General features: G+C 42.6%; 1 protein-coding gene across 5 annotated transcripts; it reads right to left on the bottom strand.

The window, feature by feature from the left end:
* Positions 1-14,294: 14,294 nt before the first annotated feature.
* Positions 14,295-51,295, bottom strand: PDGFRA (platelet derived growth factor receptor alpha). 5 transcript variants are annotated; one of them, XM_018069219.2, is made up of 24 exons: positions 50,919-51,295; positions 49,231-49,468; positions 41,473-41,533; positions 39,756-40,070; positions 36,784-37,047; positions 35,924-36,054; positions 34,748-34,919; positions 34,456-34,645; positions 33,848-33,963; positions 33,244-33,370; positions 32,044-32,237; positions 31,490-31,584; positions 31,247-31,379; positions 27,090-27,194; positions 26,301-26,411; positions 25,802-25,955; positions 24,521-24,687; positions 23,280-23,395; positions 22,585-22,707; positions 21,863-21,974; positions 19,870-19,969; positions 19,647-19,752; positions 18,701-18,936; positions 14,295-17,677 (listed from the first exon to the last, which is right to left on the bottom strand). In XM_018069219.2, the coding sequence occupies exons 3-24, from the start codon at positions 41,519-41,521 to the stop codon at positions 17,530-17,532; spliced, it is 3,264 nt and encodes a 1,087-aa protein (XP_017924708.2). In that variant the 5' UTR covers positions 41,522-41,533; positions 49,231-49,468; positions 50,919-51,295; the 3' UTR covers positions 14,295-17,529. The 5 variants fall into 5 exon arrangements, with proteins under 5 accessions (XP_017924708.2, XP_017924723.2, XP_017924700.2 ...); XM_018069234.2 differs by lacking the exon at positions 50,919-51,295 and adding an exon at positions 50,618-50,910; XM_018069211.2 differs by lacking the exon at positions 50,919-51,295 and having other exon boundaries at positions 49,231-49,719.
* Between the last annotated feature and the right edge of the window lie 16,750 nt (positions 51,296-68,045).

Below are 68,045 nucleotides of genomic sequence, written 5' to 3'. Positions count from 1 at the left end.
ATGTGAGTGACCTTGGAGAAATTTTGAATTCTTTCTAAGGCTTTGAAGGGTGGTTTCCTAGGAAATTTATAGCAGTAGTAGCAAAAGCAGCAAAAGCAATTCAGATAAGCAAATAAGTAGATCCAGACCTGCCTTTTTCAGTGGAAGTAAATTGTAGAGCCAGAGAAAGAGCAGAAAAATTCTGTTTTACCTATAGTACTTATTGATAGGTAACATATCATTAACACATTTTTAATTCCTGAGGGACAATAGATAGTTCATAACTATAGTGTATAACAACCATAGCCACTTTTACTAATGAGCTTCCACTTGCCAGGAGGACAGACTAGATTAACGGCTGCTGTGTATTCTCTCCCTCTTGCCAGCACATTCTTGTAGGCTTTTTCCATTTCCTACAGCGATACAGGCTGCTGCCCTCCCTCCTGACCTCTGCAGCCACCCACTCTCCCCCCACTCCACCACTCCTGCCACTGCAGGGTTCGGGCTTTTCTGGTTCTGCTGCTCATCCCTTACCTCACTATTCTGTTAATCAAGTCCCTGACATATCTTTCAAAATTATGAGTTAAACATACCTTTGTACAAAGAAGAGCAAAGAAATATTCAGGACTTGTTCCACCTCCAAAGCAATTTCAGAAAAAGCATCTGCAAACACTGGCAATGTCCCCCTCATGGGTTTCTTTATGGGCTCATTGCCACCAATGTATTTATTCCAGTTACTCCTGCACGAGGGTGTCAAACTTTGGTAATGCCTTGGAAACCACAGGAAGATTTCTGAAGGTTTGCTTTGCCCCTGTCTCCCTCCTCTTCCTCCCGTGGCCATCCCTGGTGCCCTGTGAACCCTGTCACCTGTGGCCCCAGCACCAGCGCTGCCTGATGGACTGATAGGCAGTACAGGAAGCCCAGAGGGAGGCTGAGTTCATACTGATTCTGGGGCTTCTGGGTGCTTCAGATAACCTCACCACAAGTTCAAACTGATTTTTGCTGTGGTGGTGGCAATGCTCTGTGGTCCCCATCGCCCAGCTGTTTTCAGCACCGTTACTTGATCTGCAGGGTGATTTATGATCTGTGCTGTATTCAGCGCGAGCAGCATGACTGATAAAAGGTCAGTGTCAAGGGTCTTTTAAAGAGACAGATTATCATAGCCCTGTGACAAAAGTCTGAAGACTTTGAAGACTCTGAGGTATCAGATATCCTAGGAACACACTGACCTAGTCATTTCAAGATACGCTGCCAAAGAAAATTAAATACCTAGTGCTTTTCCTTGTACAGTTCTGTAAATATTTCATATTTATGTTTCCATAGTTTCATATTTTCCTGTGACCACATACAGTTATACCTCCTCAGCAGTATTAAACACATCACTTGTTGCAGCTACAGGGCCTCAGAGCATTATCCAAGACTGACATTTTGTTGATCTTCAAAATCCTCTAAGTTTTGGATATAGGACCTGTATGTAGCATCCTTCAGTTTAATATGTCAAATGTGAGGTAGAAGGTAGAAACACTCACTGGAAACTGGAAACACAAATAACTGGGTGCCCCATTTCCCTTTTTAAGGAGGTTTAAAGACCTAATGGTTTCTGAAGAAATTTAGGCACCACAACCTGTCTTTGCAAAACCTGAATGTGTCGGCATGCTTGCAAATGAGATAGTGTGCAGACCTCAGAGAGGGCCATTTTCTAGGGAGGCTCAGTTCATGCCCTACAACAGGGGAGCAAAGGGGCTCCTCTTCAGTATCCTTAATATTTTAGTGCTAGCTTTTGCATGCATTGTTCCCCATGGGTGCCATGGCCTCTCCTCTCACTGTAGCAGAGCCTGAGGGCCAGCACATCCCTGACACCATGCTCAGGGATGTGACCAAAGCCAGCCTGGATATCTTTGAGGGCAGGTATGCCCAAGGCATGGGATGGAGAAAGCCAGGAGAAATGCCCGAGACACAGGCAGATTGAAATTCAGATACAGAGGCGGGTTAGATGAGGTTGAAAGCAAGACAGATGAATCATTAAATGAATAGCAGCACAGTGTCTCTCTTTTCATACCCTATTTACAAAACAATGTGATTTTCTAATGAGAAATCATGGGACAGACCAGAGTTGAGCCAACAAGTGACTTACATAATAAGCTCACATTAAAGGATGTGATGCCAAAACACCTTGTAGCAGGGATACTAAAGACAGTTTTAATAACATGTTCCAAACTTCCTGAGGTTGTTTATACCTTACTTCAGATTGATGAAATGCTTTTTCTTACATGTGGACTGGTGTGAATACCTTTCAGCTAGTGCTAGAGGATCTGGGGATAGAACACAACACAGCACATACTTTCTCAGCTAAGGACAGAAGAGTTGCTTATGTACCTCAAGAAAAAAAAACCCAGTCACTTAATTAGAAGATTTAGAGTTTATTCCAAAACCTTTCCTTCTATAAATTAGCATCTCAACCAGGAGATTAACTGTTATTTTTAGAGTAATTTTACGGTGTATTTGTTATTCTGCAGCTTTTTCTTTCTCAGACATTAGAAGGGTTCTGGGGATCGATGAAGAGCTGTTAAATGCCACATGAAAATAATTAGCCTGACCAGAAAGAGGACCAGATTCAGTTCTGCACCCAGATGCATGCTCGTGAAAACTGCATTGACAGTGGCACTAAGTTCAAGAGTTATAACCATGAATCAGACTCAAAGTCATTACAGATTGAAACTAGTTACTAATGAATGACTTATTTGGTGAGCCATATGAAAAAAGATGGTGTTTTCAGTACAGATCCTTGAAGACAGATGTCCACATTTCAGAAATTACTTCCAAACTGGCACTACTTGGCACTCTCAGAAGAGAGAAAAAAAAAATTAAAAGAACACGCTTCATCTAAAAGTGTATTTATGTCTGAACTATATTTACCCACTATGGCCTGTGAAATTTTGAAGGAAAGTCTCAGTTCTGCAGTTTTGTGTTGATTGGGCCAATCTTTAGACCTCAGAAATACTTGAATGAATCTCACCTGAAATGATAAATGCCAAAAAAGCATACAGTTATTCCTAGTCCTTCTTCTTCTACAGGGTGTTGCAGCCCTTTACTCAAGGATCTCTCCACTTGTTTCCAGCTCTTCTGATTTACTGAATTTCCCTGAAATTGCCAGGTGAGAATCCTAGTATAAAGTATTTAAAATGTCCCCTGCAGGCTCAGGCTTCTTGAGCAATTTTCATGGTCCTTTGCACAGCTCAGAAACAAAGTTTCCACACTCAGAGGGGAACTCCACAGAGTCTCAGGCTTGGCACGTTTACAGAGTGAGGGAAAACCCAATTCTACTCTGCTTTCCTCTGTACAGGGAGATTCGTAACTGCATCCTTTCCCCAGGAGGCTGTCTTATCCTTGCAAACTGTCATGCAGACCGAAAGGCTTCATCAGTCTCTCCCCTTGTTGTGGTCTTACTTTGCACATTATATTGAGCATGAATTGCTCCAGAGGGTACATTACAGGGCAGTGATTAGGGCACCCAGGTGGCAGCTGGGACACACAGGACCATCATCACTAATAAATATTTAATCTTTGTATGCAAAGTGTAACAGCTTCAGCGAGAGAGACTCTACATCTGCCAGCTCTGCTCAACCCAGAGCCTGCTCTACCAAGGCTGCAGGAAGACGAGGCTTCAAGCAGATGGCAGAGTTGAACTTGGATCACCCAAACCATAAGCATGTGCTTTAGTCAATCTGCACATTCAGCCCAATTAGTAAATAGTGCCAGATCCACAAAAGCCACATTTTTCTCACGCTAAACGATTGATCAAAACAAAAGAAAACATCTCACCCAGGCTCACCAGTCAGTCTTGCTGCTGATCACGGCCCCACAGGCAGTGCCAGCGTTTCACAACAGTCGCTTTCTTCAGCTGTCAGCCTGCATCCTTTAGACACCAGCAGGAAATAAAGCACGAAACCGGAGACAGGAAATTGTTTAATGACAGAAGTTGGCAAAGACAGGTGTAATCCTCAAGGCTCATTTTAGGAAATATGCAGGTATCATTTTGACAGCATGCCTTTAACAAAAAAAAAAGGTAGATATTCCCATGGTAAGATGCGGTCTTCTTAGAGGACCCAGTCCTCATTCCATTGGTAAATTGAGTGACAGCTTTATCACAGCTGGGATGGGAGTTTTTGTGAAATCAGTCTAGAAAAGGACATTTTAAATTCAACTTTCAGTGCCATTTAATGCTGTTGTTGAATGACAGCTATGATGTGATACAGACTGAAGGAAGTCTATTAGTATCTGCCCTTGATTTCACAGCCTCTCTATAAATACCAGTTTTGCCTCTGATATTGCTGTTTCCTCAGCTACAAACTGCTGCAAACTTTGAGCCAGGTTTAACTTTGGTTCATTTAATCTCTAGCACCTTCCCTGCCTGTGGACTTGTCTCTGCTCTTTTCCTACCTCTTCATATTAGCCTAAGACAACATTTTTTCTTCTCAGTTCCCCATTCCTCATTATTGTGCTTTCCAAGAAGCAAAAAGTGAAAATAATTATACATCTAAAACCGCAGGAAGTACCAAATTTAAACCAGGGAGCTGATTTATGTCCTGAGAAGACTTCAAGGTCACGCTCCTGTACTGCTCCCCCATTGCAACCAAGAGACCTGCAGCGTCCTTGACATCTTACACACACACACAGAGAGCAGCTGTAGGGAAAAAAAGGACAAACACCACCCCTCTCCAGCTGTGCCTTCACATACACAGACAAATCCTGCTAGGAAATGACAAGGAGCAGCTAAAGGAAATGGACTTCAGAGTTATGAAACGCTCATCACTGCTTCCCTCAGAATGGATGAGATGAAAGAGGAAGCATTAAATCCAAACCAGACCCTGCACTTACACCTGTGACTGTGTACACACAGCCATCTGAACCTGCAAAGATGAAAAACAGATGAACAACTCAACTTGATAAGAGAATATAGGTATTTATGTTATTACATGCTAATGACTGCACATGAGCCTCTGCCTCTGTGGAAATGGGGGAGGTAAATAGAGGTTATTAATGGCTTTCTTACAGTTCTGCTTTATGGATGTGAATACTTGAGATTGAAGGCAGGACCTGGATCTCCTATTCAGTATAGCTCTTGAACTTTCAGCTCTATTCAGATTACTGCTAATTATTAAAGCTCAACAGGCAAACTCGAGAAATATTTAGCAACAGATTCTGGGATTCTCATTTTTAAAAAGTTATTAGCAAAATGAAAAAGACAAGATGATGGATTTTTTTTCCTGCATAAACATGTAACTGATCCCAAAATACTACCTCATCAGCTGACTGCTAGTGGCTTTCCCAGAGAGTGAATTTCTGAAGGAACCCTATAATCTGTGAACTCCTGTGGTCTTCTGTGCTGGCAGAAAGGAGAGTTGGACTGGTGATGTGCTGTATCAGATTGCTTTTCCATGTGTTTGTGATGGATGGTGAAATCTCATCTGCTGGAATCACAGCTTCTTCACTTTTATTTGTACACAGTGCATTGCTAGCTCTCATCGTTATAGATAAACAGCGTCATGCAAAGCAAGCGCAACTTGAAAGTCTACGAATTGGAGCTGAAAGAACTCAGTGTCTTTTGTCTTGGTTTTAAATCTTGCCTTTGAGGATCGGATTATGAATCTGTTATTTGGTACAGCAATGCTTCAGGTTTTTTTCTTGAGCACCATCATCATTTTGCCTCCTAGACATCTATGGTCTTAAGCTCTGCCAGTGGAGCTTTAGGTTGGATATTAGAAAGAAATTTTTTACAGAATAATCAGACATTGGAATGGGCTGCCCAGGGAGGTGGTGGATTCACCGTCCCTGGAGGTTTTTAAGATGAGACTGGATGTAGCACTTAGTGCCATGGTGTTGGGTCAACGTTTGGACTTGATGATCTCAGAGATCTTTTCCAACCCAATTGATTCTATGATTCTATGACTCTGTGATTCTATTAGGGTTAATAAGGTCAGCCACTGAGGAGCAGATTGCCCACTATGTGATCAAGACAGACTTTGAGTCAAAATCCTTCTACGTCAGTAGTGATATTTCCAGACTTGTACAAGAAGATGAATAGGGATGAAACAGCACAGGAGGACATTTTTAATAACCCTTCGATAATATTTTGGAAGCAGAGATGGAAATGGACCTTCATTTACAAAGGATTGAAGAGTCATGAATTGAGGATCTGGAGATCATATTAGGACACTGGTGCATATTGTCCATTTATTGTTTTGATAATACTGTTTCTCTGCTTTTCTGTCTCTTCTCCAACTGGCAAATCTTGCATCAAAGTGCATATTTTTTAAAGAGACAGTCTCACTGAGATCCTGCACAGTTACTTACAGGTATGGTCCTTCGAAATCTGTAGGTTTTAAAGCAAAGACCAATCTGTGATTTGAAGTATTGCAGTCAGCATGGAGCAAAGTACCACAGCGACCACTGAGCAAAGCATTCATGTCCTCTAGAACAAGGTTCAGGCAAATGAGTCACAGCACCTGCAGGGAGGGAAGAAGGAGTCAAACTGATTTTCCAAGGTACTGACCACTGACATATCATGGGGGGATGGGGCCTAAAGGGAGAGAAAGGACAAGAAAGGACAATAGTGTTGCTAGTTTGTGACTTCCATAATTATACGTTTGCAGACCTAAGAGGGAGGGAGGCAGGAAAGGCAAGGATTTATCAGTTACCACTTTCTGGTTGTTGCATGCTAAGGAACCTTTCTGCCAATTTCGTTGCAAAAAGAGCTGAGCTTGCTAAAACCTAACCTGGGGGAGTTATACTGGGACAGAACACATTGGCGACAGGGCACAGGCAAGCACAGCCATTTCACAGGTAGTTCCTGCTCCTCCTGCTCCCCTAGGACCCTCTCATTACCTAGCATCCTTTGTTTTCATTACTCCATGCAAAACAATAATTTCATTGTCATGCAAAGTGTTCTCTGCTTAGAAACCATGGCCTCTTTGAGTAGATGTATTTAACAGAATTTATTATACAAAATTACTGACAACTAAGATCACCTCCAAAGGCTGATAAGCTAAAACTGCATATCTAGATTTGAGACAAAACTCAGCAAACCATTTTGATGTAGTCATGATAATATAATGAAAAGGTTGAAAGATGTATAACTTCTACAACAAATATTCACTTTTGCTTTGAATTATTAGTACTTATGTGTAGACTTTGAGCACTTCCAATCACAGAGCTCCTAAAACCAGAAGAATTAAGATCATTAGCAAGAATGTTATGTCTTCAAGATGTGCCTGCTCTACTAAAAAGATTTGATCTCAGCCTAGGCTGTGGGTCACATAAGGTAGATAATCATTGATTTTCCATTGTTATTTTTAAAACTCATTATATAATTTTTAATTTTTATTTTTTGCTAATTTAAATTGCTTTTTATCTTGTTTTTTCCATTCATAAAAAAAATGGAAAACTTGCAAAGATTCCCAAAACTTTCTTGTAGGTATTTTATGAAATTTAAAAAAAAAACAAAATGTGTATTTCTATTTCATGAAAAATACAAAGGATATATTTCAATGCACCAGGTGACTGACATTTGGAGTGTTTGACCATTCAAATAGAGAAGAAGGTGCAGTTATGTATATATATAAATATAGACAATTCAATCTCATGACATCAGATCAGGTTGAACAATATAATAATATAATAATAATAATTTGACAGTATTTTAGATACTGCATGGTCACTTGATGTAAAACTCTAGGTATAAAGAAGAATGGGTGGTTTGGGGAGTTGACAGAAGGACCAGTTGTCAGGTGTGTAGATCTAGCCCAGGTTGCCAACAGCAATAGTGATAGTAATGGAACCACCTCTGCTATTACCTTCCAGCAGCTGTTTGCCTGAAGTAAAATAAAACAGTGGACTACTACCACCTTTTTAGGTTACCCATCTCTCTGGTTTCTAAATAGGCCAAAAAAGCTCTCAGACCACTCCCTAGAAGAGAGGTGCCAATGCACAAAACTCAGTGAGGGTATCTTCAGTAATAGTAAGAACATCTAGAAGTAAGAAGCTTTACGCAGAATCACAACATCCTCTGAGCCTTAAAAGAGCCTCCTTCAATGCAGGGACTGCTTTTATGGTTTTGTGATGGTGTCCTGGTGATTTTCTCAAGGCTAAGACCTTAATTGTCTCTCCTGGTGATCCCAGAATGTCACACTTTTGGACTTACTGGTCTTGACCAGATTCTTTCTCGATATTCTTCTGTGAATGAGAACAGAGGTATTTTGTCCTGGGCATGGTGACAGGGTTTGATCCCTGCTAGGACTGTAAAGTGTGTTATATGAGGACATTTACCCTGTTCTAGTGCTTATATGGTCCTGTTCCCTCTCCCACAACATACAATCAAACAGAGATCCTTCTACTTCCCCCCCCAGTAGCAGATCCAGTGCCACCTCCTGTTATTGGAGAGGTCTCCTGGGACACAGCTACTGTTCCCCCCACGGCACAAGTCAGACAGGTCTCAGCAGAAGGGCCAGCAGTACGTGTGTGACTGAGGGATCTCAGCAGGAGCCTGGGGACAGCATGATGGACAAGCTGTTGGGGCCAGATATATGGTGCTGAAGGGAGGAGAAGACAGGAAGGGAGATTTGCCATGAGCTACATCACCACTGCTTAGTAGCCACATAAGAAAATTCCTCTTTTCTGATGACTTAGTATTCTCACAAGCCTCCTGCTCACTTGTTGTTGCAGAAGATGACCTGAGCAGTGTTGTGACAAAATTCAGCACTGCCACAGCAGAGCTCCCCTGGCTGAGATAGTCTCAGGATTAGTGTGGGTCACATTGGTGGTGTCTTTTATGAGCCCTGTCCATGTGGTTGGCAAAACCCAGGCCGCACTGGCAGCATCTCTGATCAGCGTGAAGTTGCAAAGCCATGGTGGGACTCAGACTCCTCCTTAATGTTGCTCCTGGGACACAAAGGTGAAGTCCCATGGGCAGGCAGTAGGCCAGCAGGTGGGCAGACCTGTGCCCTCACAGAACCATCGCTGTGTTCTCACTCCCACATGTGAGCCCTTGCCTCAGGAACACTCTCAGGAGAGAGGGCCCTCACGGGGTCCCAGAGCCAACTGCCACAGGGCAGAGCAAGGGAACAAAATGCATCTTTCTTGCTTGGGCATCCCTTACCCCACAGCCTGAGCAACATCTGGCAAGGGCAGCTCTCATGCCCTACCCTCTCCCAGCATCCATTTGGAACCTGCCAGGATAAGGAATCCCGATAAATACTATGTTCGAGTTGCAAGGGAACTTCTAACAGATCTTCCTATGAAAGGTCCCTGTATCATCTCAATCTCAGCCTCAGCACATGGGATGGAAAGGGTGAGTCCTTTTCAGCAAGGAGGTAAAAGCAGATTTCAACAGGATCAAAAAAACCTAAGAGCTTGCTTTTTACTCCATAGCAAAAATTGCATTTTCAGGAGAAAATTTGAATACCAAAATATTTGAGCCAAAAAAAATTTTTAATTTTTGGCAGCTCAGGACAGGTTTGGGCTGCTCAGTTTTTGACAGTAAAGTAACATATATTCTCACCATTTTTTTCCATCTTCTTTTACATTATGCTGACATTTTCAAATGCATTTTCTCTCAAAATACAGTTTCTCTTCAACATTTTCAACAACGCTTTTTCACGGTATTTAGTTCTCAGGGTTTCTCACTGCCAGGGGAGCAGCCGAGGATCCAGAGAGGAGCTGTGGAAATGCATTAGCTATGCAGGCTCTCAAGAGCAGCTAGGAGCAGCACTGGATCCCTTTGACCCTGGCCTTTGGCAGTGGCTGGTGGTGTCCTATTCTGACGCGGGTCAGAGATGCAGCAGAGCTCTCAGCCCACTTCTGCAGGGGGGAAGATGAAAAGTGTGGGTGTGAGGAAAAAGGGCCAAGTCAAATGCAAGTCTTAGCAAGACAGCAGAAAAAGCAGAATGTCTCATGTCCCAACAGTGTCTCACTACTTGTGCCAAGCCTTACAGTCAGAGATAGCATCTCCTGCCCAGCCCACAGCTGTAACAGAGCATGGAGAGTCCCCTCTGCTTGCAGCCAAAAGCAGTGTCTCAAATCTCCATGTTGCTACAGTAGTTGGAAATGGAATGAATGGTCCTCTATACTTTCCTGATTTTTCATACATAAAAGCCAAGTGCAAGTAGCCCTGACTGAAGCCCTGGAGGGGTTGGCAGTGGCAAACCTCCTGCTCTGCTCAGAGCAATCTCCCTGGGTCATCCAGTGGGGAGACACAGATCAGAGAAGCACAGGAAATCTTGGGACAGATTGGGAAAACACATTTAACTAAATTCACCTATATTTTCTTACTGGATGGAAAAGTTATAACATTTCTTTTTGCCTACAGGCATCTTTCCTTCTTCAGGCCAGTCCACCTCCACCAACTTCCAGCCAGAGGAATTCCCATTTCATATGCAGAGCACCAGAGTATTGCATGCACATAACCAGAACTGCCACAGGCAGACACCAGGAACTACACTGAAAGTGTTTAAAACATGCTGATGTAATCTCACTCTCCTGCTCATCCAGCCCATTAGACTAGAAATGATATCTAACTGGGTTTCTGAGCTGCTCTGAGCAAACAATGTGAAGATATAAGTCTTGGTTTGGTGCATGCCCAGAGTGTTGAACTAATAACACTTGCCTCATATGTGAGCAGCTGCAAAACCTGATATTTACACAAGGATTCACAAAGATGAGAAAAGACTGCTTTTTTTTTTTAGATGACAGGTTCTGATTCAAATAGGAATTGATTTGGGAAAACCCTCTGTTTATGTCATACAGCATGCCAGGTTAAATGACAACAGTAGATTATCTTTTTTTTTATAATTGAAGATTAGCTTCAGAGCGTTGACATCTTTCCCACATCAATATAGGAGCATTTTTACCTACCAAAGCACCCATCATTTTGCATGTCAAATAGGTCATGAGCAAAGCAAAACTCTACCTTTAAAAGCACTCAATCAACAAGATCACAAATGCACTTGGTTTAAACACTATTACACCCAAATACACTTGCTGGTGGGACCCACTTTTTTACAGCGTTGTCTCTGGGAACACACTCGTGCTTGCCTTACCTCTGATAAGGTGGCTCCAATTTCAAAGCTTAGAACTGCCTCTAATAGGCTTTTTCAAGACTCAGATATCAGCCGGCGCGTGGTTCTGCTGGCAACACAAGGGCTGTTGTCTCAGCCACACAGAAATAATATGCAGAGATGGATTTTATGAGGCTAATTAGTAGAGCTGGAAAACACAACCCAGTTTTTAGTTACGAAGCCCTACCTCAACACCTGACCTGAGTTGCTTTTTGGTTTTTTTTCAAATTTATCAGGTGGTCTAATTATATCCCCTTTCTTACAAATCTTGCATCACTTCTATGGAGAAATGATGAAGCAGGCGATGCTCCTGCTGGCAGAGCACAGCAGAACTCATGGCAACGTGCATACAGCAATGTATGATCTATCAGATTGCTACAGGACTTGAAATAGCTTAAAAACTCAAGCTAACCCTCAAACCCACATGCCTCCTTGTAGTTAGAGTTTGGGGGCCTTGGTACCTATGTTAGAATGGTTCCAACTATTTTTTTTTAATGTCATGAAGGTACATGAATCCAGCCCTCAGCTCAGGACTGCTTCTGGCTTCTCATCTAACACCAGCACAACACTAAAGCAACAAAAGAATAAATGCAGAGAGACAGACAGTCTCAGCTGAGTTTGGGATATCTAAGGTCTCACTCTTCACCATATTTAAAGTCGTGTTTTATCCTAAATCCCTCCCTCTCTCTCTCTACAAGAATTAAGTTTTTTGAGGCAAAATGCAGAATGTCCTTCAGTGTCATCAGGGATAGCAAGGCAGTTGCCAGTCATCCTATGGAAAACTATGGTTATCACAATAGGTTCTTCCAAATAAAACAGTTGGAGCTTATGGACACCGTATGTACTTCCTATTGCTTTAAGAGCTCCAGTTGCTCTGCCTCCACAGTGGCAGTACACATGTGCTGCTGTGGAACCAAAACCAGAAAAAGGATGAGGAAAAGAATGATTTCACATATTTTTGTCTGATGCTTCCATCTTGTGGCCAACTCAGAAAAGAAAAATTTGGCTTTTTATTTCAGTAAACGTATTATTAACAAATGAAAGGAAACTTTGGAACTTTAAAAGTGTCCTTAATTCTTACCTCCAGTTGTTTGGATGGGAATGAATTGGGGTTGGAAATTAGATGAGTTTTCCTTTTGAAAAGCATTGAACATCAATGCTAGCAGGGGAAGGGGATGGTGCCTCCTCTACCACCCACTATGTTTTAGTCTCACACAAGCTGGCTGTGCCGAGGGGTGCAGGACAGAGACAGGGTCAGATGGACAAGCCCTAACCCTAACCCAACCCTTTATCTTGCTGTAGGCATCAGTGATGTGACTCCTATGGAGTATGGACTCTGCTTGATGAGGTAGCCCAGGTCCATAGGATGACTTTCTTCTTTGTTTTTGAGCCCACGAAGGCTTTCCTTTGTTTCCCTCTCATCTTTCCTGGGGATTATGCCAGAAAATAGTTCTCATACCACAAAACCTCTAACAATGGGGATAAGTTGATGGATTACAACCATTCTGCTGAGACAGTTGCAAAGGCACTGTGCCTCAGGTTTCCAGAGCTACTGGGAGCATCTCAAGGTGGCTGGATGACTTGTCTCTGGCTGGTCAACCTGCTGCTTCCCTTTTGCACCATTCATAGCAATCCAGAAGCTTAGCCAAAGGTCTTTTTACCTGCATAAACTAAGGTCTCCTGCACAGGGCCCATGTGGAAAGCCATTCCTTACTTTTCCCTTCACATTCTAGCCAGAAGCCCACCCTTCTCTGCTACTCCAGACACAGTGCTGCTGTTACCCAGCTCCACTCTCCCATGCAGACTGCCTCTGCCATGTGCCAGTGCACTCCCTTGACACATTTCCAGCCAAATACCTGCAGAGGCATTGAGACAGGGGTCAAAATGATGAGTGGGACTCCTGTCAGCCAGCCAGTCTGGGATTATCAGTGGAGCAAGGGCTAAGCTTTTGTCCAAAACTAATCTACTTCAATAAGAGAGCGAGAAACTCACTATCCATGCTCCCCAGCATGGACAGACATGCTCACAGTCACATACGCAACCATATCCTACACATGGGAGAATGCACCCAACTCCATAAAGGGGAAGAAGGGGATGGAGAACTGAATCTAAGGTTTGTACCCAGAGAGTACCTCTATACTCTCTTGCACAGGGAGAGATTTCAGTACCCCCACCCTTTACCCCACATAGCAGGAAAAATGAATACATCAGTCCTCATGTTTCACACAGCGGCTGAACTTCAGGAAGAGCAGGTGCACAGCTGAGCAGGATGTAAGGTCACAAGCACTGCCATGACTCTTTCCCGACTCCCCAGGGTGGCAGGAAGTGTTGTGTTACCATGCAGTGTTACAAGATAAAGGCTCCTCTTCAGCAAGACACAAAGGAGAGACAACCTACTCTAACCCTTACCTAAGGCAAGGGCCAAGGATGCTGCACCCCATTTGAATGAGGAGGGGTTTTCCTTTGTGAGGAAGTGGTGAAGGAGGGGAAGAGGTAAGATGGAGCGTTCACTTCCCAGCATGTTCTAAGAACAGTGACCACCCGATGAACAGAAAGTTCACAGGGCTTTCCCACAGTCAGCCTTGCCTGGCTCCCACTGGCAAACCATACAGGAAGTGTAGCCAGTGCAGGAAGTGCAGCTGTCAAGTTTAACTCTGATTTCAGGTTGAAATCTTACAAATCTTCTCAAATTTACATTCAGTTACATCCACTGTGTAAAATTTATTACTGTGGGAGCACAGAACCATAGGACAAATCTTGTTTGATTCATAAAGGAAGTGAGTTCAGCATAGGTTTAAAAAACCCTGCAGCCAGAGGCCTTTCCTGAGTGTGCGCAGACCAGTAGGCATCAAACCCTTCAGCACACCTGGTGCCGAGGCCAAAAAGGATTTCATCTTGTGTGGGGAACCCAGTGCCCATCTCAGGGCACATATTCTGCTCTAGGCAGCAGTCACTGGAGCATCACACCTGCTGTGATTTGGGAGAAAACATGACTCGCTATAGATGTCACTTGCTACCCAGGTCATTTGCTGCCAGCACTTCCCCACTATGCCTGCTGGAAGGGCTCAAAGACCTGCTTGTTATTGCTGGCTGATGGCTTTGCAGAGAATTCAATTAACCAAAAACCTCTTAAAGGAAAAAACTCTGAGCAACACTGATTCTTTATAACCATTTTTCAATAAGTGAGTATAGACCCCTCACATATCCTTAAATTATATATCATTTATTGAAATATAGAGATCTTAATTTACAAGAGTTTTTCAAAGACAAAATATCAACAGGGGCATTTTTGAAATACATTTTGTGCCTACCATCACTCAGGCCAGTTTACCTTCTTCAAACATTTCACAACAGCCATCATTTTGGAAACACTTCCTTTTTTATTATTCTAAAATATAACTTTTGGACATTCAAAGTGCAACAGTTAACGTGCCTGTGGAATATATCACAGTAAAAAAAATATAAACAAAGGCAGTGATATAGCTGTCATAAATGTTTTGGCAGTATTCTAGAAGTCTATATAAAAATACTTATATACATATTGATGTATAACATCACCATATCTCACGTCCTTCATCATGTAATAGGACCATTTTGTACAAGTTTCAGACCACGCCATAAAGGAATTGGTTGGCCATTCCAAATGAAAAGCTACATTTCATAGGCTAACACTGATTGTCGTTATACAATTACTGTAGAAGAAGTTTTGGAAATATCTCTCCAGCGGCTTCTCAAAAATTAAGCCATAAAAAAAAAATGTCTATAATACTCATAATATTGTAAAATCAAACAATTCATCCTCTCACACTTCTTTCTCTCTAGTAAATTCCTTATCTTCCTCTGCTTCTCATTCCAGTTTCCAGGTCAGCTCATCTGATTCCAAGCCTGCAGTGAGCTGGCTTTGACTAGACCCCTGCCACAGATGCAGTTCATCTTCACAATACCCATTACAAGATGGAGAACTAACATTACCATGGACCAGAAAGTGAGCCAGCTCTGGTTCATATCCACCATCTGAGTCTAGCCTGAGATGCGCTGTGAGATACAGAATGAAACTGGTGGGGAAAAGGCAAGACTGCATGAAAATGTCCTTAGATTCCAGTAATTGATATAATAAAATGTGCTAGGGCTGATTTTCAAACCCCGAAGAACACTAGGCCATGTGCAAAAATGCAGGTGAAATTGCTTGCCTAATTTGAATGTGCAGATATAATGACTACACATGCAAATTAAGGCACATGTGGTCTCAATTGGCCATTCAGATATCTGGGATGTCCACAGACAATTTGCGTTTCCTCAATTTGTAGTTTGTAACTGGAGGGAGACCTTATATCATCTCACCAGTTCTGGCTATATCAAGAGTCTTGTGTTTCACAGTTGTCTCCATACAGAGCTCAGTGACGTGTTTGCCTAAAGCATGGCTCCCAGGAAGACACTTGGTCCTGATCTGTTGAATACAAGAAACAGAGAATGCACCATCATTCACAGTTCTTTCTGATTGTCAGTTTCTATCAGGATTGAAAATGTAGGGGCTTGCTTCAGGTCCTGTTTTCACATCTGCTGTAGTTTGTACATGACCTCAGCCTGGTGACAGTTTGAAACCCATACTCAGAATTATTTGCTCGTGTGGCATTCCACCCTGTAACATTGGCAATATTACATTTGCTTTCATTTAACCCACAACTGTCCACAACAAGTGAAACCAAGGGAACTTGTGGAGCTTTTCACAGAGCCATTCGAAGTTTAACTGTAGTTTAACATGCAGCATGTTCTGTCAGTCGCTGCTGGTCCGTCTTTCACACTTCCTAGGAAAATACTGCAAGACAGGAATGAGTTTACACTGCATTTGCATTGGTTATGTCATGACAGAGGCTGGGCACATCCTAGGAGGTGCTCCTCACACTGAATTAAGGCGAAGTTTGAAAGGTTGGGGCCTTTTGCAGTGAGGTACCTTTTTTCACATGTAAGTCTTCCAAGGCATCATAACTCAATAACACGTTGTACAGTGATAGCAGTAATCATAATACTTTGTTCATATAAGTGGTGTCAAAAAACAACAATTGCAGGCTGAGAACAGGCTCGTTTTCATACATGTTCCTCCAAAATACACTCTTGGAAGTAATTACCTTTTGTAGTTACAGTCTGCAAAAATAAGAGAGCTTTCTGTTCCTGTTTAAACCTGAAAACTAAGAAAAGAATATTTGCTGCAGAATTATTTCTGCTTATTTACCTCGAGTTCCAGGCTAGGAGAGATATCTTAGTTCAAATATCAAATAAATTCTTCACAGCTAACCCCAGGATAAGATTTCTTTTGAGTACCCCTGAAACATTAATAATGGGATATTGCTGGTGGTTTATCATAATCTTCTATTCTCCAGAATCTTGAAAAGCTGATATAATTTTTTTCAATTTAAATTCTTAGAACTTCAATCAGAGGACAATTAAATGCCTCTAGTACATGTGATTAGAAAAGCTACTCAGCTTATGAAAGAAAACAAAATCTTAACTTTTTTCTCCATGTTAAAGTAGTTTTAGCTAATCAGAACAATTACCATACTGTATAGATTAAAAAAAAGAAATTGTCTCATAATAATTTTCAGGTGATAATTTTCTCCCCTGCACTTCAAAAAGCTTTTTGAAACTGTGCTTTTACTGAAGGACAATGAATAGTAAAATATACATTTAGTGTTACTGAAAACAGTAGTAGTATTATCTTGAAAACAGCTACCTTCTAGAGTTAATAAAGACTTACTAGGTTTCTAACACCTATTATAGACTGACTTTTAATTATTATTATTATCATTATTATTATTATGATTGTTACTCCCCTTTACTTGCATTAACGGTTAAAAGTAACATGTTTTGTAGTACCAGTCAGTCCCTCATGGTTTTAGACCTTTTTGGTCCAAAAGTGGTTTTCGCACGTTCTTTAATTCACATGGTAGTTCAACAGCAGCTGACATTGAAATTGAGAGAGGAAGTACACAAAATTCTTGAGTGATGTCTTCTAAAATCCATGACATATGTTCAATGTGCACCCCAAAAGGTCCTTGAGTAGACAGTTATTTACATAATTACAATGGTGAAATATTGCTGCAGTGGAAATTTGATCCATCAAAGTCATATGAATGCCCTTGAAACACAAAACTGGTCTGTTTGTGGCCTTTCCCTTCGTCCCCCTACCAGTTCGAATGGCAAACAAAACTGAGATGCCACTGAAGTACTGCAAGAAGCAACACTAAAAAAATCCATCTTCAACATGTCTCTTTCATTCATACTCAGGCTGATTCCTCTGCTCATTACTGGAAGTTCCTCTGTACAAATCCACCTCCTCTTTACATCCTTGATGTTTCAATAAAGTGGTTTTCTCTGTGGAGCAGAAGTCTGTAGATGACAAGGCAAGCTTCCCCCTATGCACAGCTGGAAGACGTCCATGGGGTTACAGGAAACTGTCCTCCACCAGGTCTGAGGAGTCAATTCCAATGTCATCCATCATGTCAATGTCCTCAATGGTCTCATCCTCTCTCTTGATGAAAGTAGAGCTACTGGAACCGGTCTCAATGGCACTTTCTTCAGATGTCTGTGAACTGGAAGAGACAAATATCTCAGAGATAAGATATGCAGCAAATGTGGCAGAACCGAACACTACCTCCCAGATGCTTTCTGACCCATGGTGCAATCTTAAGTGACTATGACCACCAGCTTCTTAGGTCATGACATATCTTGTATATCATTAGTGAAACACCTTGGAATTCAAAGGAGCAGTTGTTCATATGTTCCTCCAAACACTTTCAGTCAGAGACTTGCTAGAGAAACAGTTTTATGATAATGCTGTGACAATAGGTCGCTTAGGTAAATCTAGGGAGGTCAGGTGAAAATAAGATAGCAATAACAGAGATTAAGATAGGAATAACAGAGAGATGTAATAGATCCTAATCTGGATAGTTCTTCTTAGAGACTTCATTCTTCCCCCTCTTGAATATTGCATAAAAATATATTTAAAAAAAAAGCTTCTAGGTTGGTAATTCTATAAACTATGAATTAAGTGCTGAATTAAATCTTGGCCATTCACAGTTAGGATCACAGTGTTGTGTTGTAGTGGAATTTGTCATGCAAACTGACAAGAGAGAACTAAAAAGTCCTGGATACCCTGCTGTCACAGAAAACTATACCATAGAAGATACTCAAAACTTCTCCCAAATTTTTGAACTGGTCTCATGCAGAACAAATCAATCCTTTGAGAGCTCATATGAAGCTCCAATATGTTCAGCTGCGGAGGCAAGATGTGTTGCAAAATATACCCACAGAGCCACAAGACAGCCACTGTGGCTTGGCCAAGCTAGTAAGGGAGTCCGGAGACACACGGGAGCACCCTACTAGCAGTCCCCTTCCCATGGCGATCATGTTGCCAGAGGAAAATTACATTTTTCCCATTGAAAACACTGTGGCCAGTCATACTACCATATTTACATGGGACTCCTCCAAAAGGTGTTTTCAACAGAGCTAAGAAAACGATCTGCAGAGTAGGACGCTGAAGAATGTTAGTGGAGATTGCCAAACATGACCCCAAATGATGACTATGGGCTACAGGGTCTGTAAACTGCACCTACCTGTGTCTGTTTCTTTTGCCAAGCTCATCTTCAGAAACGGGGTCAATGTCAGGCAGGGGGATGATGTATCCACTGTCAGCACTCAGCCTCTGCTCATCAAAACCACTCTCCCTGTCCTTTAGCTTGTCTTCATTCTTGTAGGTGACACCAATGTAAGCATTGTCACAGTCCCCTCTCATGCGTGTGACAGCTGGGTGATCACTTTTCAGGAAGTCCAAGTGAATCTTCTCGTAGCTCTGAAAATATTCATTTCAAACCCCTCATTAGTAGCTATTCACTGAGGCTGCCTTTCTTCAGATAGGCACCTGTGATTTGTTAGCCCAGCAAATATTCTGCCCTATGAGCCATTGACACTGGATGGAGAAGCCCAGCATCTTCAATTACTTTGAAGGGAGAAGTGACACGTAAGTTTTGGATGATGCAAGAGCAAATGTGGTAGCACAAAGCAGACTAGTAAATGTGAAAGAAGGGTAGGGAGAGGGAGAAGAGAGTTAAGGTAGGTGGGAAAATGAAACACTGAATGATGGGGCAGGAAGAGCATGCCCAGAGCTATCAGAAGTGTGGGGGAAAACTTGATGATGTAAGGGTACAAAGACAGAGACAGGGAGCTTATACACATGGGGCAAGTAGTCCCTTTTTTAGAATTATTTTACTGCCTAGAAAATCCCAAGAAAATATATAAAACCAATTCTCCAGTAGAAAAATTGAGTTGGTAGGATTTCATTAAGAATGGAGAATTCTGCTTCCCAGCCAGTACTGCAGAACTGCTTCTCTCAGTAAGCTTGAATGAAGAAACCGAACATACAGTGTCCCCATCCTAATCACGTAATTCATGTAGGTTAGGATGTGCCAGTTCAGTGCTAATGGCTCTTGTCGCTGGAACAACACTTATAATTCCCTCTGGAACAGAATAGACAAAACACAGAGAAAATTACAAAGAACAAACCTTTTTGTACTCTCCAGGCAACAAGTTCTCCACAATTTCACTCAAATGGTAGAAAGAAGGTCTTTTCTCTGGTTCACTGTTCCAGCACTTCACCATGATCTCATACCTGCAGATTAGATGGAAACCACTTTATCCAACTAGTAAAGGAACATGAGTAACCAAACAGAAACTAAAGCCAAGTCTGGAGGCTGGCCAGGTGTGGAAAAGCCAAGTGCACACATACACTTCATTGGTAGCATGGTCAGGTTTGGCCATTCGGTATCCACTCTTGATCTTGTTGTAGAAAGTAGAATCGACCATCATGCCAGGATATGGTGTGCCACCTGCAGATAAAAGAGAATTAAAAGTACTCCTCTGTACTTGACTATCCATGCAAAGTTCCCAAATACTGTCTTGTTGTTCATGTCAAAGAGTGCTAATGCCATAAATTGACATGGCATCAAAATGGTTCTTTCTCAGTCAGTGTTTCACTTCAGAACTACCGTTTTGATGACATTAAGTCCCAGTGTGAAACATTGGCTAGGAAAGATTGAAGTAGGTACTACTTAGAAAAAAATATCTTTGAAGCGTTTATAGAATGTATTGGCTACAGAGATCAGATGATCCCTGTCATCAGCCATCATTTGGCATATCTGAGGCCATGACTCTGCCTTGCCACTGAATTTCTGTGAGATCTTAGCCAATACACTTGCTCTGTTTGGTATTATTGCCTTTGGCACCTGTATGACAGCTGAGAGTGACATGGCCTGAGTTACACACCCCATCCTGGCTTTGAGGGTGAAGCCTCAGTGTGAGTAAGTCCTCTCTATACCCGAGTGGTCCCACCTGGGCAGCTGGCTTTAGAACAACAGCTAACATGTCAGGTGCATGGATTGTTCAAAAGTTTGGACTTGGCCCCTGAGCTGACACAGTTAGCTGATAATTTGGGGCTGCAGCACACAGGAATCATTGCACTCATGCTCGGCTGATGCTGAAGTGAAAAAAGGGTCATTCGAGCAGAAGTCAGCATGGTAGCAAGATGTCGAAATTGACCTCGTTAACAAACACTGCTGAGGATATATTTTGCTTTCCAAGAAAGAAAACTTTCTCAGACAGAGGAGCCATACTATAATATTACCCCAGAAACCTCAGCCCTTTCAAAAGAAGGATTTTCACCTAAAACTGGGCTTCAGAACCTTCTTTACAGGGCAGTGAAGTATAGGTGTGCTTCAGTTCCTGAGCAATGGCACTCACATGCCTCACAGGTATTCCGGAGAATGGATATTAACGGGATCCTATGATGCCCAGAGATTACATATTACAGAGATACCATAAACAGTGGTGCAACTGTTGTTTTCTGAGAAGCAGCTATGTGACAACTTATTCTAGAAAATAACATTAGGCTTGGGGTTGCTAAGAGGCAGCAGTAGTTACCATACAGGCACAATTAATTCTGCTGACAGTAAATCTGGGCAACGCACACTTGCTGAAGCAGGCCAGTCACCTGTCCATGGGGCTAATTAATGAGGCTGAGGAAAGAGCCAGGCTGTTCCCAGACGGGAACTGTACGTTGTCCGTAACTGCTGTATATTGTCATAACCACTTTACACTGCCATAAACCAACTGTGTGAACAGTGCTGATCTGGAAATGAGAAATCAGTGTCCCAGAAGACTGACATTTATTTTCATTCCATAATGGGACTAAGACATGCTCTTGTGAAACATATGAAGAGACTGTTTCAAACCAGCCACTAAGCTGGGCTGCAGCCCAGGTACCCCACAGCAAGGGAGAAACATGTTGCTTCTCATATTAGTTAGAAAATCAGTCCTGGTACATCGCATCAATACTTTTGCACAAAAGATTTTCAATCAGTTTTTCAATTTTCTAGAAAAAGTAAAAAAAGTATCTTGCAAAAAATCAAACAAACAAAAAAAAACCCACCCCCCCCAAAAAAAACCCCACAACAAAAACAAACAAACAAAAAAAAACAAAACAAAAAAATAAAAAAAAAAGTAAAAAAAAAAAAAAAAACAAAAAAACCAAAAAAACCAAATAGAACTTTGGGAGAGTATGGACATTTCACTTTACACTGGAATCTGAAACCCCATATAGAAGGACAACTAATGGTGGATTTCACACGTGCATTTTTACTGTAGAATTTTAAATACTTCGTGTAGGACAGTTTGAACTGAAAAATATTAATCACTAAGCATAGGAAAAAATTCACTGTGCATACCAAGAGAAAATATTTCCCACAGCAGAATGCCATAAGACCAGACATCACTTAATGTTGTGTATAGGTTGTCAAAAATGCTTTCAGGTGCCATCCATTTTACTGGGAGGAAAGTCTATAACAAAAAGAAAGAAATCCCAAACCACACAGATTAGTCATTAAAGAAATGCTTACCATTCCAAATGTTATTTGATAGCCAGGAATAACCTCTCTCTATAAGAAAAGTTGTGTTAACCTGACTAGGGTTTATTTTTCATGTCATTTAACACAGAGATACCAGGTTTATAAGCAATGTTACTAGCTGCTCCCCACAAAAACTAATTAAGACATAACTGTATTCATTTTATCACTAGCAAATGACCAGGCTGATTAAAGGAATGATACAAAATCCAGCACTGCTGAACTAGATCTGACATGTCATTGTTTGATATGTCACTACTCTTTCCATATCATACTATCAGTTCCTTAATAATTTATGCAGTCACAAAACTTGCCAGTTTAAAAAAGTACTGTGAAGTACTGAATGCGGCCAAGTACTTTTTGGCTTTAAAACAGAGTTAGAAAATTTACAGGAATTAATGAACTGAAGAAAAATTGTTCTGAGGAGCATTCATCCCAATGGTCAATTAGTGTAAGCAACACTGAATGGCAAGAACATGAAACAGCATTTAAAACTGACACTTTTCATTTCAGTTAAAGCAGAGCTTTACTGATTAAGTACATACGCTGCCCTTGGAGACATAATTGGAATCATGCATGATGTCTCTAGCCAGCCCAAAGTCACAGATCTTCACAATTTTTCCTTGAGCCAGGAGGACATTACGAGCTGCCAAGTCACGGTGCACACACTGTATGGGGAGAAATAAAGTTGTTCAAGGACATGCTAATTCCATGAGGACCATTTCCCTTACAAAGATCCCTGAGAAGGGGTTGATCTGGGCACAGTCTTAACAAGACCTTCTACTGAACAAGTGCCTGTATTCCTTGAGGATAGGGACAGGGAGGCACTGGCCCACAGAACTGGTGAGGTGTTATGCAGATAGACTGTAGTGGGGAGGAGACCAAAGTGATGCCATCCTTTCCCATTCTACCCATCCTGTACTAATGACATGTCTATGCTTCTGACCATGCTGGTCTGTGGCTGTACAGACCCTTCACCCAGACCCTGCCTTGATTCTCCACCATCTCTGACACTGACTCCACTAATGTCACAGGCTGCAGCAGGAGAAGAGGACTGATTTCTGCTTTGGTTTTTCCCACCATGGTGATCTCTGTTTCCAGGTAAATGAGAAATCTGTCTACACTTCCAAAAAGAATATTATATTGTGTCAAGTCTTCAAAATATAAATTGAAACCCATAGTTAGAGAAAAAGACATTTTTACGCTTTCTTCCATTTTACTTACTTTTTTACTTACTTACATTTTTAGAAGCCAAGAATTCCATTCCTCGTGCAACTTGGTAGGTGAAGCTCAGCAAATCCAGCAGGCTGAGTCCCTCTGAGCCATCATCCGAAAGAAGGTTTTTGACTTCTGATTCTATTGAAAAGAAGAGGAAAAACGTGTTTGTGCTGTGGAGTGTGAAAGTATCATCCATCTTCCCCTACCTATCATGATTCTGAGCTGATGATTTTAGCAGAGTACCATGACCAAAACAGTCTTTTCGTAATAACTAACCACTTTTAATGTCTTCATCAGTCACTAGCACATGCTGCATTCTTAAAAACATGGAGTATTAAATAAAGGGTTTGAGTTTTCTCCTGTCTGTAATTTTTTCCCCTGGGAAAAAGTGAAGTTAAAAAGGCTCACTGTAATGTTACACAGGTTGTTTACTCGGTGTGTAGTACAAAACATTCATTTAGAGGTCTTGCCTTCATTAGTTTTTTGTGCATGCATGTACATTATTATCTGTTTACTTTTGCTGAACGCTGTTATGTTTCCCAGCAAGTATTCACTGGGACTAATCCAATACCAACAAAAAGGTTCAGAAATTCTATGGTAATAGTTCTTATTTCTTTTATGAAAGATATCAGCAAAAAACCAGTCAAAATTCAGTGATTCATTTACCCTGACTGTCCTAGAGAACAACATGGGTACATTAGTCTGCTGTGTAAATCTGGGACTGGATGTGATTCAGTTTCCGAGGCCTAGAGGCAGAAGTGACGGTGCCAATTTTTAAAGCAAAGCATATTTGGTTTCTGAGAACAGCGGTGGGGAATGAGATGTATTCATTATATTCATTACATAATCCAGGAAAGTGTTTAGGAGTGTTCTGTGTTTGTTTAAGTGTCAGTTAATGTGAAATGTAAGTGGAAACAGAGCAATATAAATTACTATTATTATTGACCATTGCTATTGCTCAAAATCTTGCAAACTACAGTGACAAAATCACTGCCTCCAGAGGTACCTACAGCCCTATTGCAGAGCATTCAGAACAGAAGCAAATACACAACTGGACCCCTTCTGCTCCAGCAACATGCACTCCTATCCCCAGAGCATAACGAAAGAATAAAAGCATAAGCTTTTAGCTTATACCTCATGCTCACACACTTGCTGAACAGAGCTGAGCAGTTTACATCTATTTAGAAGGCCAAAATAAGATATGTGTTTATGCAATATGCATTTATATTAATGATATATGCAGAAGAGACAGTTCTACATTACCTGACATGGATTTTTTCTTATATGAAGCAGGTCTATCATACACAGATCTCTGAATATCAGAGTATTTAGATCCCTCCTTTCTTTCCAGCATAGGCACATACTGAGTGGTATCAGCTTGTTTCATGTCCATGTATTCTCCAGTGTTTTCAAATGATAATATCACATAACTGAAATTGGAAAAAAATATAGGTGTATCAGCTAGTACTTCCCAGGTGACTTCCCTGCCACAGCATCCTGCATATCTAATAGTTCTTTTATGGTGTACAATTGTATTGCTGTAAGATATAAGAACTGGCTTCTTGATAGGGAATAGATAAAGATCATGTATTACAACATAGCCATGTATCATGTATGTAATACAACCATCACTTATTAGTACATGTTACTGTGCATCACTGTAGTTAAACACAAGCTTTTTTCAATAGTCAGGTATGTAAACATGTATTGCCTTAATTCCCAAAATCCCACTGAGTTCAAGTATCACTACCTATGGCTTTTAGTTCAAGGTATTCCAAATTATAAATGTCATTTATCCACCCAGACAGTTTGCATCAAATCCAGTCTTGCTGAACAAACCCATGTCCAGATGCATAGTCCTGTTTGTACACAGCTACCAAGTCAGTTGATCTATTCATCTGAGTCATTTTTGGAATGAATATCTCTCCACCTTCTAAATCCTGGCTAATTTTATGGCACTGCATTGTTGCTGAACGAATGATGACAAGCTTCCTTCACCATCATCTGGAAAAAGCTGTGGGGTGTACAGTGACAATAAGGAAGCTATTGAGACTGGCTAAGCCATTGGTAGATAAAGGAGAGTACTTGAGCTTGTAGAACAAGCTCTGCCAGGCTGGTAGAAGGGAAGGAGTTTTAGACAGTGGAAATTCCCCAAGAAGGGAAACAAGGAAACAGGTAGATGCACTTTACTTTTAAACTTGAGTGGATAGAGATAGGTTTTTTTACAGAGAGAAAAAAAAAACGAACACTGGGCTGTGATTTATTAATGAAAGTCTTATTTGGGATGTCAGAATGTTCGTGGAGAACCCACAGTGGTCCTTGGACTGCAGGCATCTCTACATGCAGGAAACATGAAACTAGGACACATGTCAGAGAGACTGAACAAAAAGTGTTAAAACCTTTCCAGACCTAAGAAACTTGATAAATAAAAGTCTAATGAGAAAAAATAGGGAGAACTTTAAACCAGTGGATGAGAGAAATGGAGTGTTAGTAATGACATTTCCTTAAGTCTCAAGTCGCTTTTTTTTTTCCTTTTTTTCACACCTTCTTGTGCTTTCATCAGCTGGGTTCATCCCAAAGATATCCAGATCTTTCTTTGGCTTCTCTGGGTGTCGGTTCAGGAAATTGTCCCTGTTCTTATGCAGGTAGTTCACCAAATCACCATAAAAGCAGTATTCAGTAATTATGTAAATAGGACCTGTTAAAATAAAGCATAATTATGCATCGATGAGTGGGGTCTTTGAAAAACAAACCCAGAAAACTCTACAGAAACAAACAAAAAAGGCTCCAAAAATAGTCGAAAATAGACTATAAAACATAAAAATTATTGTGAGTTAATAAATTTTATCTACTAAGTTATGACTGCAACTATTACCAAATAACAATCAGGTTTGTGAAACCTATATTTGTTTATATTTATTGTTAAATCCTTTACGTGAAATCTGTACGCTTGTTAAACAGTGAATGATGACCCTACAGCAAACCTTTGTCAGCCAAACTTACCTGATTTTGTAAAAACCTTTATTTTGTCAGCCAAACCCACCTGATTTTGTACAAGCTCCAAGCAGATTCACAATATTCAGGTGGGGGCCAAGATGTGTCATTATCTTCAGTTCAGACATGAGTGCCTGTTTTTCACTGGATCTAGCTGTAGCTGTTGAAAAAACACAGAAATTGCCTTTTTCAAATAACAAATGATTTCTCCTTGCTTGCCTCATTGGAGCACTGCTAGCATGGTTTCTTGGAGAAGACTATATCCTTTACTTGATATGTGTCTTAAGATTTGGAGAGGAGTCACAAATAATTAACAAAGGACTCACTTGATGCACCTTCAATAGCTGATCCAGCCTATTTTTCCCTCTCCAGTGGTACAGTGGCACAGAGGCACTCCACAAGCTGCTCATTTCAACACAAGCAAGATTCCCGTGATTCCTCCAGAATCACTGCATCAGATTCTCAGCTTTCATGAACTAGAAAATCTTCAGTGAACTTAAGATTCTTACACAAGGCTTGCCTGCTTCTCCTTTGTTGTGTAGCTCTCATTTGTTCACAAACATTCATGGTTATTTTATCTTTTTCAATATTTGCTGAGTTATTGTGGCTGCTCAGCTAAACCCAAACTTTGGATGTTTTCAGAAGCCTGGGTACTTTCTGTCTTGAAATGTCATAAAGCAGCCTAAAGTATAATTTTAAATTTCAGTCATTCCACCACTCATTTTCTACTTCAGATAAGAAGAATTAATTTATACAAAAGGAAGTTTCGAATAGCCCTGTGGAACGTGCCCTACCTTGCCCATCCCCTAGCTTGGGAAATGGAACTCCAACAACTTACGTTTCAGCATTTTCACGGCTACTTTCATCACTGGTTGCGAACGACTCAATCCATATGCAGTCCCTTCAACTACTTTTCCAAATGCACCAGAACCAAGGATTCGACCTGAATATAAGGGAGAGCACTATTTATTTCGGAAAGGAACAGCAATTCAGCTCATTTCCTTCTGTCATTCCTCTATGAGTTGATTCTTGTGTGGAAAGAACAGATTCCCACAACCAGATCACTGGTATTATTGTTATTGATGTTGTTGTTAAGCAGGAAAAGCAGATCTAAAATGCTGTCATTAAGTACAATTCTTAAGAACAAGAAAGCAAATATCAGTAGCACACCTGCACCTGGAAGCTCAACTCATTCAAATTCATCTGTTCCTGTGCCCTGTCATCTTCACTTTATCCTCTCTAATTGTCCTAGACTTAAGTTGACCTCTTTGCCTCAGTCAGCACCTGAATACAATACAGTCATGTTCCTGACTTAAAAATCTGAATTGGGTCCCTCAGCTGTAGTTTTGGTCTATTATATAAGGCTGGATGCATCTAAGCAGTAAGACAGACTAAAGCACATCAACAGCACATTCAGAAACAGACAGGCAGGGCCATTTCAGATCTGCAAGAAGCTGAAATGCATGTTGAACACGTATGAGGGGAAACTTCCCTGAAATTTAATGTACGACTGTGTTTCATCTGCTGGAATAAATTGTATTGCAAATTTCCAAGTGTTGTAAGGAAACAGCTAATGTTTATACACGCTTTTCTCACTAATCAATTTAGACAAACATTTTAGATTATCATATCCTGTCTTCTAATACAGATACAGCCTGCAGAAGAATTGTGTACAGGTTGATTGAGATTTTAGAGAAATATGAATAAACATACTGTAAAACACTATATTTCATAGCTTCTACATTGAAGACCAAGTTTGTCAAGGCAACACTTACTCAGTGAACAAACCTGTATATGAGGTACAGATGCCAGGATATTATCGTATGCCTGACAAACTCTCTTTTTAATTTTATGTTACTTTTTAACTTTCAGCACAGAAAGAATAAGTAGTGACTTCTACTTCAGAGATACACAGCATTTTGTCTTTGATATTCATTTGTGGTTTGAAGTTGTCATCTTCTACACTTCTGAAAAGCGTTATCTGGCACGCAATGCCATGTTTCTGTTATCCTCTAGCTGCAACCCCCACTTTTATTGTACACACATTTTTAAAAGAGAATTTCCAGCCAAAAGATATTTGCATCATTAACAAGCATAAAAAATGGTTTAAGAATGCTTATCTGAGTTAACACAGACAAACCTCTCCAAGATTATGACAGTGTAGTTTGTCATGCCCACAGAAACTATGTGATTTCAACATTCCTGTGCTCCAAAGGTTATCCTTCCAAATCAGGATGTGAGAAAGCTTCCCACTAAATTTCAGACTAATTCAAAACACCTGAGTCTGAAATCTGGCCCCTGAAACTTTTCAGACTGAAGGTCTGGGAGCCATATGGCAGGATGCAGCCCTTCAGAATGTGATGGTATTTGTTGATGCTCCTTGATCTTCTTGTCTTCACAAGCCAATTCCTCCCCAAACCATATTGTTAGCTGAGCACAAGGCACATATCTCCCTCTTCATCACCTCTCCTGGGCCGGAGTGCACGTGGAGACAGTGAGAGCACTTCCTAAGTGGTAGGGAGTCATCACTGCTATTTCCCCTTTTCAACCCTCTCTGCAGATGTAGCCCAAGCCCCGTATCTTTTACATTGGAAATTTGGAACATGGTGGGAGCTCAAGAACTGGAAGCATCTGTAATGCCATCACATTCTTGATGACTGCTTCAGTGAAGCCCAAAATTATAGCATGTGTTTACTTTTCTCAGTATACATGCACAGCTGTGATCTGCTTTGCCACCACAGAGGGACTGTGCAGACACAGCAGCAGCTCAAGACCCTTCAAACTAGTGGAGGAACAGCAGCTATTTCAGCCTCTCTACCAATTCATAGAGCTTATCTGCTGTCACTGCCGAAAGAAGTGCTGCTTTTCTGCTCAGAGGACACAAATTCAAAGGTGAAGTCTGTGAATTTGTTCCAGATCCAGCCATCTCAACCGGATGCCTCTGGCTAAAATTGAACTGGGATGATCAGCCCACCTCAAATTAAATCGTTAAGTCTCTTGGCCTATATCAAAAGCCAAACAAGTGCCAAGCTTTACAATCTAAGTCAGTTTCTAGACTCATGAGGAATTAGGTATGACATCTCTAAGTTTCGTGTGACTTGAATCTTAACTTGCCTTTTGCAAATGGGCATAGGTCTGATTCTGTGTCAGACCAGCATTTCATTTTAACAAAGTCAACAGGAAAAATGAGTGGCTTGCTGGGAAGTGATGAGAGCAATTCTGCCATCTCTCTACAGCCACCCCAGGTTCCTGAGCAACAGAACTAGGACTCTCAAAAGGCCCTGCTCTCTGCTGTATCAGCCAGAGGAGGAGGTACAGGTCCTGCTGGAACCTTGACATTTCTCAGCAGATCCAGGAGAAGGCAGTGGTGTTCAAGCAGCTCATGGCATTACTGCATTGTTCTTTCTGTTATGCATCTCCTAGGCTTGCACTGGCTGCTGAAAGCTTCAAACAGCAGTGCACTACATACACTGTGGAACAGTGATTGCAAAGGGAAATTTGCAATGTAACCCAAATTCATCAATTCAAGCTTCATCCAGTCAACATTCAAAGTTGGCGTTTAACACAGCACTGCACTCCAGGCACTATTGGCTAGAAAAAACAAATAAATGCCAGCTGGCTTACACAGTTAGGATGGGAAATGCTCATCTGGCTGAGGCAAAATGGGTTTGTAACCTGCTTCAGAGCCTCCCTGAGCTAAAGGTGTAATAGCTTTGCTGTCATCTCCCACTCAGATAAGAGAAAACCCGCACAAAACAAGATTATCAGCCACAGAAACAAAAGAGGGTCCCCCCCATCAGCAAGTATTTAATATGGCAAAACTGTCAGCAGGTATAAATGTGAACTGTGTCAAGAAGAAAGCTTGTGCAATCCAGATTACTAAAAGGATATGTAGCATTGATTTTTAGAGCACTGACTATCCTGAATATACTTGTAAACAAGAAGGCATTGAAGCAGGCTGGTGCTCATGAGTCAGAGGGAAACAAAGTCACAGTGGTGGTCTTTACCAACTCAAATCTGACAAATCCTATTTAGGCATATAATTAAAGTCTGGGTTGTAATAAAATAATTCCATTAAATATCCACCCTCCTCTAGTGTTCAATTAGCAACACGAATTTAATTAAAGGATATTGTTCCTGAACCAGAAATTTTTGTGCTGCTTCTTTCAAGAATTAACATCAACTGTTTCTCTGTAACGGGGAAGAACTACACCAGGGGAGCACATTTCTTAAAATATATCAAACAAAAAACATATTTCATCTTCTTCCCCTCTATTTTGTGATGCAACTTGGTGCAGAGATACCTTCAAGGGAGGGAAGCCTTGTATGTTTAAAGCACTATCTGTATAGAACATTAAAATTTTCTATAATCATAACATTTTCAATTGATATAAAAGACGCATTGGGCCAGCCTCGAAGAAGTAATTATGACTGAATTCTGCATGAATTCCAATGAGAAATAACAAAGCAAGAAAGAAGAAGGAGAAGGAAGAAGGAGAAGGAAGAAGGACAGTAGCCACAAAAATATGCAGTTATTGATATATGCTTGGCATGGATTAATAATTTTAAAAATATTTTTAATAAAACTACATAACTACTTGCAGATTTCCCTTGGCCTCTGTACATAAGCATATAAATGTGTTGCAAACAAAAAATACTGATGTTTTTCTTCTGGATGTATTAGCATGAGTGTTGAAGAGGGCAATTAATGCTGAGAGCATCCCCCTAAACTGCATGGAGGTGGGCACTACACATTGAGAGAGAGATGGAATTGAGGCACAGGAGACACTAACACAAGAACTTCAGGGCTGATGCCACTGTAGGAGAAGAAGAGGATGAGGAAGGAGAACTGAGGAGAACAGACAGGCACAGAGACACTCTGAACTTTGTGACCATAACTTCCACTGTAAATCCCAGTAACACAGACCTCAGAGTTGTCCTTAATTGTCTTTATCCCTAGAGAATAATGAGGTTAGTCCCTTAGACAAAACTTACCAAGCACTAACCCATCTCGAGGAAACTCCCATCTGGAGTCATAGGGCAGTTGCATTGGGTCCACATAAATGTATTCGTGGCCATCAGGACTGATAGACTCAATGACTCTCCATCTAATCTCGTACCTTGGCTTCTGCAGAGCACATTGAATGCAGACCCAACAATTAGTCCTGTGCTTGACTTCAGAGAAGATCAAAACCCAGCAGGGCTCAGCATCCAAACTGAAATGCTTTTCTACATTACCTGTTTCCATATGATGACTAGGACAATCAGTGAAATTATCACAATCACTAACAGCACTAGGACTGCAGCAGCCACCGTTAGCTCTGATCGTAAGGCTGTGGAGTAAAAAGACAGACAGTATTTTCCTCCTGAGCCGTGAGGAACATGACACACACATAAGACATCCACCTCGCCTGTCATCGCAGTTCCTATGTCCTGCGGAAGTGGTAGGAGCAGTTCCTGAGGCTGGTGACTGTAAAGTCTTTCCAAGCCCAGAGCTGCTCTGCCTTCCTATTTCAAAATCAAATACAGATTGTCTAGAAGAATGTCCCGATAGCCAGTGGCAGTAAAATGGTAAAATGAATCATGGAACCACATAATAAGCAAAAAACAGATGCACCATAAAGACCTGTAAAATGCCTCATCCTCAGATGTCTCAGGGTGGAAGAAAAAATCCATTTTAATTAATTATCTACAACAATTCATACTTTTATCCATTAAGATTGAACTGGGGGTGTGTTAGAGTGGGGTCAAACTGACTGCTATAATTTCATAGAAGGAAAAAGCAAACTCACTAGGAGCCACAAGCTTCAGTTCTCGAGTAACGGCACCAAGGTCATTCCTGGCCACACATCGCACAGCCAGGGTTTCCTCTACCTTCTGGAAGGTCACCTGGCTTTCCACCACATTTTTCTCATCCAGGTGGGCTTCCATGTGTATATCAGAGATGTTGTTAGTCAAAAGGGTCCATGAGGTGTCATTGCTGCACCTGCAGAGAAGAATAATGGGGGAAATGAGCATTGGTTGTAGGCACAGATAAATAAGAGTGAACAGAACAAGAATTACCTTTCCCTGCAAATTTCTGCTAACAGCAATCCTTTTAAAAGATAGAAATTGTTAAGACTGCCTCTATAGAAAGCCTGCATCTTTGTTCCCTCATAATAATTATCCTTCTGATTCTCATTACTGCTTCTGACTGGAGGGCCCAACAGTGCAGCCCAGTAGGTTTGGTAGAGATTGACCTTGGTGTCACTGTGTATCCCATGGAGTTATGGTACTGGATGGATCCCTATTTTTCCCAGAATCCTTAGTGCTGTACAAGGCTCCTGGGGACAGGGCTAGGAAGACAACCATCCCCATTAGGCACTAAGAGGTTTTAGTAAAATGAGAGCAGAACACAGCTCGGAAGTGCCAAGGCCTCCTAGCCTTCTTCCATGCATGGTCTCCCCCTCCCTGTTGGGTAATACTACAGGGAGAAAGCAGCTTTGCAGTAAACACAGAAAGAGCCAACCTGGAACTGGCAAAAATGGAAGTAATTACTCCATGTTTTTAAAACACTTTGACGATGAAAATTATAATTAGGGGGGAATAATCACAAGTGAAAACTTAGAAGCACACAACAGTGTTAATGAGGCAGACTGAACTATCTGGGAAACTAAAAAAACTCCCTGTGTGGAGGGACAGCTACTTCTCAAGGTCCTTACTCAAACCAGGACTGTGAAATCCACAAACTTGGCTTATTGAACACAAAGTTTCTGTGAGATAAACCTGCTGAATTGATGCACTGTTTCTTCTCCTATAAGATGTAATAGGAAGGACACAGGCAACCTCTCTTGAAATATAAGCAACATGCCTCTAAAAAGAAATAAAAATTATAAAAATTATCTAAAACTTACTGGCTCTTGATGAGGAAAACATGGTACCGTAACTAATTACATTAAGCTAATTGAGGATACACATAATATTTTAGGTAAGACAGCACCCACTCCTCTTACTTTTTAATGTCCTTGCAAACCAGCCATTCCACATCAGGAAGTGGGGTCCCCTCTGCCAAGCATCTCACTGTCTGCCCACCTGTAGTGCCATGGTGATCATCCACAAGGGCTGAGATCAGAGCTGGAACTGGGAAGGAGTCAGGAGTTTGTTAAAATATTTGTCAGCATTTACAAAAAAAACAACTTGAAATTCAAAGCAGGACAGGTGTTGTTTGGCCAACAACTTAGCAATAGCTAGAGACCCAGACTCATCCAGGAAGTGCTTATCTCCCATAGGACAGCTTGGATCTTAGGCTAGAGCTATGAAAAAGAAGTCCTGCGGTTTTGCCACGTCCTCATGTCATACTGAATGAGCTATCGCCCTGCTGTCAGCTGGAATAACTTAGCTGGGAGAATAAAGTTTCTTTTTGGCTCAAGGCCAGTGCAGAAATGAAAGCCAGGATCAGGGTAAAAGAGCTCAAGGGACCCAGCATACACACACTCCTCCGCAGACCCTGGTTCATGCCTTTTTTATATCTATACTCCAGGCAATCCAGTGTTTAAGTGCATCAAGTCTTTGCTGTGTGGCATCAGTTATGGTGGGAAAGTCTGTGGGACTCCTTACCTTGTATTAGCAAGGAGAAGGTGTATCTTTTAATCTCGTCTTCATTTTCAGCAACCAAAGTATAGTATCCACTGTCTTCTTCCTTGGCCCTTATCAATTTTAATACACTCTTAAACCTGCAGAAATGCAAGTTTTGTTTGTACTTTTAAAGCAGGCATGAAAAATCACTTTGGTGAAACATATAATCTGGGTATGTTGAGATTATAACATAGTGGCATTTAGCATTTCTAGTATGCCTTTAAATGAAGTCATTACTCAAGTGGTAAATAACTACCAACATAAAACTGAGAAAGAAGTGGGATTAGTTATTTTCTGCAGGGACCTGACAAAGCTCTGATTTTACTGGAAACAGCTAGACATTATTGGTATGCAGACATGTTGAAGGGAATTAATAGGTTTAGTGCTCAGAGACCTTGAAGAGGTTGGTATTATGAAGAGAATAAGAAGAGGCAGATTACGCATTGTCCTTTAGAGTAGAAAACAAATTATTTTTAAATGCCACTAAAGAAGAAGCAACAAACTGAGGTGGAAAGAGAGCAGGAGCAGTGCCAGGTTTTTGGGGGGAAACTCAAGTCAACATCGCAAAGTAAGTGTCAGAAGGTTTTTACCTTGTTTCCTGGACTCTGTTAGAACTAGTAACAATCTCAGTAAGATTTTCAATCAGAGTCACATTATCCTTCAACCAGTACATTTTTGGTGCTGGGTAAGCCTGCACATCAACAACAAAGTTTTTGACTTCATGCAGGTTGACAGCTTCCAGAGGGCTAAACTGAGGCTCCAGGTGAACAAAGCCTTTGTCTGTAAAGGAAAAAGCCTTGCGTAAACAACACTGTGCAACATTTTTCAAGAATGGTGTTTTCCAATGCATTAGTAATTTGGGACACTAAAATCAAACTATACCATGAACTGTAATGACTACTTTCTTATTTTCCTTAACCTCCTTGGTTGCATGCCGAGCAGTACATTCATAATCCCCTGTGTCTTTCACTGATGCCTCAGGAATGGTCAAGGTGTAAACCAGCTTCTGCGATGGGACTTTGATGTCATCAAGTTTTATCAGACCTTTTTCTTTCTGTGGTTTGGAGAAAAAAAAAAAAAACTTGCTTAAGTAATTGAGCTGAAAACACATCATAATCTAACCAGATGCTAGATTCTGCCTCCTCTCAAAACAAGAATAATTTATTGAAAAGAAGAAGACTCCTGTGAGTAAAAGGATGGTGAGAATGGCAGACCGTGTTATCATGAGAGGCTGGAACAAAACATATTCCTGGGCTAGTTTTGAAAGGTGGCATATACCAGGGACTATGACGTGTAAGACAGAAAGTGGAACAAAACTTTCTCAAATAATTTTTCCTCTTGGACTCATAACTTACTTAAATAAAACATGGGATTTGTGTTCACAACCAGGTACACTTCAATTGTTCCGTTTCTTCAGTGACCAGACTTTTTACATGGGATACTCTGAAATTGCCTGGGACGGGTTCTAACCAAGTTTCACTGAACAAAATTTTTCACTGCAAAAATATGTCACACCAGTTTGAAAATTTTCAAGGTTCTCCAAAAGTTTTAAGATTTTCTTACTAGATGTTTCTCATTAGTTAATAATTACAGTGACTCTAAGAGTCGTTTCAGTTTATACCTGCATAATGAAGAACACTTAAGAATATATGATTCTTCATTGTCCTTTATTATGCCTGAGAACCAGAGTTTAAGAGAACCATTTTAGAGGTTCAGACCTTCAGCAGTAGAGCTCTACTGAGATGTCCAACACACCTAGATCTTTCCAATTTCACATTTCTTTTTTCAAAGCAGCACAAGACCTGAAAGACAGATCCTCAGAGGACGGACTGCTAGCCATACCTCACTTTCCTCTCATGCTTTGCATACTTACTAACAGCAAACTCTAACTTTTGGGATTGACTTTTCTTTATGATAACTTAAAATTCAAAGAGCTTACTTTGTTTTCCCTCCTCAGTTGTCCTCATTCAGATAAGAGAAGACTATATTACAACCCCATCCTCTTTCCCAGTAAGTAACTAGAAATATTGAGGGAAAAAGAAAAAGAAAGAGATTTACCACTTTCCCGGGATAATTCCACTGTAAATTAACCACCTCATTGTCAAAGACCACACAAGTTACTACGATGGTCTCGCCTGTTTTGTAGACAGTTTTAAGAGCTTCAATTTCAACTGGAAGCTGTGAAGTAGCTAAGAGAAGAGAGAGAGAGACTTCATTTAGTTTTAAAAAGAATGCTCTTTTCACATGGTACAATTTCAGAAGGAGATTTCCATTTCACTTCTTCTACTGAGGAATTATCTGAAAAATTCAGTAAAATTACTGCTGATCTATACTGATATAAACAATTAATATTTAAAGGATGAAGTGTACAGGCATTAAGTTCAATCCCACAAAGAAATTATCCACTCATAAAGTTTCAATTAGAAGTTCCTATCTCAAATGCCCCTGTGAAAAGGCATTCAGTATAAAAGAAATCTCCCATTTTGCTGATCAGTGACTGTCTTTGAGAATCCCTTGTTGTCCAGGAAAAACATTTTCAAAGTAATTGAATCATGATGTTTTTCAGGCCACACAAGGTTCTAAAATTCAAAGCCACCGAGAAATGCCAGCCTTTTAAGTTATGTTTCAGCAAATAAGATGAAAATACATGGGCTACAGAAGTCTTTTCTTTCAACCATTTAGGAGAGAGAGAGGAGATGGGAGAGGAGAAAAAGTTAGGGACACTTTATTCTTATCAAAATTAAAATTAATTGTAAGTAAACTCACAACTAAGTAACTGGCAATACTGACAGAGGAGCAAGGAGCTCATCATTGGGGAAACGGGATATAACCGTGTGTTGCTGGTGCTAATATGGTTCTTACAGTGTGAAGAAAGAACACAACTATTCTTTTTATTTTAAACGAACAGAAATAGATACCTCTTATAATATAGACGAGAAACTCATCAGACTTGAACTCCACACCTTTAGCCACTGTTTTGCATGTGTATGAGCCCGCAGGAAAATTCCCTATGAAGCCTTGTTTGGTGTCATATAAAGCATACACAGCCTTGTCTAAGCTGTCAGTTAAAGTCACTTGAGCATCTGGGTCACTTGTCCGACAAGGGATAACTGTGGGATCACCTTCTTCTACTAGGATGAACTGGTCTTCCGGTATAGAAGGAACAAAAGGCATGTCTGGGTCTGTAAAAAACGAGATATAGTATTACACTGTCTTGTTTGTAGCAAGCCCACATACAAGAATTGGATGTCAGTGGCCACTTATAGGTCATAACTGAAATTTGTAAAGTTCATTATCCCAGTTTTTCAGAGATTGCAGGTAAGGCTTGCTAACTGAATGCAGTATCTCATTTTAGCTATTTGATGTGACATGTAGTGAGAGATTTCTTCTAAGCACAAAACAAGAAAGGACTTTGTGACAATTCAGGATGCAGGATGAAAAAGGCAAAAGATTCTCCCCCCAAAATGCTAAGTGTTATTAATCACAACTCACTCATTTTAAGTTAATTTTTTTTTCCTATGGTATTGCTAACTGTCTTTTAACCAACATATAAGCAGTGAAAAAAAAATAAAAGTAAAATGAAAATCCAACCACTTTCCAAGTCAAATAAAGTAGAAGTCAGTTTCATGTTGTTTATGTTGAACGCCACTAAAGCCACATTTCATCAAAAATAGTTCAAGGTACTTATCTTCATGTATTTCTAACATGTCCAACATTACAGTTATGAGACATAGTTAATTATGGTCACAGCATGTGGTTTTCAAAATATGGTATTCAACTAGGAAAAAAGCAAACAAACACCTGGTAGTTTTATTTCTTTTAAAGTCAACAAAAAGCATGCCAACTTTCCTACCCAGCCAATCCAAAGTCTGAGTTTAAAACATAATTGCATAACATTATGCATAAAAAGCACAGCCCTCCATTTGGCCATTCAGAATAAACAAATAATCCCTGCTAGCCTGAAGCTTCTGTGCAAAGCTTTATAATAAAATTTAATAAATAGCAATCCAAATCCCTCCAACAATAGACTTTCTGCTGCACTGGCAGGCTCTTTGTAGCAATATTCCAAACACAGCGCTCCATTCCAAAGACACTGCCAACTCCATGTATTCATTTTCTCACTGTAATTTAAAACAGAAACAGGATTCACCTAGTTTGGTTCTCTGTGTGCTGTTAGTGAAAATAGGATATTGTGTGAAGTCTCAACGTAATCCTCCCTGGCTAAAGTGGGTTGCTACCACCCATTGCCCTCCTAATTCATTGCAGAAAAAACAATTGTAAAGACAAAGTTTAGAGTGGAAACAGAGACATCCTCTATAATTTGGAGAAAAGGATATGTTTTTGCATTTATGACATCTTGATGGTTAGAGAGTGGAAAAAATTACAGGGTGTCTCTGCCTGGCAATTCTGGTAGGCTGATGTCTAGAGGCTTTTGAAAACCAAACTAAAAAGCCCTCTTGAAGAAATCTTCGATCTCTTGCCTTTATATTCCTTCACTGTGTGAATTACAAGACTACTTAACATAAAAAAACCTCTTCTGGTGATTTGGTTAGAGGTGTTTGGAAATGAAGATACACGTGGTAAAGCTGGCAGACTCTGCTGAAACATCTTGCTTCAAGAACAAATGCGAAGATTTTACATTTGTTGTGAGAAATGGAGAAAAAGTCTTGGAAGAATCATTGTCCTTGAATCACAAATCATGAACTGAAAAAACTTAATGCCACTGCAAAACAGCCTTTAAAACAGATCCTGTTACTGCTTCCTGACTTTTTCCCCTTCCAGAGTCTCCTTTACCATTATAGACATCATCTTCTTCAGAAAACACTGCAGTTTTGCAGGATGATTTGCAGTCTCTTCTTCTCTCTTTTGTTTCCTATTATGAATATTTGCTGCAAATCAAGTGGCTTGATCTTTTCTGGCCCTACAGTATTGCCCCTCTCCCCCTGAACCCTGGACAATGCCGAGGAAACATCCAGAAAGGCCATCGGTCATGGCTCAGCCTCTGGTGCCTGTCTCAGCTATGACAATAACGATTTTCATCCGGTGGAGAGTGTGGAAAACATTTAAGCAGATTTCCAGTCTGAACAAGGGGGTGAAAGGGCAATGCTGGGAGTAGGCACTCCCAAAAAGAGGGGATGCCATTTCTTCTGAATGCAACAGGTTTTCCATCACTAAAGAGAAATGTAGCACAGAGCCTGGGAAGGCTGTGTTTGCTTTGAAAATTACAGGGCACTGCATGGTAGCACCATGCTTTTAATCTTGCATCAGACCAGCCAGCAAGCACACATCTTTCCCACCCTTCTGACAGTCACCCCCAAGACATCTCCATTGCTTTACTGTTCCCAGGCCCTGTGGACACCTGAGCTTTTTCTAGATCTCAGTTCAAGCCTAATTCAGGTTAAGAACAAGATATGGCCTTCCTCATCTGGCAACTGCTTTAGTATCATACATGGCACTGATTCAGTCCCTACGCATCCCAAAATATCCATCCAAGTCCTCCCTGAAAGGACTGGCATTTATGCTAATCCCCACCTGGGAACCTGGCAAAGCTGAAGGCTGGACATACTCATACAGCTGGGCTGACCCGGTCACCAAGGTCTACTATCCAGCCCCTGGTGGTCAGAAGACCTCAGGTCTGAACTTGTGAGTTCATCATTGTTCTTGGGAACTAAAACTCTCACCAAAAAAGCGAAAGCCCATAAAAACACAGAGGAACATATCCATAGATTCACAGGGGCTGGTCTTGATTTGTATGTTAGGCAGTGGCCTTGGGGTCAATTTCTCTTCCTCTGAGACAAAAATTGCCACCAGCAATACACCTCATCTGAACATCCACAGTTCACCTCTCCCATCCAAACCTGCAAGTACAGCCCTGGCACCCTGCACTTACCAGGCACATAGATGTAGATGTCCTTCCCATCCACTTCCCCATCCTCCACTTGTGTGTGGTTATAATAGCAAACATACAAGCCTGTATGAGCAGCTGAGGCATTTACTACTTCAAGCACTGTCACGAAGAAGCCACTGTTGTTTTCTTCATGTCTAATGTCTATCCTGTGACTTCCCTCGGTCACTGGGTACTGCCAGCTCACTTCACTGTCTCCAGAGCATTTGAGTGTGAAATTGGAATTCAGCTGTACCACCATTTCATTCCTATTGGGAACAATAGTCGGCAGAGGAAGCTGGCAAAATGTTAAGAATGGTCCTGCAAAAAGACACAAATAAATATCATATGAACACACAGAACAGCCTCAGCATGGGGACGTGAAAGGAAGCAGACAGGATCCAGAGCAGCTATTTTTCTGACTATTTCAGATCTGCTGATGTCCCAGGAAATTTGCCCTTGTCAAAAGGCAGAGCTTTGCCCAAGGGATGGCAAATGGCTTTCCTTTGAAATGTTAAGTGTTTGCTTGCTGACTTCTGTTTGTCAAATCAAGAGGTGAAAGACAGACAGAGGTTAAGTTAGAGATAGCTCCCAATTCACACATTAGCTTTCCAGCCCCAAAGGTGGGCAGGCTTTATTGCAGACCAGTGAATCCCACACCCTGGCTGTTTGTTACAGGTATCTCACAGCTTCTTACAGACATGATCAGGAAGCCAGCAGTCCTGTTAGCCTTCGAGTAAGCTCACAGCTGAAAGTTGAACACAACTTCCCAAGACTAACACCTGCACTTTACATCTGATTCCTATTTGTGCAGAGGGCCAGAGCAGGGGCTTAGACTGAAAAGTTGTGCATTGGGTCTACCTCTAGCCAAAATGTACAGTTTTATAGCCAGATAAAACTGCAATCCACTGAACTAGATGTTGTAGATGGCACTGGTTTTCAGATGCAATCTCCAATTACAGGCTCAGGTTTGCAAGTCTAGGTAATTTGTAGGTGGGCTCATAACAGATCCAAATCCAAAAGGAAAATTACAGTATCTACATCCTAAAAGAATGGGGAATTCACCAAGCAAATACATTTGGTGTTTCAGTCTACCAAACGATCTGTACAAAGCAGATAGGGTAGTCCATGATAAACAAGCACCTAGGCTCACAGTGTGAAATTGCCACTCAGCAATAAATCAGCATCAGGACTCCAGACTGTCTTTGAAACCATTTTCCACTCCTGCACAAAGTTACCTCAGTCTACAGGCCCTTTCTATATTTGGCAGCCTGTGGCAAAGCCTGCCCTCCCCTCCTATCCCCATTCACTCGGCAGATGTTGGGAGCTGGGCAGGCGAGTGCGGTTCAGTGGTGCAGAGTGGGAGGATGCGGGAAGCCCACACAGGCAGCCCCGCCTGCACCATGCTGCTGCAGAAACCCCAGCAGGGCACTGGGGACAGCTGGAGGTAGGCAGGCTCACTTTCCCTGCGCAGTCAGAAGAATTGGGTGGGAGGAGGTTACAGCAGCATAGGAGTGCCGAAGTGACAAACGTGGGCCAGCAAAAGTACTGCCTTCTTAGTAGGTCTTGTCTTAGCTTACCTAAGGAAAAGGCAGAAAAACCACGTCTGTAGCCAGCTGGCAACCATTTGGTATTTGTTATTATGGGCAGAATAAAAGCAAGTTTAAATATAAATTTATTAAGAATTAGGGGTGGAGAGGCTTAGAGGACTGAGAAACATTACCTGTAAGAAAACATCCCAGGATCAGGAACATCCGTGGGGAAGTACCCATAGCTGCCAACAACTGAAACAGAAAGGAGAAGGAAAGAGAGCCAGTTAATGGACTGATAACTGCATAAGACTTAGCAGGACCCCTCTTCTGCAATGCCCAAGTACAGCTTCCCACCACTCCTCATGGTGCCACAAAGAGAAATGACCCAGGGACCCCAGCTCACACCCACAGCCCATTGAGACTCACACCATTGCCCATGAGATACATGTGGCCACAGACTACAGGCAGCTAAGGCACCATAACCCCTTCTTTCAACTGGCAGTGTAACGAAACAAGTTCCAATGTATGGAACCAGGTCCCAGTATATCCCCTTTCAAATGCCCTGCAAGCAGCTCTGCTGCCCACTACTGCCTCCAAGACTGAGCCTACAGAAACACCTCTGCACAGAGACAGCTCTCTTGCAGGCATCAATGAGGACGCAACAGCTTCAGGCAGCAAGTTGACCTTTCAGCTGCAAGTGGTTTTTATGGGAGAAAAAGCACATTTGAAAACCACTCTTATTACAAATAGTACAATCCCGAGTGATATTTCTGTTTTGCCATTGTACATGTGTATATATATAGCTTACAGAATACAATGGTGCTTATTGCCTATTTAGCAGGAATTCCCTTGATCAAGCAACATGCTATTTAAAACATATGCTGAAATTTTCTAATGAAATAAATCCACGACAGACTGTAGGCCAGCACTGCTACTCATACAACATCTCTTCTCCCCAACAGTGTGGAGAGTCATAGATCACATGCAATTATTTCAGCTTTCAAACACATAATCCTAAGGCATCTCTCTTGTAGAAGCAACAACAGCAGTAAGCATCTATGTAATTTTTGTGCCAGCTAACGACATTTCTACATAAAACCCTCAAGCATCCTGCTAGGTAATTTCTAAAGGAGAAGTTCCTACAATCCCTACTCCCATTGGAATCAACAGATGTTCTGTTGGTAACTTTAGTAGCAACTGGATTTGGCCAAAAGACAATATAAATTAAAAAAACACTGCATGGAAGAGCCTCTAACCTGAAACACAGACAGGAGTTAAATAAAGGATGATGTGCCAAGACAGAAGCTGCTTTTCAAAGGTTCTGGAGAGTTTCTATTCATCCTCTAGTATTCAGTTCCTGATGCTGAGACAGGAAAACATGTAGGTGCAACTAGTTGTTACAACTCTGGCATTGCCGTGTGGGAGTTCAATGCTTACGACATGCCGAGGAGTGTTTCTGAATTAGTCCTGCTTTCCTCTGTCAATCTGTGGAGTAGACAGCACTCATTGCAAAGCAAAAGTATTTGATACTCAAATCAAACATAAAGGTCTCAGAAGCAGGATTACAAGACTTACAAACTGCAAGCCTCAAAAACATGTACAAACCATTTCTGAAATTCAGCTAAAAATATTTCAGCAGAGACAAGGCCTTTTGCCTGATTCTTCAATTGACAATAATTGCCATGTGTTTATGTATCTGTGTCTCATTGATAGCAGACTCTTGGATATCAAAGAATTCCCTCAGTTTCTGCTTCCTTACTCATTTTTAGCACATTCATATCCTGTAATTTTTTCTGATAAAGTAACCCACTGTAACTCTTTAAAGACTTACCATGGTCTGCTTAATTGATCTAACTCCTAGCCTTCCAAGACCCATGTTACCTCACTGTCCGCCAAGTTCCCTCCCTTTTCTCTCTGAAAACACAGCATTCTCCTCCTTTTGTGTTGTTTTACCAGACTGTTCAGTGCAAGTGATGCAGCACAGGAGGAGAAAAAACAAAGCTAGCTTATCTTTTGCATACCAGAAGCTCTGCTGAAGTGGACTAGTATTGCTGCAGAGCTGTGTGTGTAAGCGAGGACTGAAGCCCCATGACTTACTGGTGTAAGTAAGTAAACGTGATGGCATTTACAAAGTGCTGTTTTGAACTTGCTGTCTTGGTTAGGCTGTTGCTGAAATCAAGGATTGTCTCAACCTAGTTTAAAAACACAGTGACTTAACTTAATTTGCTTTCTCCATCTGGCTATTCTTTCACAACCCAGAGCTTTGATCTTTCCTCAATGACCTGTTAATGTCATCAAGACCAAAGCAACACTTCCTCACTGTGAAAGACAGAATAATGTACTGAGGATTCACCGTCATCTGTATTCAAAATCTATTTTAACTGAATTTAGTTGTATCATGAATCTGACTTAAGCATGATGAAGTCCCATCACCAGCATATCCTCACACATTCTTGCCAGACTCAAGGTTTAACATAGGCGCAATTTCACACTTTAGGGCGTGAGAGAGTTTGTTCATGCCCACAACACCAAGCAGGGACAGTTATCCTGGTTTTGTTTATTTACAATCGCATACATTTTTGTGTGCACTTATTTAGTTTTTACCTTCCTTATGGCAGATCAATTATCTTTGTCCTCAACTATCCAAATCTCAGCCCTGGATAAGCACATCAGGTTCAGTTCCTAACACTGGTCCATCAATCCATAACTTGGTGTAGCCTCACTGAAGCCTGTAGCTTTATGCAAGCTGAAACCCAGTATTAACAGAACATATACAATGTAAGTTTGAGCCAACCTTAATTCTCTGCATACCTTGGACTTTGCTAGCTAATACATAAACATGGACACGTAGAGTAAAAGCTAAGTGATGCCATGAGAGCTTTGCCAGATTCTTTGCAGGGGATTGCCCAGGGTAAAAGAGTCATTGGATTTATATAAGTTTTCAAAGGATCTGACTGAAATCCTGGTATGTCTCTTGTGCTCTTTAGTGATAAAAAAACCCCCAAAACCAACCAACCAACCAAACACAAACCAAAAAAAACCCAGAAAAATAACATCTGAAGAACTTATCAGCGAGGAGTCAGTTTTCCAAACACTAACTGTCAAGTGCTGGTTTACTACCAAGTCAGGTTTCATTGACTGTACCACAGAAGAAAAGGTAAAATCAATGTCCAGAAAGCCAATGGAAATATGTGTTTAAAAAATTATTATATTCCTAGGTGATTGTTCTACATGACCTAAAGAGAAAGAAAGGAAGAGGAACCAGAAGAGCCAATGGTATACATTTTTTTCATACTGCTGTAAATTAACGGAAGACCTCTTTCAAGAGAGAAAACTAGTCCATCTACCAGAACACTGCAAACTACTGGGCTGATTTCCTGCCAGCTACCCAGTCACTACAGTTCATCCTCTTGGCCACATGATGGCAATGTTGATCCACAATATAGAGCCAAATTTCTTGTCCAATAGAATGCAACGCTAGTCTCCAACGGACCAGAGAGAATCTAAAAATCTAGGTCTCCTAGATCAACTTAAAATTCAAAATTCTTGCATTTTAATTTCATGTGATAAAAAAAAAAATAAAATAAAACCAAACTGCTCTATATTTACATAAGGGATAGAACAGTTGGGTTGCAGATCTTGGCATGTAATGAGATGATTACCCTTGCTATGAGAGGGCTGGGTAATTTCAGTGGTGATTTTGTCAGAGTGGCAGCCTGTCCTTCTGGGAAAACTGATCTTTTCCAGGAAGAGTTAAGGGAAGCCTAAGAAAAGAAAGAAATATTTCCATCTTGCGGTGTTTGTCAGCATCTGAATGTAAATGTTCAGTCAGGACCTCCTGAAACGTTTCTTGGTTCTCAATTCCCAGATTGCAAACTCAACTGTCTGCAAGAGCAGCGCTGCCCTGCAGCAGTAACATGTGGCTCTGAAGGTTTCACTGGCAAAAGGTTTAAACAACAAAAGAAAAAGTCTTCAGTGAAAAAGACTGGTATAAACATTCTCCAAAAATGAGGTTTGTTCCTCATCCCTTTACAAGTATTTGAATCCAGCATAGCCTGTACATAGGAGAAACTATGCATCAAGAAAAGCCCAAGAAATAACTATGCATCAAGAATAGTCCAGTGCTGGGCTCCTACATATGGCAATAGTTGCCCTCTAGTCAGCCCCAATTCTTCAGCCTAACCCTCAAGGAAAGAGTCCCTCAGTTTAGAAGCTAAAGGTGGGAGGGGAAATTGCAAAGTCTAAATTTTCCCACTTGATCCAAAGAGGATTTTCCAGACTGTCTCAGCAAACAGAAAAGAAAACAAACAAAAAATAAATCAAACCAAACCAACCAAACAAACAAACAAACCCACCAACACCAAAAGTGTCACTTCCAAGGAGTACACCTTACTTGTGTTCTCAGAATCAAAGAACACGTCAGATCCTAACTCATGTGTTAAGAAGCATTGTGTGGAAAAAACTATCCATATCTGTTGACCACAGGAGCTAGGAAGCCTAGCTGTTGTAAACTATTCCCTTGGGTGCCCATGTAAAGCCTTATTAGCTTGAAAGAAATGAGTCAAGCAGGAGAGCAAGGCAAGAGGGAGAGAAAGGACAGTTGGCTTTGTGGTTTGGGGATTTTTTTTAAATTATCAGCAATTCTTGCCTACTACCAAGAAAAATCACCTCTCAGAAACCATTCTTGTGTCTTTAAGTCTTTAAAAGAAGCAAAGAAAACATCTTCTATTAAAAATTTTAGTGCTCACGTGCGAAAGTGCCATTGTGGTCATGATGAACTAAGAACGAAAGCAAGGCAAGGATTATATCAAGTTATACATTTAAGCCTCATTCTTTAGACCAACTGGTATAGTTGGAAATAACCAGCGAGGTCTGCACTATGCAAGACTTCTTCTGTCTATTCATTGTGCTTGAATCCTAGCTCGATGCTGCAGTACAGAAGAGAGGTATTTTATTAAAATATTTATTACTTCCTGCTTTCTTGAAACCTAATACTTATATATTACCCTCAGAGCCACATGAAGATTTCTCATACATTAACAAGCTATCAACAGTAAAGATAGCCCCAATGCCCGATGGCAACTGGACTGGCACACCTCCTGCTCTTCAGTGCCTGGAGAAGAGTACCAGAACAAGGGATCTGTTTTAGAAGCAGCGAGACAGTGCCTGCAGACTGACAGAGTTGGTTTACTTGTGGACTCCTAAATCCCAGTGTTTTGTGAGGTCTCATTTTTCTTCAAACTTTTTTTTTCCAAGCTTTGAGGTTGGCTGAACCGCTGTTTAGCTGAGGCCGTTCTAAAATGCTTATTGTTAACTAGAAGCTAAACCCGAAGTCCCTTGCTGGGAGATCTTTCTAGATCATTTCTAGATCCAGAGTTAAAAGTCGGATCTTCACAGTTCAGATTTTGATCAGCCGATGACAGAGGAATCTTTGATGCCTGTCTCCTTGTTTTGATCCTGTCTCTTGCCCCATCCAAGGACACAGAGTTTAGTCAGTTGAGCTGGGAACCCAGCTGGGCTCTGCATCGGCCCTGGGAGACGCCAAGAGCATAACAAGCCACCCCGCTTCCCTGTGTGTCCCGTCGGGGAGACAGCGGCCTTCTACAGCCAGCCGGGACTGGGGTGTGGATGGTGGTGGTGGGGTTACGTTCACACCCTCAAGCCCCCATCAGGCTGCAGGCGCTTGACAGACCCTGTCTGCCCGCGGGGAACCCAGGCAGCAGCCCCCAGGGAGCGGGGAAACGGCACCGCCGCGACTCCTGTTCGGTCCGCCGCCCCTCGGCGGGCCCGACGGCTGGAGCCGCTGCAGATCAAAGGCTGCCCAAGACACTGAGCAAACCTAGCAGAGATGGCAGCTCCCAGCCACTTCGCTGTTTGTCTGGGAAACAATAGGAAAACCTTTGCCAAGCTGGAGAGACTTTTTTTTTTTCTAATGCGAGGTAGCCAGGAAAAGAAAAGTACGGGAGACGGAGAGGAGCAGAGCAAAGACGTGTCTCCCTACGGAGCTACGACCCGGTGCTTCTTCTCCAGCCCTCTCCCTCAGGTGAAGCATGAACCCAGAGGGCGCGGGGTCTGGAGAGGGTGTGGCGGGGGACAGACGTGGTGCCACACCTGGGAGCTGTGGGACCAAGAGAGAGCGATGTTTCTGCAGCCCCGGGAACGGGTCCGTCGGTCCCCGTAAGGGCCGAGGCGATGCCCAGCCCTCCCCGGGCATGCTGCCTTGGGCCCCGGAGGAGCGCTAGGAAACCGGAGGTTTGCAAGAGACGCGCCGAAAATGCCGTCGATGGGGCGCTGGAAACATGCTCCCGGCGCGGGTGGGGGCCAGGGCATCGCCCCGCCTCGGCATCGCAGCCTCCTCCCCGACGGGGTGCGGGCGAGCCCCGGGGGCTGGCGGCTGCGCCCCGGGACTGCTGCTGCCTCCCTAGATCTGTCGCTGCTGGCTCCAGAAAAAGCTGTCCAAGTCCTGTTGTCTGGAACGGCTCCTGAGCTGCGGGATCCGCGTCCAAAAATGTTGAGCAATACCGCGGACAGCCAAAAAGCCATTTCCTACTTGCTCCTAGGACTTTTCCAGGGGACTCCAGCCTGGCAGAGGCTGGCAAGTTTGCAACTCCGCGCTTAACAAAATCCAAAAGTTGGCCGCGAAGACTTTGCCCTCCCCCGGGGTAGGAGGCAGTGCGGTCCAGCAATCCGGCGGGACATGCGGCAGGGCTGGCGCTCCCGTTGCGAGAGGGACTGTAAGCTGGAAAATCTCCAGGTACCAGCCCTGCCTAAATTCAGCATCTTCCCTGTTGCTGAGACATATAAAAAAAAGACGGGGCTCGCAGGGATGGAGATCGGGTCGCCTTGGGGGTGTTGTGTACGTGCTCGGGATCTCGGGGCATTTTAGGCTACTGGGTCAGGGGGAATGAGGTGAGAAAGGGGGTCTGAAGAGGGGAAGGTAGTGAAAAACAAAGGGTGGGGGAAGGGACGGGTGAGCAGCGGGGTGAAGGAAGCGAGGGATGCGAGAAGAGAGGGAGCCGCTTACTTTGTCGGTGCGCTTTCCCACTTTCCCCCCCACGGGGCGGACACCGCCGCTGCCCACGGAGCCCCGGCAGGTCGCTCCCACCCCCGCGGCAGGAATGCGGCGCGGTGGCCCCCGCCGTCCCAATGTGTTTGTCATTAGCGCTGCCCGCGCTCCTCGCCGCCGCACCCCGACGGCCGGCGCAGCGCCGGCTCCCCGCTCCCCTCCACGGGGCCGCCAGCGCCCGCCGACTGCGCCCTGCGGGAAGAAGCCCCACGCCTATCTCAGAGCATCGAGGGGGGGAAAAAAAGGGGAAAAAAAAAAAAAGAAAAAAAAAAAAAGAAAAAAAAGTTACCCCCCTGACAAATAAATAAAGAAAAAATAACAAGATAAATCAGGAAAAAAAAGTGAGAGTAAAGGTGTAAAAAAGAAAAAGGTGGGGAAACTGCTCCTCACCTCTTACCTTCTCCTTTACAATCCGCAGCCCCAATCCTGCAGATTGTAAAACATCCAAAATATGTCCACGTCTTTTGTGACTTTCCCCGCTCAGCCGCGCTCTTTCCCTCCCGCTTGCCCTCCCTCCCGATCTGACTGTAATGGTCTCACAAACCGCGTTCCGTAATTGATTCAATGTTATAGTCCATCCTTCCAAAACTAATCATTTGCTTTAAGTAAATAGCTGTCAGGAAATGAAGCCCCCCTCAGGCCCCTTCAGAATAAGAGCTGTCCTGGCTCGCCCGGCGCCCCCAGCCCCGCGGCCGGAGGCGGGCGCGCCGGCGGGAGGCTCTTACGCAGGCAGGGGGGCCAGTCTCTGCCTCCAGATTTCACCAGGCTCGCAGGGGAGGGGGAGGTTAGCCATATGGCAGGGGCGAGGGGGAGGAAAGGGGGAAGCGGGGAGTTTTTGCGCTGCAGGGGGAGAAAAAAAAAAAAAAAAAAAAAAAAAACCAACCCAAAAAACTTTTATGAAAACTCAGAGAGCTCCCAGTTTCATGAATGAGCCTCAGACCCTCCAGGACGGTGGGTCTGGTGCCGAGCTCGATGTCCACGGTCACAGTGCGAGTTTATGGACGGGGAGTTTGATCTGGAAACGAATTCGCGGCTTCCTCCTGTCCTTTGTACACCACTGAGCTCGGGCTTGGGCTAGAGAGATGGATGGACGGCCGTGAGCCAGCCAGGAGCAGGAAGCACTGAGAGAGAGAGGGAGAGACGAATTACTAACATTTATGAATGAAAGACACAACGAAAGGTAACCTTCAGCAGGAGCCAGCCCCCCCAAACCCCGCAGCTCCGACGGGACCGAGAACGCTCTTCTCTTCGTCTCTGCCTTCGCTTTTCCCAGCGCAAACAGACCCTAGTAATAACCAAATCAGGGGCACGGCAAGGGCCAGAGGTGCCGGCGGAGGCGCGGGCAGTGCACGTCCGAGCCCGTCCTGTTTGAACACGCTCCAGACGGAGCTTTGATCCCCGCCGGGGAATCAGAGCTGGGTATCTCTGCTTTGTTGGCCGTCGCTATCTGCTGGTGATAAGGGGTGGCCGAGGGAGCTGCCGGGGAGCTGCCCTTGCCGTCCTCCTGCTGTAGGCTCCGTGCGGAGCGAGGCGAGCGCGGCCGGCGGGACGAGGCGATGCGGCGGCCGCGGGAAAGGGGGCAGTGCAGCCCCAGGAACGGAGCGGAGCGGAGCGGAGCGGGTCCCTGCGCGCCGCCTGCCTCCTGGGGAGGGTACCGGCCCCAGATCTGCGCCCCAGGGCTTCTCCTGCTTCCTCCCCTCCCCAATGTGGCATCACCACCACCCGCATCTCTTTTTCCCCTTTAATATTAAACAAAAGAAAAGTTTGTTCTCAAAGTCAAGAGCCAGGATCCAGTGGTTTTTCTCTTTACTAAGTGAAGCAGAATTAAGCCTCTGAAGCGAAGATGCCCCGGAGGGAATGGGTACAGAAACGAGAACCGACTCCCATGGAACCGCGCTCAGGCTGGGGTACCCCTGGCTGGGCTCGCAGGGTCCCCGGTGGTGCTCCCGGCCCTTTGCACGCCCTCCACTAGTGCATCCACGGCTCGGGTGAGTGCACAACCCCGCTATTGCTTCCACATGTTCCTCCAGGAAATCATCGGAGTCAGAACTGTGAGCAGCCCCTGGTCGGAATGCTAACAGGATACCGTAATGCTTGTGAATAAACAACAGGCTCCCAGTGAGTCAAAAGTATGGCAAAAAAAAAAAAAAATCCCCCAAAACCAAAACAAAACAAAATAAACCAAAATCCAAAACTAAACAACCAAAAAACACGGGCGGGAAAAACTCACACTGCACCCTGGAACTCTGCATCTGGGAGGGCAAGCGTACCTAGTAGCCTGAACCCCTTAATTTGTGGAGGGAAATGTTCTATCATGACTTGGATCAGAGCTGTGAGGTCTCGCAAATATAAGCCCCGCGAAGATGAGCGTCAACTGTCTGTGCGCCTCGAGGCGATCTTGCAGGATTCGGTCCTTGATGTATCGGCGTGAGCGTGTCTGGTTTAACGTGCGGGGCAGAGGTGGTGATTCCTGGCGAAGTATCATCAGGATGGGATGTAATGCGAGAGTTACTCTTGCGAAAAGAAAGGAGCAAAATGAAAGGGGAGGAGGCGCCTTCTGGTTGCAATTACCTGGCTCATTTGAATAATGCCTTTGTCATGATCATTATCGAGAGGTCGTTAACGGCTTCCACGTGGGATCTCACAAGACCCAACGAAAAATAAAAATTGCAAACTGAGGGACTGGCAGAGCTATCTGCCAGGCCAGGCTGGCGCTGCAGGCGGGGGCCCGACGGCTTTGCGGGGACAGGGACGGCGGTGTCCCGTCGCCCAGACCCCCCTCTGGGGAGCGGTGATACTTTTCCCTTCCCTACGCTAAGGGCCCGGCTGCGCCGTCCCCATGCCCGCCGCCCCGACAAGGACCGAGCCGGCGGGAGGTGGGCTCTGCCGGTTCTCGTCGTTGGGCCGATCCCCCTCCTCAGTATCGGTGGTGTCTATGGATTGGTTCCGCGCAGAGGAGGTGGTAGTTAAAATAAACCCTCCGGGACGTCTGCTGAGCTCTGCCCCCCGCCCTGTGTGGTGCAGGGGGGTCCCGTCCAGAGAGGCGCGGGGGACGTGGGGTTAGCGAGAGGACAAGCTGGGGGTGGGGGAACTTTTTACCATTGCGGCCCCCTCTCCTCCCGCCTTCCCCTTTCCTGAAGGGCTGGAGCATAAAGTATCCCGCTAGCCTATGTTTATGTGGCAACAGATGGAAGCTGCACACGTCTTAAACAAAACTGCGGTGCCCGAGCTAGAGCAGCTCTCGCCTGTTTATGCTCCCAACCTACCCCCTGGCCTGGATGGGTGGGTGTATGTCCCGCTCCCGGGCCCGCGGCGCCGGCAGAAGCCGGGCATCGGGGGCACTGACGGGGCGGGTTATTGCAGGGCGGCTCGCTCGGCTCTCGGAGGCTTCCAGAGGGGCTGGTAACTTTCGAGCCGCCCTGCTCAGCATTCTCCTCCCTGGGGAAATCCCAATTTGTCGCAATTAATAAGCTCTTTCCTGCGGCTCTCTCCCAAGGGTGAACCGTGAAGCGGTTGGCTGGCTGAGCCTATTGGACAATGCAATGGGTGGCTCGCGTGGGGTCCGAGCGGCCACCGGCGGGACGGTGCAGGCGAGAGGGCCCCGCGGGAAGGCCCGCCGTGGGGCCGCAGCCTTTTGACTGGATGGGAAAACATGTCTGGGTTTGATTATCGTTACCCACGTTCAGCGACGCACGGAATGGGAGTCACCCTTTTTACCTTTTAGAGCAGGAACCCTTGCCTGGTGAAGAGCAGCTACAGCGTGGAGCAGAGAGCCCTCAAACCCCTGAGACAGAGAGAAAACAGAGCGACCTATCATAACTTGTCGCTATAAATCCGTGCTCACATCTGCCGCGGGGGCAGGCGAACTCAGTGGCGAGGGCTTCCTGAAATAGACGGGGACCTAGTCAGGCGACCGCCAAGGCCCCGAGCCCCTCCGAGAGATGTGCTCTGCTGGCGGGAGGGCCCTGTGTACATCTGTAGTCCTACCAGGTTTTTAATCTTTTCGTATTTCCACAAATACAGATTCCCTCATTTTGTTTGTTCAACAGAATTTGGCTCTGAATAGCAGGGGTCCCGTGTCACCGGGAAGCCAGGGAGCCAGACAAAAGAAATAACTTTGCCCAGCCTGCCCTCTCTAGCCTTTATTTTTATTCCCCACATGGTTGGTTATGGTAGTTCCCCGTGCCCGTCGTTTTCCCACTGAGGTCGCTGCTGCAACGACGTCGAGCTGTTTTCCTCTTATTGTTGCGTTTGGCTCTTGACGTTAAAAGATGCCAGAACAGCCGTGGAAGCCTTATTCTTTGAAAAACAGGCTTTGTTTTTCCTTTTGCTCCCGCCCTGACGTTTTTTTCACTGCGGCAGAACAGATAGCCCGCTTTGGACCAGAAGCAGCCTGAACCAAGTTTAGGGGTGAGGTAAAGCAAGGCGTTACCCCTCTTAGCCTTTCGCCGGCGCCTGGCTCCGCGCTCCTCTCCACTCCGACACCCCAGCCCCCAGGTGGGGAGCCCCAAGCCCCGGTGCTGCTCCGACGGGCGGGAAGGCAGAGCCGAGGCAGAGTCGAGGCTGCGGGCGCCTGCGGGGTGCGTTCGTCGCCGGTCGAGGGGGTCGGTGCCGCCGCCCGCGACACTAGAGGGCACCGGAGCCCGCGGGAGCAGCCAGCCCAGCCGGGCCTGGCAGGGGCACTGCACCCCGCCGGCCGCTGCTGCCTCTGCGGTTCATTGAGCGATCGACCGGCTTTGGAGAGAACGTTGAAGGGAGGCCGTTCTCTCACTCCCGGCAGTCTAAGGGCTCCAGCCCTGTAGGTCCAGCCCCGCAGGTCCAGCCCGGCCCCGAGCCGGGCTCAGGAGCTGGGAGTATGTGGCATGTTGTAAGCAAAGTAGAGAGATAAATTCCTCCTGTGACACAAATGAAAAATTTTGTCTCTGAAATCAAAGCATCTCTTCTGCTGATTCAGCCCAGGTTTCACTTCGGTTCCTAACTCCCGAGACCATTATCTCTGCCTTTGTTCTTTCTAGCTGTAGCAATTAATGTATTACAGCAGTACAAAACCACAGCCAGACAAGACTGCTTTCGTTCTGCAACTATTTACTATTAGTACCAGCTTTGCCCCCTTGGGCTACTGTGCTTGGGAACCCAGCCCTGAGCTCTGCATGGTGGAGCTGGCTGGTGCGGAGACCACCCCGGGCGTCGTGGTCATGGTCATCCTCGACACGGTGGGCATGGGCCAACTCTCAATATCAGTCCCCTGGACTGACCACTGCCATACGTTCCCCCCACGTGCACAGAAGAAACTAAATAGGGTGAGCATTACCAAGTGCCAAACTCAGGAGAGACACAACATGTCTGTTTACTGATCACCCTGAATTGCTCATGCTCCGAACATGGGATATAATTTTTCTGTTTCATGCCACAGTAGGTTTTCTTCTGATGCTTAGTGATTAACACACGCCTTTGGCATGACTTGCTGTGGAATATCTGGAGCTGTGGCCAAGGTTTCTAAATTGTAATTTTCAGTCTGTATCTCATCTAATTCTGCAGAGAGCATCTTCTGCCTCAGTTACACGATCGCTTGCCTGTCTGTTGTTGACAGTCCTGGAGAGTACTCAGTTATATACACTCCTCTGGAGTGAGGTGGTTGCAGAGAGAGAAATGACAAAGTGAGATGAGAGGAAAATGTAGCTATAGGTCCCTGCAGCCACGGATGTAAAGCTACAATTCAGACTTAGCTTAGTCATGTAAGCCCTAATGTGGCTTGAGAACAGGGGATACAGCAGCATGTAGTTACATTTTGGTCCTTAGATTGCTTCCTCTTCTAGTCAGATATTCTGTTTTTTAATTTGAACTACTTTTTGAGAAAGAGACTAGTGTGGAAACTGGGACAGATTCTGCTTTGTGTAAACCTGGTGTAAATCTAACTTCAAGGGAAATATTCCAGATTGAATCTGGTATAATTAAGACTAAAATTTGGCTCTGGAAGACTTTTCTTTGGCAGTAAAGTTAGAGAAGTACTGAGAAGAAAAATAATTAAAACCAGGACTTTGTGCTCTTTTAAATAACATATGCTATAGGCTCTTTGAATGCATTTGTTCTCCATGACAGCAGTATTTTAAAACTTTCACTTTGGTTCCACTAACCAAGTTAACCCTTGACAACCAACTGTGTTTAAAATACGTTATGTACAGAAACCTATAATTTTGCAGGACATTGTCCAAATAACAAACAAACTCCATTAAAATGATACGATTACTGCTGTGGCAGTAGCAAGCTTCCACTTGCTGGTGAAGTCATGAATTTCTCTGTCCTAGCCACAACATTGGCATTGAAATCAATCTGAGTTTATACCTTATTTGTCAACATGTTTTTTTTACATGGTGCAAACCTTGTTTTCTGACTGCTAAACTCAACAGACTGAGGAGCAATTGTCAAAAGGTTGTTGCTTTTTTATCCCTGGGAAGTAAACCCTGAAAGGAGTTCCTAAAGGAACACTGAAAAACTGTATATTGCTACACATTTTTCTATAAGACAACAAGATGTCATGTAACAGTTTCTGTGTTCAATATCACTTTATTTGTTAGGCCCATGCCCCTAACAGAAAATATCTCACCATAATTTGATTGCAATTGGTGAGAAGATGCTGGCCAATTCTTGCCAGGTCTGGCTTTTATCCCCAGCGAAATCACAAGGACACCTGTCATTCTCTTGAGTGGTCCCAGATTTTCACCATGGGTTAATCAGATCTTTCTTTAGGGTATGTAGAAAAAGGAGGGGGGAAGGGGAAAGAATCATTTATCTTTGATTCTTTGTGATATATGAAGAATATGGATTTAGAAAACATGTATTGCTGTTTTTAAATGGGCATGTAAGAGGAGTCAAATCTTGTTTGTTATTTCAAAATACAAGAATATCAAGCCTTGTCAGCCTTCTTTTTTGGTAGAGGATCCATGCTGAATCAGTGAAAAAAGACATCAAAGCTGACTTTAACAGAGCAATCTTTTAATCTCTTTATTGAGTAGGTTTGTAGAATTAGGGAGCAGTCAGACACACATCATGCCCAAAGTCCTGCTGCAATGTGTTTATCCACCATCCTTCCTCCACCCTGCATGGGTGCCTCAGAGGAAAGCAGGTAGTAAATGTGGGAGGAGAGCCCAGACTTCATCTCTGAAAGAACCTGTGCTGCAAGAGCCAGGAAGATGGGGCCAGTTCTGATTTTACACATTTGAGTATTTTTTTCAAAGAAAGGGAATTGTGGAGTAATCCCTCACCTTCCTGGACCCTATTTTTATCCATGTTTTGCTTCCTTTGTCCCACATTAACAGGCTGAGTACTGAAGGAATAGCAGTAAGTGTGCAAAAAAAATGCCCAATTCAGAACAATACTTTTTTTTTGATCAGTCAAGGACACCACAAAGAAAGAATAAGAACAGTTCACTTCATTCCTATTTTTTATTTTATAGTCAAAGGGAATTAAAGTGTGTTCTCCTTATTGTCAAGAAAGTACAGAATTTCCTTTCCATCTCTCTTTGTGATGGAAGAAAACATTTGTAAAGCCAAAGTAAATCCAAATAAATTCTTGCAATTCCTTGCAAACTTACATTTTTCTATTTTTAGTTATTTTTCTCCCAATGTGCTTTATACTACTATAAGAAGAAGGTATTGAAATCAATGCCTCTATGAAACTTTGTTGGGAATTTATTGCTAAGCAAGCTGCAAGAAGAGTCTCTGATGGTCTGAATCGATTTATGAAGGCTGCTCCGATTATCCTTTTCCAAAACATTGTAGGATTTAGTCAACTTGACAAGATGAAGGCCTTGAGGAAATGCTTTACTCCAGAAACATCAGCAGCTGTAGAGCTGGGGGCTGATCAAAACAGTACTCAGAAGTATAACTGTAGCCTCTGCTGCTAACAGGGATGTTGGAGGCACACAGCTCTGCTTAGGGGAGGTTAAAATATATAGGTAGTTAGACAGTTGAAGTAGATAGAAGCCATTGCAAATATCTGAGGAATCTAGTGCTTTTTTTTCTTGCTGGGAGACAAATGGTCCCGTAGCCCACTTAGCACCTGCCAGTGCCTCTCTACTGCCCTTTGCCCTGTAGGGCTGCTTGTTCTGACAGCTTCTGAAGCTCTCTGGGCTTCAAATTCCTTCTCCGTATGTTGGCCTTTTTCATTGCTGCCTATCCCAATATTGATTTAGGAAAGAAGGAGAGTTAAAAATAGCAGGCTTCAGTACTGTCCACAGACCTTCTGCCTAGCTTTGCTTTAGGCCTGTGAATCAAAAACATTGGTTTAAACCATCATTAGCATCTGAATGAAGATAAAGGGGACAAGAGGAGCTAGGATGGGCTGTCACCTTGTGTAAATATGGCTTCTCAATTATACTGAAGAGTAGGAGAGAAGCAGATCACAGTGGAGGATGTTTGCATCCCATTTCAGCAGTGGGGATTATTTGGAATTAAGGATGTAACAAATTGACTCTCAAAAAACCATGTTGGATCTCTCAAAGAGTCCACTGGAGCCTGAGTGAAACCTGCTGTCATTCTTGGGTAGCTTTATTTCCTTCTTTCTCCTTGCTGCCATCATTGCCTCTAAACTGCTCTGCCTGCTGAAACACATGAGAAGCAAGGGTGAAGTCCCAGGTCACAGGGGTATGCAGTGTGAAGAGGGATGTGTTTGACGGGGGAGTAGGCAGTCATACTGTAGTGGGTTGCATGCTTTTATGAAGGTCAATAAACCTCAGCTCCATCAGACCACCGGAGAGAGTGGCTTTCCCAGCTGGAATCATTCAAACATGTGGCCCTGCACTAAAAAACACCCCAGCTCCAGTCTCCAGGAATGAATTTCTGCCATGGTTAGTAAAAGTGTCCCAGAATATCTGAGAGTCACAGTGTTGGACAAGAAGAGAGCCAGACTCTGAGAGAGACACATTCAAATTGGGATTAAAACCAACTGCTGGCTTCCCACCCAGAAGCAAAAATAAAACGAGCGTTGGCTGTAAACACAGGCACCACAGGCTCCCCCCACCCAGCTCCACAGCTTTGCCAGCTCTGCAGCTCCTGCAGCATCTACAGAAGCCACAACAGAAAGGAGACACCACAAAAGTCAAAAACAGAGTAGTCTGTGGCGAGGTGTCTTTCAGGGAGGAAAGCTTTCAGATCTCTACAGAGGTTAAAATGTGCCAGGAGTGGCAGGTTTGAACCTGTTTGGGTCAAAAAAACCCTATTATTCTGAGAGCAGGTGGTGAATCCAAAATACCTCAGCACTGTGGCTTTCTTTAGTAAGAAGTCAGTGCGGAAAAATATGATGTCATCCTGGCAGCTTGAATGTACATTGGTATGGCAATGCAATGACTAACCCATGTGGACTAGTGTCTCTACCATTTGCTAAGGAGACCCAAGCATCAGTCCCACCACACAATGAGCCTGCAGAGGAAGCCAGAGGGGCAGGAGAGTAACATGCTGGATGACAGGTTTTCTATTGGGAAAGATCTGGACACAGTCTGTGGGCTACTGAGACCTGGAAGCAGAACAGGACCACAGTGCGCGAAATGCTACATGCAGAGGGTATAGGCAGAGTAAGTCCTAGTCTTTAAAGTGGTGATGCCAGGTGTCCAGGCATATTGAAATGCATTGATGCCAGCCTTTAAATCCTCCATTCAGATAGGAAGCGTTTTTGCTGATGATTAGTGCCAACACAGTGATTAGGACCACAGGAGTTTGCCTGGGGCAGGAAAAACCTAGGGTAGACAGGACAGCTAAGTCTGTGGAGAAAGCATAGGCAGAGGCTTGTGTCCTCTTGCTGGGATTTAAATTAATTATTCACTTAGCATTCACTAAAGCAGCTACACGGTTACAAAGGTGAAAGTTTAGATTGCTTATCATTTCTGTTCATGTTAGCTTGGAAAACTTTAGGCCCACATGTACCAACACATGTAACTCTCCCTTTGGAGTTACAGTCTAGAAGACTAGGTTTGACCAAGTAAATTAAATGGATCAGTTTGCATTTAGCACTAGTTTTACAGGTCACTTCATAGTTACAGTGACTTCACCAGGTAAATCAGGGGTAACTGTTGAAATCCATGAAGTTACAGTGACTGAAGTTACAGTGAGCAATGTTACAGTGATCATTCATGATGTTTTTTGCTTTTGGAAAACCAAAATGGTGAATCAGAAAATCTGTAAGGACAACATTATATGTAACAAGCTGTACCTACAGGGTACAGGTCTGTTAGATGTATCTCAGAAAAATCAGTATCCTAAAGGTGGGGTTCTAAGAAAAGTTTCTAGTGTTTTTGTTAAGAATATCACCAAAAGGATTTTGTTTTGGAAACATATGAAAAACAGAGCCAACTTTCCACTTCCAGCATCTCCCATTCAGAAGGAATGTGCAGAAGACCTTGATATGATATGAATTAAAAGGATTCTGCCTCTGCCAGCCCTAAATTCCAGGAAGTGAGACGCAGCATCCTCATCTGCTCTTACAGGCAACATTTGTTTTTACTCTAGCCTAAATACCACACTGTTTCCTAAATCTCAAGAAGTTGACCGTTCACTTAGATTCCTCAACCTCTCACAGCAGAGCTGCAAGCTCTACATAGGCATTTCAAGTGCTCTTGCATGACGTCCAAAACTGACTTCTGCCCCTAGAGATTTAGAGGCACCTCTGGAAGAAACACAATGGATTCCAGTGTGTGCAGAGCTACTGGGACAGAGCTGATAGGTCACACAGGCTGCCTAGAGGCCCCTTGATAGCAATGCCTGGAGTGATGGGGCTACAAGATCTTTTCCTACCTGAAGCCAGGCTAAAACACCAGCCCATGATCCTGCAGGGGAGTAGATTTCATAATGTATATTCAGAGCTTCATGAAAACCTTCCATAGCCCTGTAGGGGCTACTTTCAGATTTTGCTTCTTTCCTTCCTCTCTATAGCATCTCCCATTATTCTACTTGCTGTGCACAGGCAGCAAGCATCCTACTTATCTTGCCCACATTCTTCCAAAAATGTGAAGAAATCCTCTGGTCCTGGATTCTGAACTGGCAGATATTACCGAGCCAGTCCCTCACTCCCTACAGAGCAACTGGCCTGATGTTCTCTGAGTGAGGAGTGCATTGTGCTAGCAACATCTGACACTCTTCAAGGAGGTTGTGCACTGCATCTGATGGAGTCACTGGATTTGTTGCTATCATGTAGAGGAAGGATGCAGATAAAGAGGCTTCTGCAATCACCAGACAGCTACTAAAATTTAGAGGTCCTGATCCTGAAGGACAACTGCGTCAATAAAAATCTTATATTTGTTGGGATGCCTATGCCTGCTGTAGGCTGGTAAAACACCACCCTCTCACCTCCCCCTCCTCTCACCAATTCTACTTACAGTGGTATCCCAGAAGCACAGTACTGGTGTGGCAGAATAAATAGTTAAGTATGCTGAAGTGGGTTTTCTCCTGATTTCCCCTATTTCCTTACACTGGTGTAAGTCAATTAAAAAAAAAATCACAAAAAAGCACTGTAGCATACAAAATATTTTGCTAAGTATTTTCTGAGGTTGCTGAGGGATTTAAGTTGTGAGCAACATTACTCAGTGGTAGTATAGTTGCTTTTCATCTCAAAAAATAATTAATTAGACACAACAGAATATTTTGTCAAGCATTGCTCTTTCCCAAACATTAAAAAAATTATCTTTGTTATAACTACATAAGAATTAATAAGGGACTCCATAAGCATTTGGTCACACTACCTGAAGCCTGGGTTGAGACTAGTGTTCCTAAAACTCACTATGAAATGATTAATAAACTTCAACAAGCTATACCCATATGTATATCTCCTCATGTCAGAGGTTCTCTTTCAGCATCACTAAGGAAGAAACTCAAAACATTGAATGTAGCTCAGTAGGATGTCTTCTATCTCAAATCCCTCTATGGCAAATCACTGATCCAAATGGGCTTCTGGCAGTTGTTAACACAAAGCAAAAAGCTTCAACAAGCCAAAACAGTTCACTATTTTTCTGGAAAATTTTAACAGACTCTTGTGGAAGTTTTTTAATTTTTCTCTGAGAAATCTCTTCTTTTTTGACAAAATTAAGAAGACTCAAATTGTATCCTAGATCAAAAACTATTCAAAACACTGTCAAGTTCTCATTTTCCACATCTTTATGAGTTTCATGTTTCCTTTTTTTTTTCCCTTAAGCATATAGAAAAAAAATAAAAGGAGAATGGGAAAGATCTCTGCTGCATGGTGACCCTCCCCAGCTTGAAAGCTGACACGGAACACTTGGGTTATCTCAACTTCATACTCCTTGGGCTTGTTTACTCCTTTGTGCAATGATGAAGTCTTGCTGGCTCATTTTCAAGCTATTGCAACAGTCACATACTGAGACTCTTCCTCCATCTGTCTGTCTTCAGACTGTAGCACATTCCTATTTGCTGAACTGGGAACAGATAAAAACTGGGACAAGAGAAAGACAGGTTGTTTACCCCTTTGTGGCAAAACCAGTGGCAAGACTCTAAACTGTGCTGGTGGCACAAGCAAAGTGGATGCTTGCTGCAGTTATGGACTCAGTCAGAAGATACCTGAGAGAGAAGGAAATTGTGATGGATTTGGTCAATCTGGAGATGCAAGACTTCTCTAAATAATTCTGAGAACAGAAAGTGGTGAAAAACAGGGACAGGATCAAAGAAATATGCACAGTTCCTTTCCAGCTCCTTCTGCCTCCAGTATCATCTTGTTATAGTTGATATGACTGCTACAGGCTGAACAGACAGTGTGGCTGCAGTCCTAAGTGTTCCTGTGGTACATCAAAAGACAGGAAACTTTGAAGAAATGCATAATTTCATGAAAATATTAATAAATGTTTGGTGTGCTGCCTCAAGAAAATGAGATATGTTGCATTTGCAGTAATGCAGATAACATTCATGCAAGAAAAATCTAGAAGAATGTGACTGCACACAATATTTAGGCTAATTTTTACTTTATTTGACAACTGCTTTGAGAGGAAAACAGCATTTTAGAAAGATTTTTTTTTTCCTATACTCATATCATAAGGATTTTGAAGTGCAAAGGTCACTCATTTTTCTAAAGAGTGTGGTGACACAGTTCAAAAAGTTATATCATGGCATTAAATTATCTTCATTACAAACTTTGATCACTATCAGGTTGTTATTATTCTTACTGGAGAAAAACTAAAAAAAAATCAAGTCCCACTAGCACAGTTTTGAAATGCTATCTCTAGTATTTCTTTTGAAATGCCTTTGAAATATTTTTGTCACATTATTTGTTCTTAGTAGTTTGTTTTCCTAATCTTTGAGTTTTATATTTTCACAAGGGTCTTTTTATTAAAAAAAAAACTGAATAGCTCCCTCATGAGAGAAAAAGAGATACCAAGTTTGTTTAGTATATTACATATCGCTTGCCACTTTGATAGTTACCTAATTTGCAGACATGGGCATAATTTCAAGTTGGCAGTGCCGCCTTAAACTTTGATTTCAAGAATGCTGTTTTATTAACATGATCTGTCAGAGTCCCATAAACCAGCAAAGTTGTGCAATGCTTCTTCCGTGTTTTCATCTCTTAGCACAGATTTGTTATTTTCAGAAAAGAATGACATTGCACCATTTCTGGAGCAATGTAGATAACTTCAAAAGTCACCTCTTCTAGCAAATGATTACTATAATCTATTATTTAATCCTCTAACTAATCCAGGAACTGTCAAAAACAGGTTGATTACTGCCTAGAACAAATGAATGGAAAAAATAAAACATAGGGAAACATATGAATAAACTACATACAGACGCACTTTTTTATCATACTTTTCTATGTACTTATATATGCAAGCATACTTCTACCTGGCAGTTTTCTTAATTCATCTACATTCCCCCTTCACACTTGGGTTTGTTTTCAACAGTCATTTACTTGATTTTTTTTTTTTTCAGAAAGTAATCAGTTAAGATCAGAACTCTGCCATGTTCAATGTTTTTTATACACATATATAGCTATAAATGGATATATATAAATACATGTAAGGCCCAGAGTCTGCAGTGACATGAGTGTGACAGAGCGAGTGTGACAGAGCAAGTGTGACAGTCCTTGTCCTAGCAAAGGCTGCAGCTGCTCTCCAAAAGCCTCTCCAGAGCAGCACAGCAAGAAAGATTCTGCCAATAAAGTCTATTGGAATCAAGTTGGGAAGCATCCTTGGCAGGCAAGAGGACAGCAGTCAAGAAAGAAGTTAAGGACCAAAGTGAGAGAAGTGAGATGAAACCTGGTGTGAGAAAGTGCAAGTTCATGTACCAAAAAGTTACAAACAGTTTTTGCTGTGAATATAAGAAAGATTAGTAGACAGATGGGATAATTTTGAGCTCCCAGACATTTAATGATCAAAATAAAATATATTAAAAAAAAAAAAAAAAAGAAAAAGAAAAACAGATAACAGAAAGTATCAGGATAAGAATTGACATCAAAGACATCAGAGAATAAATGCCATTCTACAAGGCACTAGGTATTACCCTGTTTAGCTGTATTCAAGCATATCCAGGAAAAGGAAATCCTAGGTTCAGGAGAAGGGTTACCTTGAATAGGGTAAGATAAGAGGACACATAGGGAATCTGGCTATGTCAGTCTGTCAAGCTGAAAACTGAAAAAGAGTAAGTGTCCTCAAAATGTATCAACAGAGTAAATACCAGAAGAGAGAATATTCATTTAAGAAAAAGCAAAAGAACAAATATGCTAAAAGGTAATGGTAAATAATGTATCAGTAAAGAAGTAAATGTTGATCATGAACATGTTTACAATGATAACAAAATGTTTCCAAGCAACCAGAGTGATGAGTTTAGAGACAGTCCTCTAAAATGATGGGCTGGTCATCAAGAGCACTGCAGTGACCTAAGAGGTGAAAGACCCCCCATGGCTCCAGTCTCAGAGGACCAGGTTCTGTATAATCCCGAAGACCATTTGTTTTGCCAGAAGGATGGGACAGCAAAGACAAGTGGGCATCAAAACTGTTCCATCCCCAGCTTGGGGTACCAAGCTATGAAGCAGTGGTTCCTATTATGGGAAGGAGGTATCTCCTTCACCTCCACTACTATAGTAACCTCCACTATACACATTCCAATTCATCCCTTGCTGGTGGCTGCAGTAACTGTAGTCTGATTTTCCAGAGCTTTTAGATACATAGAAGAGGCTGAGCTTTGTCCATGCTGAGAATTAGTGCTGAATTATGACACTCTACAAACTACTGCAGTGCAGAAAGGAATAAATCTCTTTATTATGATTTTTAAATGTTCTAAATAAAAGGATAGTTATTACTTGGCTTGTTAGAAGCTCAGTGGTTGCTCAGGATTTCCTGAGCAGGTTACTGGGCAGGTCATCAGACAGAATACACTTTTCTGAAGCTTGCAGTAACTAGCTGCTAGCTATGGTTACTCTCCAGTATTGAATTAAAATGCTGGGGTAGGAGGCAGAAAAAAGACCAGGAATGGAATCAAAGCTGCAACCTGTTAACTTCACTGAGACCTGGCACACTCCTCTGAGAGCAGCTCAGCATGTTGTTAGTGCACGAGTTTGTGAAGGCTCTCTTCTCACCACACAGCCCTTCAGAAGTTGGCTAGGGCAGACGGCATATCACAAAATACCTTGGCGGTGTGCTGGATTCTCTTATTACACCACCAGGAGTAAAGGAACACTATTAAGTCAGGCATAGCTGGAAGTTGTATTTGCAGAGTGATCTGGACCTCATGTTATTTGTATCTGTAAAACGATTAACCCTTGCACTCTTCTTTCAACGCTCTGTTCTATTTTCTTTTCGAAATGATAAAGGGAATGAAGTTTGTGGGTAATTCCTAAGTAACTCTGCGCTCAGCTGCCATCATTGCTTGGTCTTAGGGGTTTCTCTCTCTTCAGGACTCACATCTAAGTTTATTCAAATAATGGTATATAGGGCCTAATGCTGTGCCAGCCTCTTCTCATTTTCATATACTTGTTGCTTCTTAGTTGCTCGAAGACACAGAACGAAGATTTCACCAAGGTGGACAGAAATATTTCCTTCTGCCAGCTCAGACTCAAAGGGCAAATGCCACCCTTGCTTTTTGAGTTTTCTTGTCATCTCTCCATCTCCCCTTCTTCTTTTCTGCTTCCAGAAACAACAGTATTTTGTCTTGAAGCAAACTTTCTGCATTCCACTTGCTATTTTTGTCGGTGGTGTAAGGCATGCGCCTGCTTTTCATTACTCTAGCAATCAGCCAGATATCTTTCTCACAAAGCTTCAGAAATACTTTTTTGAATAGGGATGCCAGTATACCTCTATGGATGTGGCTCACCCTTTACGTCTGGGGACATCACCTGTAACTCAGAGGGCAGAGGTCTGTATTTTGAAGCTGAAGGACAATACTTCTGTTTCTATGTTCACAGCTCATTGAGTTTTAGAAATAATTTGTCAACTGCATCCTGAGTCTGTGCCACATGGCTCCACTAACATATCCACAAAATCTGTCAGAAAAATACACTGGTTGACTGCATTCAGTGAAAATGTTGCATGTTTCCTGCAGAGTGACAAATTCCAGCATTAAAATGAGGTCTCTGTATCAGCACACATGGAGGCAGAAGGGGATTAGAGTCCTTTCAATAATCAAAAATGTATAAAGTTGAGGCTTGATTCATAGCCTGAATCACAACTCATTGAATTTTCTGGAGTAAGTCCAGAGGCTGCAGTAGGCTTTGGATCACTTCCAGCCTCCAAAAAAATAAATAGCTGAAATTTAATATCCTGATATATATATGGGAGTCCACATTAGATGAGCTAATAATTTCATTTTGGACTTTAACTCTGTGCATCTTGTCAAGTCTGAAGCTTTTCTGGCCTCTTAAAAGCAGCTGTAGCATGAATTGTCTCAAGAAAACACAAAGTAGATGTCTACAGTGCACAGCAGGGTATTCTACAGAGATCCCAGAGCCACTGCTGACTGTACATTGTCCCCTCAGCTGCATGGCACCATGCCCAGGCTAATAAGACCTGCTGAATGACATAGTTTGTTAGTGTCATAGCAGTTTGGATTTTAGAGCTTCCGATCTCCTCTGCTCCTTGCACCCATCCCCACATGGAAACTCCACCAGTTTCTGTCCTTTCCACTCAGCTTCTTATAGGATTGTTCCCCGATATGTTTCTGACAAAATGGCTCAGGTTAGCAAAAGTCACTTCTTTAATCCAATTAACTTAACGTGGTCCATCTCTGTTGGCTATAAAAAAAGGAATGGCTTTATAGGAGCCTCTCTGTTGGCAGATACAAGCGGCATGGAGCTGCTGGGACTGTAAGGATAAACAGCTGTGCTGGGACATCTTCTATCACCCAGCTGCCACCAAAAAATTCATCCCAAAGATTTTACCCCAGAAATATTACCATGGTCTGTCATCTAAAAGTGTCTGTGTCTTTTTCTCTTTTAAAAACAATGCACCAAGTCCTAAACATCTTATCCCAGGCAATGCTTGCAGCCTTCTACACTGACACAACTGTTTTGTTCTTGAGCAAAGATGTAGCTCAGCATTCAGTCAGGAATTTGGGATTCAGTATTAAATGCAAGTAGAACAATTACAAACAAAAAAAAATCCTTTACTGATTTCTGTGGTCACACTTCAGTTCTTACAGGAGAGAAATCAAATGTAAAAAGGAGAATGGTATTGCTCCATCTGCTACAAGTTTCAAAGCAGAAAAATTTTCCTATCGTCCTAAACACACAGACACCAACATGATAATATTTTTCCCAGACTTTTAAGTCTTATTCCCTCTTCAGACCATTGATTATGCTTCTCTATGAGAAGAAAGACTATAATTGCAGGTTTCTCTCTAAATATTAAAAGGCAGCAGTGGCAATTTTGCTGAAAGGAGATGTGGCACACAACATTTTCCCATTATGTTTTAAAGTTGCTTTTAAAGTAGAGTGAATCAGCACTGTTTTCCAAATTCCAGGAAGGCACTAATAACTCTTACGAAGGAGGAATGGAAGTAACAGTTGGTCATTTTACTGCAAAAAGTAGTATTACTCTAATAATGAATCATTTGAAACCTTCACATGGTCCATTATAACAATATTTTAAATCAAACTGTAAGAGACTTAACCCCATAAATCTGAAAATGGCCTAAACCCTCTGGGAATGACAATACTTTCTTGACAGGCCAGATTCTTTCTGAAATCAAGAAAGATTTTTACTTTCCTGGGAAAAGATATGAGACATTCATGTTGTCAAAACTCAGTCCACTGTTTTAAATTACAGCATCGCCAACTGACCATCCTGCGCTCTGTATTATAGGCATTTTCTCTCATCAAAATATTTTCCTGAGCAGTTTAACAAAATGTTCGTCAGTTCAGCATAAAGAGATCCCACACTTGCCTACATAGGTCCAAATCATGAGGAATCCAATTGAACTAACACCATACCACTGCACATCTGATATATGAGAGGAGAATCAGGCAAGAGAATGAAGCAGGTATATGCTACCTGCCATTTAATATAAACTTCTCAAACTAAGTACCTGTTAACATTAAGTTATACAGCTGTATCATGCATATTTGTGGGGAAAAAAATCTTTATACATATGTGTTTGTATTTCAAAATCTAGTTTCTTTTCCATTTAAAAAAGCATCAGTCTTTCTTATCCACCACAAGAAAGGTTCTTTCATCGTCTCAGACCCAATTTCTGATGTACAGTAAGGGTTTCCCAACCTTGTTGTACTGTAGAAGTGAATTAGCAGCATTTAGGAAGAGGAAGCAAAGAATGCCAAGAAATCTTCCCAATCTGGACAATATACAAGCACGGTAAATCTGGGACCCAACAGAGAAACTTATAAAGATGACCTGAAACTGAGGTCAACATCAAAATAAAGAAGCAATGTCATTAATAAAAGTGCATGTAATATTTTATGTTGTATGTGCTCTCTGTATCTGGAACTACTCTATATCATGTGCAAAGGTGCTTCTAACTAAAACCTGAAAAAAGTTAATGTATAGTTACTAATATTATATAATTCTGGTACTACCCTCTCTTTTTCTAATAAAGTTGTCAAAATAGCACAGTAGATATCAATCTCTTTGGTTTTTGCCCAATCTCTGCCTCTTTACCAAGGCTGCATGAGTAGCATTCCCTCAATAGCTCTTGACTTCATGATGGCGAGAGCAGAAAATTCCAATCACTATTCTTTTGTGATGTGCATCCCATACAGCAACTAAGCATGAGTTGCTCTATGAGCTCCCTCCGAAGCACGCCCCATGCTCTGACAGTCACGGTGCAGGTTGGATGGGGATGGAGGAACTGGGAGGAGCAAGGGGCTTGACCTCAATTATTCCACATTTGTTTGCCAGTCGGTTTGATTTCTTGCCTACCAAAGGGCTAATGTCTAGTTACTAAGCCAGACTGCCTATGCAGTCTGCTTGTAATTGCTATTCCTAAGTCAAGTTATTTCAGATTTCCTGATTCAAAACAAAACCCCTTTGAGATGCTATAGTCACTCTAAGGAGTAACCTTCCCCAGGAAGAACCATAAAAACTTCACAAAGGTGCAGACATGGAGTGTGGAGAGAGCAGGACTGGAAATAGATCTCCCATCCACATAAAAAAACCCCACACCAGAGAAATCCTCCCACCCCTTTCTACATCATCACCCTGTGCCCAAATAAAACAGGAAAAATGTAGGAAAATGTAGAAAAAGTTTCTGAGCAGGCAGGAAA

Source organism: Manacus vitellinus, unplaced genomic scaffold (genome assembly GCF_001715985.3).
Source record: "Manacus vitellinus isolate BGI_N305 unplaced genomic scaffold, ASM171598v3 scaffold_0_pilon, whole genome shotgun sequence".
NCBI lineage: Eukaryota > Metazoa > Chordata > Aves > Passeriformes > Pipridae > Manacus > Manacus vitellinus.
Note: the sequence above shows the minus strand (reverse complement) of the source record. Positions and strands in the feature narration are given on the sequence as shown.

Coding starts and splice junctions, on each gene's coding strand:
- PDGFRA (XM_018069219.2), bottom strand. CDS start 41,521: ATGGGTACTTCCCCACGGATGTTCCTGATCCTGGGATGTTTTCTTACA. Junction 34,646..34,747: donor AGTAGTCATTACAGTTCATG/GTATAGTTTGAT, acceptor TTTCCTTTACAG/ACAAAGGCTTTGTTCACCTG. Junction 19,970..21,862: donor GTGGGAAATATTTTCTCTTG/GTATGCACAGTG, acceptor TTTTATCTGCAG/GTGGCACACCATATCCTGGC.